The sequence below is a fragment of the Bos mutus genome, chromosome X, assembly GCF_027580195.1.
Source record: "Bos mutus isolate GX-2022 chromosome X, NWIPB_WYAK_1.1, whole genome shotgun sequence".
In the NCBI taxonomy this organism is placed as follows: Eukaryota; Metazoa; Chordata; class Mammalia; order Artiodactyla; family Bovidae; genus Bos; species Bos mutus.
Window position 1 is genome coordinate 48,486,928 of NC_091646.1, and position 72,089 is coordinate 48,559,016.

Consider the following 72,089-nt stretch of genomic DNA (forward strand, 5'->3'; position numbering starts at 1 on the left):
GCTAGTGAAAGCACTAGTGAAAGCTGTCTTTTAACTCTATTACTTAAATTTATCCAGTTTTATCTCTTAGAGGATAAATTTTCACATATTCAGGTTCCCAAAGGCAAGCTTACCTCATGTCTGAAAACAAATCCTATGATAGCAGCGACCAGTTCAACCAAAAAAATGAGAGTCAGAAACATTGCATACTGTGGGATAAAAAGAAAGTCCAAGTCAGCATAAATAAGATACATGACAGCTGCAAAGCGAGTCAATGTTCAGCACACTGTTACTGAAAAGGGCAGGGAAAACACAACAGAAGTGGGAATTGGCAGCTATACTGTTACTTGCTAAGTTTTCATAAGGAAGAGGAAAAATCAGAAAGGGGCCATGCCTAGTTCCAAGAAACAAAGCCTACAACATATTAGCCTTTTCAAAAACCAACAACCAATTTTAAGAAAACAAGGACTCACCAGTTTCAGCATCCATGCAGAAGCTCGGCAGGTAGCAAAACAGCCAAAGGTGCCCAAAAGAATAATGACAGTGCCAGTGCCAATGAGCACAAAGGGGACATTGGTGGCCTTCTCATTTAAAAGGGAAAAATAATTCTCTAGGCTCACCTTGCCCCAAATGCCAACGGCAAGAAGGATAACACCAGTGATCTATGTGGGAAATCAGAGAATAGAGAGTTATACACTGTATACAGTAACATCTTCAAACCACACACCACTAGATGTTTAAGAAACAATAGGTGTGAGAATTGACGTAGCACTCTGTGGCCACAGAACTGTGGCTGGGATATGGCAGACAAGGGGGGACTGTACAGAGGGTTAGGAAGGGGAGCTGCACACAAGAACAGGTCTTGATAAACCCACACGCTGGATAGCTGTAGCCAGGACAAAACCAGGGGGCAGCTAGGCATCTTGACAAAATTCTTAAACTTGATGTTTTTTTTTTTACCCTAGGGTTCAAAACTTCCTTAACCCATTTACTCCCGCTTTAGGAAGAAAACCTTCCCGCAGGTAGGGGGAGAGGGAGTGTTTGTAAGTGTTCCAGAAACAAATGTGCACAGCGTACAAAAGAATGGTTCACAAAGCAAGCCTAAGGATAGACTGGCGGGAGCGGAGCCATTATCATACTTACCTGCGAAATACTCCGCTCTTATGAAGCAGTGAAAAGAAAGAGACTATTATGCAAGCGAGCCCTCAGCGGGCCCGGGCAAGCCTTGCTTCTCAGGGGACACTCTCTGCTTGCTTTGGGGGCGGGGGGGGGGGCGGTCACTCCATTCCAGGCGCCCCGCATCGAATTCGAACGCTAGGCACTTCTGGTCCTGGTTCAGCCTCTCGGCTGCCCAAGACCCCGACCCGAGCGGGCGAGATGCCCGAACCCGAGGTGGAGTCCCAGCGCCGAGGTCCCAGCAGCGACCGCCGCCCCAACCCCACTCGCGCCTCCCTTCCCACTTCGGATCCGAGCTCCCTCGGCTCGGGGTCACACACCCCCTCCCCGACTCCAGCCTGGGATCCCCTCCAGTCCCCGGAGTCTCCGTCTCTCACCCAGAAGATGAATGTGTAGATCAACAGGACGCTCTTGAAACAAGTGATGACCGGTTTGGTCTGCAGCCTCCGAGAAGGGGACGCCATGACTCGCCAGAGACCCTGCCCGCTGCGCCAGGCGATCGGAACAGCTAGCGAGGCGCGGAGCCCCCGAGTCTTCCCGGAAACTGCCGAAAAGTTACGAGCGCCCGCAACTGAGAAGAGCCGGAAACACTGTACAGTTTTCTAGAGGGTAAAGTCTGGGAGGCTGTCCGGAAAGTGACGACAATTTCCGAGCGCCCTCTGCCGAAGGTTGCCGAAAACGCTACACAAAAGGTTCTAGTGTCGGAAATTTCTTAGATCTTCAGAGTGCAGGTTGCTTCATTTTTTCGCTTATGGAATATTTCCTGCCCCCCACCCCTCTCCATGCCCTTATAAGTGCATCATATTGTTTCTAACACCAGCAACGCCAGCAGCACTCTTGAGATACGGCCTCGCCGGCCCCTAATGCCCTAAAAGTGGGGGGAGGATGAAAAGAGGTTAAAAGTAACCTAAGAAAAAGTAACCTAAGAGTATCTTATTACGTAGCAAAATACTCTCAAGACATGGACCTATATTTCCAAAGAGAAGCAAAAGCAGTTCTCAGAGCGATCCATCCAGTCACATGTTTTTAGACAAAAACCTAAAGGAAAAGTGCAATTTACGTGAGTGGTGGAATTAGGATGATTTTTTTTTTTTTGTCTCTTGTGTTTTTTCGATTTTTGAACACTGTTTTAGGAGGTGGGGAAGGGGCACAAGAATAATAAATAACCACTTATTGAAAGAATTCCAAAGGTAGATAGGAAAGTAATGAATTTTAGAATTTCTCTACAAGAATTTGCCAAAAATTCTTGCCTTTATCCCTCTCCCTCCTTATCATCTAAATTACTGGAGATTAAGGAAAAGTGCTTTAAAGTAATTACTCCTGAAATGTAAGTTCAGCTATTAGCTACAAACTTTCAAAAGGGAAGGCGCTACAGAGAATACCCGGTAAATGTGACTCTCTTTTAAATGTTAAGACTGAAAGGCACTGTATATTCCAGCCCTCTGTATTTTCAGATCAAGAACAGCTGATCATAAAGAGGCTGAAATCTTGGGTCACACAACTAACAGCAAAGGCAAAACTAGAGATAACTGTGCTTTTTCAATCCTCTCCTCTATTATATAAGCTGTATATGGTATTTGGTGCCTACTCATCCCAAAGAAATTCTACCAGTTGCTTAGATCTTCCTAGAACTTGAGACTATGTGTTCCTAAGGACTTAATCTGCTTCCAGGATGGGAATGAATCACCAGAAAGTTTCCTGTCCCTTATGTCCACAGGCAGACCTGAGTCAAACTCTAGGGTAAAGTGGAATTTTAAAACACACACACACACACACACACGCACAACAGCCCTCTTCACAATCTCCTAAATACTAGAGACCTCAGGATAGATAGGGATTTTTTTTTTTTCATCTGTTAAGGTCCGGTTTAACAAAAGTATAAGCTCTTTAAGGGAAGAAACTGTCAAATGTGTGTGTCAGGGGGAGATGTTTCTAGGGGGATGGGATTAAAAGACAGTATTCCGTTTCCTAACCAACCAATTACATCATCAGTGACACAAGCTTAACATCACAAATGGGTATTCATTGTATTGCCACAGCAATAAGCCCTGCATTGGTGAAGAAGAGGTGACTGCCTAAACTTTTTTGCTCTAAATCTTGCTTTAAACACATACCACAGAACCAGAAAACAGGAAAGTTCCATTAACTTGGTCACACAGAGCTTCCTTGTGCTTCAAATATTGACCTAGGACCAGCTCCTATAGCATCATGCCAGATGTCTGAGGTCCAAGAGAGCAACTGCTGGAGAATTATTGCACTGCCATGCTTTATACTAAAGCATGAAAAGCCTAGCACATAAATACATGGAGAGAACAGGTAAATGATACATGTATACACTTCGTAAACACTAAGGTCATCAGGAAATAAGGCAGACATCAAATTTTAAAACACCATATATGCCACAGCCACAGGAAATGAAGTTGAGGGGGCTCTCAGTATATGCAAAGTGGTCTCCCTAAACTAAAGAGCACACATCTGAGGGGTTCTCATATTAAAACAAAAAAGTATCAAGGGAAATCTTGCTAAATTCTTGTCATCTTAAATGAAGTTTCCTCTAAAGCTTAGGTTTGTACCATGTCCTGAAAGGGATTTTCATTGTGAGCCTGAGAGCAAATAAATATTTCTGTGGCTGAAGAAAAAACAAAATAGCCAAGCAAAAGCTGCATCTTATTTCCAAGAATGTGTTGATTTTCCTCCCCTCCCTTCCTCTGCTACTCACAACACTGCTTTGTTTGAATAACAGTCAGTGCCAAATTAAACCAAAACCTGACATGGAATTTAATATTCCTATGGCCACAACACCTTGAACAGTGCCTCCCACCCTGCTAACCCCACTCCCACCATTGCCATGCCACCAAGCCTAGAAGTTCAGTTTAGTTCAAATTTAGGTCTGGGTCTGGGTTGAAACCCAGACAAAGAGGCATCTAATCCCATCTAGGCAATGTAAGAAGTAAGTCTCTAGGCTATAAAATAAATTTATTCCTTAAATTATTAATAAATGCTGTACTGAGCATTGACTATGTACCAACCACCATTGCTAAGCAACCAACAAGTGTTACCTCATCCTTACATCACAAAAGTCCTTATTGTGAGGCCGCGACTACCATTGCTCATGTTTTACAGATGAGGAGACAGGTTCAAAGAAGCTAAGTAACTTGCCTAGGACTAAACCCTGGCAACTTCCATTTCTCTCATCAGAAACAGAGCCCACTCTGTGATGAGATATGGCTGCAATTGTACATTTAACCATAAACAAGGGCTTTTTGGAGCCCCTGAAGCACAAGAACCTCAATGGTTTCCCCAATTCTGCCTTGTACTTGTGGGTTTTGTTGAATTTTACTTTTGCCTTCACTCAATTAGCCCAACCACCTAGGAGGTAACCCTGCCCATCCCAGAGTGGTAAAGGGAGTTCAATAGCTTTTTTGGTTCAACCTCTTAATTTCTCCCTCTTTTCTGATCACAAAAAAACATTTGATGTTGAAAATGTAGGGGGAAAAAGGAAGATACTTTCCTTAAATATTGTTACTGCTTGTTTTACAGTCAACATTTAGTGTAGATTTGGTCCCTTCTCTATTAACTTCCTGTAACCTTTAAGATTAAAGTGTTTTTCTTTGACATTTAAATGATGCCTCCTCCAGCACATCAGCTTATTTCCTATAGCTTTTCCAAAGTGAATTTTCTGTTCCATAATAAGCCAGTACGATTATCTCCCCAATAAATAAGATCTGTTCCCTACTTCCCAATCTCTAAACTCAAAATACCTGCCCCACAACTTAAGGTTCAGCTCAAACCCAACCCAATGAGAACAACCTCCCCCAACTCTCCAGCCTGGCCAACACATATACTTCTTTCTTTAACATCAGTCCTTATACTCTGATCATTCACATTAACTCATACCCTTAATCAATTACTATAGTACCTGCTTTCAGTATCTGCTTCTTCTCTACTTACCTGTCTTACGTCTGGTTGTCTACATGTTCAGAAACTACTTGAAGAGCCAGTTTGGCTGGGCTCCTGCACCCGCTTTTATACTCTCCAGGACCCTAGGACACAATGCTCAATTGATGAGGTCATTTGGTGCTTGGCCAATCCCTGTTCAGCTCATTGGTCATAGCTGGCCTCTGAGGCTAACCACTTAGTAGTCACTCAAGGCTTGATTAATTAAATGAAATTAATAACTAAATGTCTAAGCCATCCCAGTATCACACTGACATAAAACGGAAAAATTAAGTTGAGCTGTTAGATAACGTCTTGGGACATTACTTCGCTCAGTCATGTCTGACTCTTTGTGACCCCATGGACTGTATAGTCCATGGAATTCTCTAGGCCAAAATACTGGAGTGGGTAGCCTTTCCCTTTGCCAGGGGATCTTCCCAACCCGGGATCAAACCCAGGTTTCCCGCACTGTGGGCGGATTCTTTACCAGCTGAGCTACAAGGGAAGCCCGCTGCTTGTCTTATTTTCATTTTCTAATACCTTTTCTAGAATCCCTCCAATTACCTTCGGCTAAGTACCTATTGTAAAATTTAAAAGCACCTTCTACTTATTAAAGTCTCATATTTTACATTATAGTCATCAGATAACCATCATTTAAACAGATAATTTAAACATCATAATTTTGACAGATAACTCATAGGTATAGTTTTACAAGCTACCTTCCTAAATAAGAATATCTTTTTATCCCTCTTGTCTCTTGTGCGTTCTCACTGTTCCTTCTCTGCAATTGTCTTTTTCATTCACCCTTTCCCATCTACTCCTTTCACATTCTCTGTGAACCCTTTCTTCCTTTTCCAGTCCTTATCTTGCCTTTTCCAAAAAGACTCATAATATACAATTTGGGACACATGGAAATGAGAAATACTCCTAAATGGTATTAAAATTTACATTTACATTATCAATTTGTCCTAGTCCGCTTTCTAAGAATGATTTCAAATGTAGGCTTGCTGAGCTTTGCTGATATTTCAACTAGTCAGTTTCCATATCTAGTATTTCTTAAAACAATATCTTGTTGACTCTGAGGTGCTTCTTATTAAAAGTTTTGATACTGAACTTTAACAACCTTAAAAAATTCATATTTGTATGTATGAATGTTGCCAGTCTCTGTCTTTTCTTGTCTTCCCAACCAAGTCATAGGAAAATGTGTTTTATTTAACTTTATATCCCCACAGTGTCTAATATAGTGTTACCCCCACGTAGTAGTGCTGAAGAAATGTTGGTTTTTTAAATTAACCCTACCTGTTTGTTGTAAGGTCTTCATATTACCCATCCAAGTGCTTCATAGGAATGCTGCCCCTCTTGTCTCACTTATCCCCTTACCTTGATCTCCCTATGATTTCTATAATCTTCTCCTTCATTTTCTTCTTTAATCTCTCACTGCCACCCCTCTGCCCTGCTCCTTCCAGCCCTGAGTGGGACACAAGGCCTATGCAGCATCTTCATCTTAGCATGTTCTGGGCTCTGTGTTTGGTGCTGGGGGAATGAAGAAGACTAAGCCATGGTCCCACTCACAGTCTAGTAAGGGACAGAGATGAGTCTGAGTTGAAAAGACTAGTTAGAGTAGGGAACAGAGACTATCATAGATCAATAGTGGCAATAAATGTGATAAATCCTATAATTGAGACATGAGACATGTACAAAGTGATATGATAGAAAAGGAAGGTGAAGTAAACCAGCTCTGGCTGGGATGGGCTGAGAGAAGCTTCTCAACAGGCCAGGAAAGAAGGGAAAGGGTTACAGAGTGGAGTAAACATATCTGTCCCAAGCCACAACAGTGAGAAAGGAAGAGCAAGTTTAGTGTTTCCAGAATGAGGAGTCATGGAGTGAATGTTTAAACCAGGCTGAGGACATAGGGGATTTGCTTGTGTAGGGTACAGTGTGTCCTGCTAAGAGCTGGGACTATATTCTTTGCCACAAGGGAGTCAGTGAAGGGATTTTTAGAAAGAAAACAACCCTGGTAGAATTTATCCCTCTGCTCACTCACTCGCTGTCAATCTCTCTCTTTTGCTCTTTCTCTCACGCTCTCTGTCACACACACATTTATTTAATAAATTCACTATTTTCTAACACATAAGTTTAATGTAAACGCCTATATCTGATTTCAACGGCCCATAATTTCAAGAGCCCTACAGTATTTATTCAACTTTATCTCCTACTGCTCCTCTGAACCCTCATACCAGTTAACCCATCCCCTGCTTTGACTTAACAATGAGCTCTTGTTTATGTCATTTCCCTTGCCTGAGAGCAGACCACGGCCTATGTTTTCCCACAGAGTCTTCACAGTGTATTCCATACCTTTTGGAAATTTATAGGGTCTTGTACAATTTTCTAATTGTGTCTTCCTTCTCTCCCCTAATAAACACAAACCCTGTGGGAGCTGCAGAGTAAGCTTCATAAGATCAAGGATCACACAATTTTTAATCATCACTGTCCCTTGGTTCTTAGCTTAGTTGAAGCCCAATGAAGATTGATCAGCTCAATACACAAAATTGTAATTAACATCTTTGTTAAATGTCTGTTTCCTCCAATCCATAAGGGCAAGGGTGTCTCTCAAGCACCTCGAACAGTGTGTGGTACATAATAGATGCTCAATAAATATTTGTTGAGTTAATTATGTATTAGGATGTGAGGAATTTTGTCCTCCATCTTTAACACAGTAAATGCTTGATAAATTTATTGAATGAATGAGGCCAAGACCATGCTTTTAGCTACTTTATAAAATGATCACACTGTAAACACTCCGTACATAGTCATGATCAGTGGATGAAAAATGAAACAGGCTTGCTACTGAACTTTGTATTATTTTAAGTACAATTCTTCTCTTCATAACTGAGAAGGGGTTACCAATTTGCTTACATACACAAGGAATAAATTCTTTCTACAGCATCTAAAACAATTTCTTCCAGGACCACTGCATTTCGAAGTTGGAAATGCAACTCTGAGGGGAGGGAAAGTACCAGGAGCAGATATGTCCCATGGTAGAACAGTCTCATTATCAGACACTAAAATGAAGAAAGCTTGCTTGATGAGGAGAAACATGGCCCTCCATCAGAGATCTGTGAGAAACAGCTTAGCAATGGCTTTAACCTTGCCATGCACAGAGAGATCATTTCAATTCATGTAAACAACCTCCCCCTAAAGCATCTGTGAGTATGCTTTCTCTCTGCTCTTATTACAGGAAGTCAGTTTGATCCTGAAGGCTGGAAGCACATGGTATATTTTGTCAACAACACAATCTTATCAGAAACTGAAGTCCATTGGAATTAGGTCATCAGAGATAATTTCAAAGTGGGTCTGACCCTGTGCATATGGATGGCAGGGCAACTTGGGGATGGTGAGTACTAAGGAATTACAGGCGAAATCTCCAGGGAATTTCAAAATCGGCTCCACTCCTCCCCTCTCCTGAGAGTTTGTGGAATTCGTTTTCATTCAATCCTGATGTCATAAAAAAAAAAAAAAAAATGTTCTTCACTGCGCCACATCTCTGGAGGCCCTTTAGCCAGCCTGTTAGTCATTACTATACTCATGGGCTTGAGGCCAGCGCCACTCACACTCTCCTCTGCTCAGCAGCAGACGGGCTGAGCTCCTCTTATCCTTGCATTCCTTCTCCTCCATTTCTCTAAAATCTTTCTCTGAGGGAGGAACAGCTATAGCTTTGGGGCTACTATAGCTTTAAGGAAACTTTTGGCAGATGCCAATGTCCTAACATCTGGGCAGTGTTAACAGAATCCTGGAGGCCCGGACAGACCAGGAGCCACTCATTCTAGGAATGTTAAAAAGTAGTTTTTCCGACTGATGAGAGGAGCAGAGAGGAAGGAGAAAGAGAAGAGAGAGTACAAAAAACCCGTACATCAGGTAAGATCTGCTGCTTCACCCCTCCACTCCATACCATACCACCCCATCTCTCAACCCGAGGGAGTAACGAGACCCAGGACTTAGGCAACATGGCTCGGGGATTGGGGGGTGCGGGAAGAAGTTCTTTTATGAAATTGGACCATATGCTGCTTTCCATTTGAGCTGTGACCTGGCTGCAGACACAGGTTCCCACTACTTTCCCTGCCCACAGCAGAGGGATGGCCGACCCCATGACAGTCAAGTTTTCAGTTTGAGATTGGCGAGAAAGGTGGGTAGGGAAGGGGTCACAGACTCAGAGCACTGGGTCTGCAAAGGAAAGCTCCTGCTCCCAAACCAAGGAACTGGATGGAGGCTGCATGTGGGAGAGGGGGTTGATGATTAGTGCATCTCTCTTTAATCTCCTCTCTCTCGTCTGTTCATTCCCTCTTTCTGCTTTCATCTCTTGTCTTCAGCTCTGGCAGATTATCTTTTCTTGCTGAGATTCCTTCCCACATGTTTCCACTTTCCTTGCCTCCCCTGCTTGCTCTCACTTGTTCTGTATTCTGCTTCCTTGCCACTCTCAAGACAGAATCTGAAGCTAGGTAGCAATGAATTGGAAAATGAATTTCTGCCATTCTTGGACTTCTTGTATCCCTTAGGGATGCTGGTCAGAATCTGCCATCTTTTTGTTCCTCCATTTCTGGGACTGACCCTCCCCTGAGCATGGTGTTTCATTGAAAGCCTGTGGGTGAATGGGTTCTTGCTGAGAAATCCAGCGGCCAGTTTACAGCAATGGGCAGCAAGTTTTAATACTGTCGTTTATGAAGTATTTGCCTACTGGAAGCCACAAAACTCTCATCCTATTAGAGTCCCATTAGAGAGTCCCTCACTCATTAGAGTGAGGACAGGATGGGAAGTGAGAGGGCAGTGGGAGGTTGCTTACCCTCTCCTCACGTACCTTAGTATGTTCTTTCCACCCTTACTGACTTCCTGCTGGCTCAGCAGGATAAAACTAGAAAGTTAGGCTGGACTTGAAAGCCGGAAGCCACTACCAAACCGCTAAGCCTCGAAATCCAAAGCTAAGAACTGAGCCAGGGTATAGTCACTGCCTGAGAGACTAGAGAAAGAAGACATCCAGTCCTGTTCAAGATGGAATTGGTAATATAGTATCTAATATATATGGATTGCTTCCCTATGTGTCAGGCAATAATCCACACTATAATGTAAATTCTATTTTTGTGCCCATTTTATAGATAAGGAAACTGAGGCTAAGAGAAGGTAAGGAATTTGTCCAAAGCTCCATAACTAATAGGGACAGAAATGGATACATATCCAGATCTATGTAACTCCAGAGTTCAAGTTCTTAGTCTGTATATGCTAACACTTTCTCAGATTCGTGGTTAGGAAGCACTAGTTCAGTGAATGAAACCATCACCTGGGACATTTAGATTGCAGGTTTCTCTCTTGGTTCTATATGATTTAATGTTGGCCCTTTCCTCGTCTTGAGATCTCAATGTCCCTCTCTGTAATTTAGGCCATGGAACACTGGCATCAGATATCACCAGGATCAATTGAGAATTGGTTGTTTTCTGTCCTCTTCCTCCTGAGAGGAAAAGACCAGAATTCACAAATAGAGTCTTATTATCCTAAAAGTGGGAGATCCTTCCAAAGGGGACAATATAACAGGTATTTGTTAATTTAAAAATCTCTCTTCTTCCTCGTAGATCCTGCATTTCTGCTTCCTCTCACTTTTGGAAGTTCATTGATGCCTGATTTCTGAAAGTCATCCTCCTTTGCCTTGGTGCTTCTGGCCACATACCTCTATTCTTGTCTCCCTAACCTCCCTTCCCATCCCTCCCCACCACCTTTTCAAGGATGGCCATTCAACTAACTCGAAGAGGAGCTCTCTCTCTGCTGCTCTTCCTCACTCCAGCAGTGATGCCAACATGGTATGCAGGTATGTCATAGGAACTGTAGCCCATTATTTCCAGGAAGGGCAGGGCTTAGACCAAGTCTTAGAGAAGGGAAGGTTAGACTGAAATAGGAGGCACTTAGATACAGAGAAGAACTATCCTCAATAAAGAAGATGATTAAACATTGAGGCAGGCTACGGAGGGAGGCTTTTGAGGCAAACTAATAGATTTTTGAAAACAGGCTGCACCAGCATAAAAGTGAGTTTGGTCAATATATTCTTGTAGTTTATTTGCACAACACAGGGAATATAGCAAATATTTTATAATCACTAAAAATGGAGTATAATCTTTAAAAATTGTGAACCACTATATTGTGCACTAGTAATTTATGTAATACTATATACATGAACTATACTATACATGCTGCAGTCCAGGGGGTCGCAAAGAGTTGGACACGACTGAGTGAACAACAACAGCCACATACTTGAACTATACTTCATAAATATAAATAAATATTAAAAATGTGGCTTGTTAACATGGCTTTTGAGGCCATTATCTTACCTGCTTTTCCATTTTCTCTCTCTTTCTCTCTCCCCTCCCAGACATTATTTATAGGATGAGATTTTTATAACTCCTTTCTGATAAAGATTGCTAATGATAATTCAGACCACATTCTCTTGAACAGGAATCCCTCAGTTTCTTCTGGCTTGTTTCTTACTTTGGAAAGGATGGGGATTTCTAGATCCCTGAATGTGTTTCATCCTTTGCCTCTGGGGAGATATAGGGCGCTCAAGAGAACTCATTCAGCGAGGAGGGAAAGGAAGGGGAGGAATGAAGGAAGGATAATGAGGTGCCAGACAGGAGTTTTTGATGGGGCCCAGCTGGCATTCCAAGTGCTAATAATATTCTGTGGTCAGCACTGTCTGCCTTCATGGGGGCTGGGGGGAGCAGGGGGAGGAGACAGGCCCAACTAATGGAGTTAGAAAAACATCCAGAGATGAGTAAATAACAAACTGCTTCCATCACAGCTGCAGTCATCGTAGCTAAAATTTTCCACATGCCCTTAGCTCCTGGTGGAAGCCTCTGGCAGAAGCTCTGTTTGGAACAGCTGCATCAAGTTTTCAAACAAATATGCGAACTTCTTCCCCTGTTTGGCTTAACTTGGCTTTGTAGGGGGTGAAGCATGAGGGCTGACACTGAGGCAAAGATGTTCAAATCAAGCCCTTGGCAGAGCACACACTGTTTGGGGTTAAAGGAGCCCAAGTCTCCAGAATATATGTGCAGCTATCGTCCCCAAACTCTCCCTAGCTTCAGTTCAAGTACATGAGACCAAAATCCAGCCAAAGACCATGAGTGTAGGCTAGATGAGTGAAGCCTGATTCTGAATCACTATAAGAAACCCCAGAGCGCACTGAGGCCTTTACCTTCCCCAGGGTGGAAGCCTGAGCTTTTGGAGTCTTGAGGACAATGCAGTTTTTTAAGACTTGGATTCATTTGAAAGTCTCAAAAGGCCATTTGCAAAGGTGACCATTCCCCACTTTCTATAAGAGTCACCATGCTCATCACTCCTTCTTGGGAGCCCTGGCTAGTGAAGTCTTTGACAGTCCTGCCAACCCGTTCATTCTGTCCTGTTCTTTTCTTAGAAGGCTATGTGATGAGAGATACTTGGGAATTTCCCAATAATCTTTCCCTACATCACTAGCTCAACTGTCTGAGTTTGCTCTGTTCATGTGTTCATTTCTTCACTCAGTAGATATTTAGTGACCACTGTATGCATTCAGGACTGTTTTGTTCATGGCTGTAACCTTGTCCTCCAGTGGGAGTAGTACAAGGAAAGCAGCCATGTATGGATTCTGGGCTAATCAGAAATAGGATCCAGGAATAATCAGCAGGGTGTAGGAAGGGTTAAAAATATAAATCAAGCCAGCAGTGGGTTACAAGTGTGTATTGGCATATCTGTGCAGTTCAGGAAGTCAGACAGCATTTCTTATCATAATCCAAGCATTAGTGTGGATCTTAAAATAGTCATCAACTATCAGTTACATTTCCAACCACACCTTTGTAAAGTGTAGTGCTTTAGAGGGTCTGTTCTATGGATATTGGAGGAACCCAGTAACAGACCACATGGTAACCACCAATCAGCCTACGGGACCAAGGAATGATGCCAAAGCTTCTCCCCACCAGGGCTGAAGAGGGACAGACAGATAGAACAAGGTGGGGAGAGGGGTCCTCTAGTTTCATGTATCACATCTCAGTATCTTAATATTTTCCAAAAATTATCCAAAGACAGGCAAAGATGAGAAATGGAAAGGCTTAAAGCGGTAAGGTGGCCCTGAATTATTCCTGTCACAAAGCAGACTTGGCACTGGGCCAGCCAGCTTTGTACCCTGGTGAAGACTGTAATTATCTGACTGAGTCTTCACCTCAGCTTTTCCACATCCCTTGTAATTCTGGAATGATATGAAATGTTTGGTGGCCTTCGATCCCACACACACAGAGTTTAAAAAGCTGAATTGCAATAAAGATTTTGGATTTTTATTTCTGTTGGATGCTGTCCAAAACTTTCCCCTACAACCATCTTTAGTGCAGTGTCTGAGTTTGGCATCAAGGGGATCAAACTACCCTGGGCTGGAATGCCCACTCTGCCCCTTACTTGCTGGGAAACCTCGAGCTAGTTCCTGAACTCCTCTGAGCCTGTTACCTCATCTGTATTTGAAAGCAATAAGGGTGTCTACCTCACTGAGATGTCAGGGTGATCTAATGAGATGACACATGTAATGGGCTAAACCCAGAGTAGGTGCTGAGTGATGTTAAGAGTCATTGTTGTTATTGTGGTGGTCGTTATCCAGTCATAGGCCTTGGACACTCCTGTCTGCTCTTTTGGTAAACAGAGGCTTGCTCCCATGCTGGGAATTTGTTCACAGGCAAGCTCTGAAACAGGAGTATGGGGACCAAATCCTTTAGAAAATCACACATATCTGGCCTCCTGTTTATAGGCATTGTAAGGCTTTGATACTAAACTGAAACAGCTGACAAGAATTCTGTCCACCCTGCCACCTCCCTCCACCACAAAGAAACCACCCAGGTGGGAAGAGGGAGCAAGGGAGAGGAGGCCTAAGGAGAAATAAAGGAAAGCCAGGAGAGAACTGAAAAGGGAAACCAGAAAAAAATAAAGGGAAGGAGAAAATATGAACTCTTTCCTCTGGAATGAGGGCAAACCAATTAGGCCATGATTTCATAAGACAAACTTTCAATTTGATTCATTCCCTTGTTCATCAAGTTGGACTAGTTTCCCAACACCCACCCCTCACCCCCAGTCTAGGCCCGTGGGGAACGGAGGAGCCTCATCATCTACCCTCTGCTCCACCCATTAGTGCAGGGGGCCCCGTGTCTCTGCCCAGAGAGGAGACAGGGTAAGCTTGTGGTCAGAGTGTTTACACAGGCCAAAGGGCTCTGGTGCTAAAACCCAGCCTTGTCCCAGAAGCACACTCTCTCCTGGAAATGAAGAATTGTCTCTGACTCCAGCATGGCTGGCTGCTCTATTAATGTGTGTGCTTTAGGCACACAGTGAGGCTGGAAAGAGAGTTTCCGGAAACTTCCCTCCAGAAAGGACCAAGTTGTATTCCAATTAGTATGCATGACCCATTTCCTGCTGTCTGGTGGAACACACTGTTTAGTCTCCCAGACAGCCGCAGACTGGCCTCCACAGGGACTGGACCACTTAACAGAACGGGGGTGGACCCAGAATGTTCTCTAGTTCAGCACCTCCCTACTAAGGCTCCTGCTGATCACAGTGACTGAATATTTCTGCAAACCAGGGCAAACTGTTCAGGCAGTGAAACTCCCCTTGCCTCTTAAGCCCTCCCTCTTTGCCCTGGCATGCCACCCCTGGCCCTGGCAATCAATTTAAATTGAAATTGTAAGATTTCCTATCACCATATGGCTCTATGTGTGTGTTTTTTTTTTAAAGCTTCCTGCATAGAATTATCCTTAATACACAGTTGATCCAAAAAAAAAAAAAACAAGTGAAATTCGCTCAGTCATGTCCAACTCTTTGCAACCCCATGGACTATATAGCAAAAGGCTGGTGCCCTGTGGGCTGGTGGGAGCTTGAGGAATTGTTTCCCTCTGATGACTGTAAGAAGGCCCATCATTAATGGAAAGACCCTTGCTAAGGTTCTGTATTTTTGCCTCCTATCTGGGACAACAGTCCATCCTCAGAACTCAGTCATCAGTGTCTCACCAAGACTCCTGTGTTGCATCAGGGAAATGGATCATTTCTAGTCCAAATGGGCAGGATGGGTGGATGGTCAAGAAGGTTGATTTTTTTTTTTTTAATGGAGTCTTCTAATGCTACCAGTAGCCACCTGACCCCCTGGACTATAGCCCACCAGGCTCCTCCATCCATGGGATTGTCCAGACAAAAATACTGGAGTGGGTTGCCATTCCCTTCTCCAGTGGATCTTCCCAATCCAGGGATCAAACCCGGGTCTTCTGCACTGCAAGCAAATTCTTTACCGCTTGAGCCACCAAGGAAGCCCAGTAAGCTGCCCACCCCTCCCCCACCATTAGCTCACCATCTATGCACCTGAGGTGTGGAGGTTTGCCCACATTAGTTGTGCTGCTTCACAGCATAGGATTTTTCCCACTAAATAGCCACCTCATTCTCCACCCATGGAGTGTCACGCCCTCATAAAGGGACCAAGCTGGAAAGCAGAAAAGGTTGGAAAGGACTTGCATCAGAGACCAATATGTTATCTTGATATTTTCTTCATTCTAGGCTCAGGCTACTACCCAGATGAAAGCTACAATGAAGTCTATGCTGAAGAGGTCCCACAGACTCCCATCCTAGACTACAAAGGTAATCCTCACTGCTTCTCAGGCTTAGGAAAGGCCTTTTCTGTCCTAATTCCTAGGCCCTGTCTGATGCATCCTCACCCAGCTTGGCTCATTTGTATCAAAGCTGCAGTTCAGGGAATCAAGGGCTGTGGTTTCCATCCATGAATCTTGTTACTGACTTGCTGCATGATCCAACCTCTCTAGCATTAAGATTGCCCTTCTATCACTAAGTATGGACTGAGTACCTACAGTATGCCTAATTCTGTGTAAGGAAAGCCTTGGGTGCTACAAAGGTAAAGTTTTGTCCCCCTCAAGAAGCTTACATTCTCCTAAGGGATATGAGTGAGGGGGCAATAAAATTAGCAGGTGTAGGGCAAGGAAGCATGAAACTCTGTGCTACCAGTAAACACAATAGGAATTAAGAAAAAGAAGTCATGGGAGGGGTCATGAAGGATGATGTTTAGACTAGACCTTGAATGATGGGTAGATTTCGAGAAGTAGAACAGAGACAGGAGGGCATTCAGCAAAGCATATGGCCACAGGTAGAGAGAGAAGAACAAACGTGTAAGAGGAAGGCACTGGGAAGAATCCAGTCTGACTGGAGGATATGGGATATGGAGGGAGTTGTAGGAAGTAAAGTTGAATATAAACAGTGAGACCAAATTAGGAAAGGCTCCACAATCTAGGTGATGGTAGTTTAGTCACTAAGTCATGTCAGACTCTTTTGTGACCCCCATGGACTGTAGCCCTCCAGGTTCCTCTTGCCACGTAATTCTTCAGGCAAGAACACTGAAGTGTGTTGCCATTTCCTTCTCCAGGGGATCTTCCTGACCCAGGGATTGAACCCATGTCTCCTGCATTGGCAGGCAGATTTTCTTTACCACTGAGTCACCTGGGAAGCCCGCCATGATCTAGAGACCCTTCTAAAGAGAGGCTGAATAGTGGTTCCTGCTTTAGAAGGAGAGTTAGACCACATGATTTCTACTATCCTTTCCATTTCTAAGATTCTTAGTTTCTGTGCTTTGCAAGCCATGTTGAGGAGTTTGGCTGTTGTGATAAGAGTTATAGGGAGTCGTTATATGTTTTTGCATAGGGGAGCGGCATGGTAAATAGTAATTTCAGAATATCAACCTCATTATTGTGGGCAGAAAGTAGGAGTTCAGGAGGTGTAGACCCTGGGTCAGGGAGATTCTCCAGGAACCAGTAACAGTGATGTTGGTTAGAGATGATTGATGCTAGTTGAAAAGAAATGAAGAGCAAGGATGAATCCCAGAGATGTTTTAAAGAAAGAGATGATAAGACCTAGTACAGATTTGATGTACCAAGAGGTTAAGAAACAAAGGACTCTCTGAAAGCATCCAGTCTGGCACCTGGGAGAACTGTAAGACCCTTCTCAGAGAGACAAGGTTAGAAAAGAAAAGTGGTTTGTACCCTATAGGCAGTGGGGAGAAGAACGATGGAGCTTCGTGGGTCAGAGTCATTAACTTAGATGGATGAGCTATCTGAGAGAGCAGGGGGCCAACATCAGAGCCTTAGAGGTCATCTGCATATGTGCGCAGGAAAAGGGGAACCAACAAGGGAAAAAGAGCTCATTAGTGGTCAGCCATGTAGGAGGAGATTGGGGTAGCATCTAATATATTACAAAAGCCACAGGAGAAGAGAATTTTAAGGGAGAGGAAGGAATAAGATATCTGTGTCAAATATTGGAAAGAAACAAATTGAGGGTATTACAAACAATATATTTGGCAAGAAGAAGGTAAATGGTAACGTTTGAGAAAACAGTTTCAATAGAGAAATGATGAGAGGTTGGAGTTCCTCTCTGCTCCTTTCTAGCTACCTTCTTTCTACCTATCTTCTTACTCTGCCAAATGGTCTAGACCTACTGCCTCTCTGTCTTAGCACCTGCCAACCCCCAAACTCCCTACAGTCTCTTGCCTTCTCATCCACAGATCTCCATGCTGAGACAACAGCCCTTAAAGGTCAATGACAATCCTCTTCCAAAGCCCAAATCATATGGCCCCTTTTTGAGCTCAGCCTCCACATCTCTCAGCAACAGTGAACACATCTATCTCTTCTCACCCCACCCCCATCCTTGGACTCCATGACATTTCACTATTATGATCATGGCTGAGGCCAATAAAGGAGATGGGCTCTCTAGCAGTGACAGGAGGGAGAGTGAGGCATTGATCTGAACTTCAATTGATCATGATCTGTCTCCTGAGCTCCCAGACTACACCTCTAATTGCTGCTAGACACTTCCATTTGGAGATATTTAAAACTAAATTCTTTCATCTTCCCTGAAAAAGGTTTGACATCTGGCCTTCACACTTTTGATAATGGTACCATCATCCTCTTCAAAATACCTTAATGTGACCTTTAACAGCCCCCATCACCTTTAATAGCCCCCCTTTCTTCATCACCTCTCACCAATCATTCACCAAGAATTGTCATTTCTTTATTAATCCCAGTGATTAAACTTTTATTACCTTACACATGGATAATGACAACTGCCTCCTAATTGGATTATCTGACTCATGTTTCTCCCTTCCCCAAACCTACTGACCCACTGTGATTATTTCTAATAGAATTTGGTCTCAGTCTAGATAGTCTGACAACACATTATCCCTTCTCCACACATGAAATCTATGACTAGCCAGATTAATAGAGCTCTGTTTCCTGACAGTTTGGGTCCACACTGAGCTTTCCCTCATTTATTCATTCTTTCATTCATTAATTCAGCGACTATTTATTGAGTACCTACCATATACGTCTTCTGATATAAATTTTTATTATCTGGATCACTCATTTGGCATTCGTTATATACTGCCTCTTTGGTTTACTTTTCATTACTCTCAACCAAATAGTTCTCTATTTAACAGAAGGTGCCACGTATGACACTCCCATAGAGCTATGTCAAAAGTAGATGCTCAAGAAATGTGTACTGGCTGGTTGGAATTCTGGGAGCAAAAGCCAGATTGTAGTAGATCATAAATGGGAGACATAGACAGGAAAAAGCAACAGATGCAGAAGGTACTTTCAAGGGGTCCAACAGCCCTGTGATTAATATTAATCTGCCTCATTGGTTATTTTTAAATGTGTATAAAGCCATTTAGAAAAATATAAGCCACATGGTGGCCTTTGGTCTTGGGGATAAAGTGTCTCATGGCTATCTTTGGGACTTAGTCTCGGGACATAAAACTAATTTGGTAAGGTTATGGATTTCAGCCTTCCAGGCTCCTCCATCCATGGGATTTTCCAGGCAAGAGTACTGGAGTGGGGTGCCATTGCCTTCTCCGTATCTATGTTGAGGCGGGAGGGGCTGCCAGGAAGGTACAACCTGAAGTTCCAGCATTCCTTGTAAGGTCTTGTGATCTCATAATCAACAGCTCTGCCACTGTGGTGCTTAAAAGACTTTCTGTAACTTGAGGCAGGCACCTCCACATGGCAGCCCTGTGTTGTTCCATGAAATGGGATGAACCAGTGGTTCAAACACAGACACTGACACAGGGAATGTCATTCCCATTCCCAGGGCTAGATATGTTTTACACATGCATCTTCATTTGACTCTCAAAACAATCCTATGAAACTGGTTTATTAGTCCTACTTTACAGATCAGGAAACAGCTCTGCTGCTGCTGCTGCTAAGTCGCTCCAGTCGTGTCCGACTCTGTGCGACCCCATAGACGGCAGCCCACCAGGCTCCCCCGTCTCTGGGATTCTCCAGGCAAGACCACTGGAGTGGGGTGCCATTGGGAAGTTCAATTTAGAGCATCACGGAGCTCAGGAGTGGCAGGGCAGGAATTCAAGTGCAGGAATGTCTGACTTCAAAGCCATGCCCATTCTATCTCTTCCATCGGAAATGTAGCCCATTGTGGGTTTTTTGTTTTGTTTTTTAAAAGGATGTTTAAAAAAAAAATAAAAGTTAACCAATAAAAAGCACATCATTATTTTAGAGCAAACTGCCCACATACTTTGGTACCATTTTCACTAATCTTGAACTTCCTTTCCTTCTCTTAAACTGACTCCTAGCTTGGAGTCAAAAACGCTTCTCTGAGGTATGTCCCAATCCTCTGGGCTACCACTTGCTCCCAGATTGCTACATCACTGGGCAAGCTGGTAACTGCCTGTGTTATCTGATGATAATCATGAAGAAGGTGCTTTCAATCATGTTGTCAGCACACCATTTTCTTTATAATCTCTAGAAAGAGATAGGTGAATTGCAGAGGCCACAGGCCTGAATTCAGATCCCAGCTCTTCTACCTTCCAGCAATTTTGACCCTGGACAGACACATATTATGCGCCAGTCACTGTGCTATGTATTTTATAAATATTATTTAATTTAAATACTTTTCATGCTTGCTCTCCAGTTGTTGACAAGACCTCTGAAACACATTATTAAGTTTATTTTAAAAAGCGCTGGTGGGAACAGTGGACGTACTCTATGTGATAAAGAGGAAGAGAAAATAAGACTCACTTTATATGTGTAAAGAAACTATTAACAGTAGTTCCCGATAGGGGGACTAAGTAGGGATAGGTTGGGGAGCAGGCATGGAAGGGAGAATTTAACTGTATAACTTTTTATACTTTGGGGATTTTGAACCAGGTGGTTATATTACGTATTCAAAAATGTAAATCTATACTTCAAAAGAGCAGAGCTTTACATGCTGCAATGACAGATACTGTGGTTAGAAAAAATGGGTTTTAGAGCCAGACAAATCTTGGATTCACATCCAGCTCTGCCCCTTACTTGCTTCTGGTTTGGGGCAAGTTACTCCCTCATCTGTAAAAGTGATAAACACCCACGCACCTTTTCAGGGCTGTTGGGAGAACTATGTGAGATGATGGATGGAAAAATGAAATTATAAAGCATCATGCCTAGCACACTGTAGCTACTCCATAATGACTAACACTTTTCCTACCACATTCTTAGTTTCAGTTTCCCATCAACATTCTTTGGGTACATTTGTTCAGCCAGTTTGAATCTCCATGACTGTACTGTCACCTCTCCTGTGTTCAGCCCATCCACGTTAATGGTATGAAGGGCATTGTCTCATGCCTCACTTACTTCCACATAATGTTCCCACCATTTCCCCTGTTCTACCAGTCTGGTGACCACACCCAAAAAGAAAATGAGGTTAGCCTTGAATTACTTATTCTCGAGGTCACTTGGAGATCACGTTTCTCTTCCTAACTGCTCATAAGCCTGTGTTTAATTCTAAAACATTTTGCTATCAGTGCTATCAGTCTTGCCAAGCAGCATAGTTGAAATTTACTAACAGAGTACATCTTAAGTGTTCTCACTACCAAAAAATAATGGTAACTATGTAGGTGATGGATGTGTTTATGAACAGATTTGAAATAATCATTGAAGTAATCATTTAACATTGAAGTTAATCGTTGAAGTAATCATTTAACAATGTATACATATATTAAAACATCATATTCTTCACCTTGCTGCATGCATGCTCATTTGTGTCCAACTCTTTGCAACCCCACGGACTGTAACCCACCAGGCCCCTCTGTTCATGGGTTTCTGCAGGCAAGAATACTGGAGTGGGTTGCCATTTCCTACTCCAGGGGATCTTCCTGACCCAGGAATCAAACCTCAGTCTCCTGTGTTTGCAGACAGATTCTTTACCACTGAGCCACCTGGGAAGCCCATTGTTCACCTTAACTATTTACAATTTATGTGTCAATTATACCTCAATAAATCTGGGGAAAATGAAAAATGGGATAGTAAATTTGCTCTTTCCAGCCTTCCAACATGGTCATTTTTTCCTTTTGGTAAACTGTCATGCTTTATAGTTCTTTATTTTATTTTATAGTTCTTCATATATGTCAAATATAATTGACATACAACACTGTATAAGTTTAAGGCATACAGCACAAGTTTAGTGAGCATCTATCATCTCATATAAATATATCATTAAAGAAATAGGAAAAAATATTTTCCTTTTAATGAAAAGTCTTAGGATTTACTCTCTTAACAACTTTCATGTATGACACACAGCAGTGTCGATTATATTCATCATGTCGTACATTACATCCCTAGTACTTATTTATCTTATAACTAAGAGTTTGTACTTTTGACCACCTTCATACAACCCCTTTCCCCTCTTCCCCTGCCTCTGGTAAACCATAAATCTAACAGGTTCTCTTTATGCCAGTATTCCTTCAGGCCAGCAAATCTGAGTTTATTTATAACAGCTGCTGCCGCTGCTGCTGCTAAGTTGCTTCAGTCGTGTCTGACTCTGTGCGACCCCATAGACGGCAGACCACCAGGCTCCCCCATCCCTGGAATTCTCCAGGCAAGAATACTGGAGTGGGTCGCCATTTCCTTCTCCAATGCATGAAAGTGAAAATTGAAAGTGAAGTCGCTCAGTCCTGTCCGACTCCTAGCGACCCCATGGACTGCAGCCTACCAGGCTCCTCCGTCCATGGCATTTTCCAGGCAAGAGTACTGGAGTGGGTTGCCATTGCCTTCTCCATTTATAAAAGCTAGACCCTCTATTACTGTCTCAGCATTTACCCTGAGGTTTATATTTCCCTTTACTATGCTTGCTTATTCTACCCATTCCAATTTTATGTGTATTTTTCTTGACCAAATATGGGTGAAAAATAGAACAGGAGTGATTGTTGAGGTCCCAGCCTCGAATGTAAAGTCTTAATCATATGTGTTGTGACCATATAATCAACAGCCCTGGAACTGTAGTGCTTAAGAGACTTTCTGTCATTTGGAGATGGTTTCTCCAGGTGGCAACTGTGTGTCACAGCCACAGGCTCAAAAATAGCACTGGAAGCTACAAGCCTGTTGTGGCTTAAAGGCTAGTTTTCTCACTGTCATCTGTTATCATTCTCCAGCTGCCCTCAGACAGAGGCTCTAACTTTCTTTGTTCCTTTGGTTCCTCGTGAGCTTTTTTCAAAGCCCCCCACTTTTTGTCTCTTAGGATTTTGGGACCAAATGAGCTCATATGGGGCTTTAGCTTTCCCAACCCCAGGCTAAGAAAGCTCTCTCATCCCACGTACCCATCCTTGGGCAGGTGGCCCTCTGCTTGTTTATATGTTCCCCTTTCAAGTCTTAACCCACTGAAGAGTCATTATTTGTGTAGCCAGTGAGGTGTTTTTATGATGCTTTTATGATCTAATGACCCTATTACCTTTTGTGTTCAGTACTGCACTGGGATTAGACTTTCCTTCCTAAACAGCCTACTTTGATATGCAGTCCCTGCCTCTCTCTAGCTTACATCTTTGTGTTATTTTTAAACAATTATTAAAAGTATACATCCTATAAAATTCAATTTTTGGTGTACAGTTCTATGAATTTTGACAAATGCGTAGAGTCAGGTCACCAATGCCACAGTACCAAAAATTTGCCAAGGGCTGCCCCTTGAGGGTATCCCCACCCCTATCCCTGATCTCTGGCAACCCCTGATCTTTGCCAATATTTCTGCCTTATCCAGAATGTCACATGCATGGAATCATAGTCTGCAGTCTTCTGATTCTGACTTCTTTCATTTCACAAACTGCACTGGAGATTTGTCCAATTTGTTGGATGTATCAGCACTGCCTTCTTATGTATGGATAAACCATGCCTAGTTTAAACGTTCACCTTTGGAAGGATATTTGAGCTGTTTCCAAGATTTGACAATTATGAATATAGATATTTTAAACATTTGTGTACAGGATTCTGTATGAACATGGATTTTTATTTCACTTTCAGTTCAGTCACTCAGTCATGTCTGACTCTTTGCAACCCCATGGAGTGCGGCACGCCAGGACTCCCTGTCCATCACCAACTCCCGGAGTTTACACAAACTCATGTCCATTGAGTCGGTGATGCCATCCAACCATCTCATCCTCTGTAGTCCCCTTCTCCTCCCACCTCCAATCTTTCCCAGCATCAGGGTCTTTTCCAATGAGTCAGTTCTTAACATCAGGTTGCCAAAGTATTGGAGTTTCAGCTTCAACATCAGTCCTTTCAATGAATATTCAGGACTGATTTCCTTGAGAATGGACTGACTAGATCTCCTTGCAGTCCAAGGGACTCTCAAGAGTCTTCTCCAACATCACAGTTCAAAAGCATCAATTCTTCAGTGCTCAGCTTTCTTTATAGTCCAACTCTCACATCCATACATGACCACTGGAAAAACCATAGCCTTGACTAGACGGACCTTTGTTGACAAAGTAATGTCTCTGCTTTTTAATATGCTGTCTAGGTTGCTCATAACTTTCCTTCCAAGGAGTAAGCATCTTTTAATTTCATGGCTGCAGTCACCATCTGCAGTGTTTTTGGATCCCCCCAAAATAAAGTCAGCCACTGTTTCCACTGTTTCCCCATCTATTTGCCATGAGGTGATGGGACTGGATGCCATGATCTTAGTTTTCTGAATGTTGAGCTTTAAGCCAACTTTTCACTCTCCTCTTTCACTTTCATTAAGAGGCTCTTTAGTTCTTGTTCACTTTCTGCCATGAGGGTGGTGTTATCTGACGTTAGTGATATTTCTCCCCACAATCTTGATTCCAGCTTGTGCTTCATCCAGCCCAGCATTCCTCATGATGTACTCTGCATGTAACTTAAATAAGCAGGGTGACAATATATAGCCTTCATGTAATACTTTCCTGATTTGGAACCAGTCTGTTGTTCCGTGTCCAGTTCTAACTGTTGCTTCCTGACCTGCATACAGATTTCTCAAGAGGCAGGTCAGGTGGTCTGGTATTCCCATCTCTTGAAGAATTTTCCACAGTTTATTGTGATCCACATAGTCAAAGGCTTTGGCATGGTCAATAAAGCAGAAACAGATGTTTTTCTGGAACTCTTTTGCTTTTTCACTTGGGTATATACTAAAGTGGGATTGTAGAGTCACATGGCAATTTTATATTTAATATTTTTAAGAAATTACCAAATAATTTCCTGAAGTTGCTTCATCTCAGGAATGTATGAAACTTCTAGTTTTCCCCCATCTTCATCAACACTTAGTATTACCAGAGTTTTTTAGGTTTAGTCATCCTAATGGGTATATAATGATATCTTTTTGTAGTCTTAATTTGCATTTCTCTAATGACTAGTGATGCTAAACATATTTTCATGTACTTATTTGCCATCACTATATCCTCTTCAGTGGCATGTCCTTTCATATCTTTTGCTCATGCTCTGACTGGATTGTTTGCTATTTTTATTGTTGAGTTTTCCAAGTTCTTTAAATATTCTAGATACTAGTCCTTTGTCTTATATATGGTTTGCAAATTTTTAGCCCCAGTTTGTGGTTTGTCTTTCATTTATCACCAGTGCTTCCCACAGAACAAAAGTTTTTAATTTTGACAAGGTTCAATTTCTTGATTTTTTTTATTTTATGCATTGTGCTTTTGGTATCATGTCTAAGACCACTTTGTGTGTGCATGCTAAGTCGCTTCAATCATGTCTGACTCTTTGTGGTCCTATGGATTGTAGCCTGCCAGGCTCCTCTGTCTGTGGGATTCTCCAGGCAAGAATATTGGAATGGGTTGCTATGCCCTTCTCCAGGGGATCTTCCTGACCCAGTGATCAAAGCTGTGTCTCTTATGTCTCCTGTATTGTGAAAGGTTGTTGCTGAGCTGTGAAATACGTCAGGATTCTTGGCCTCTGGAGAAGAGAAATTCAATCTGGGGCCAGTGATGAGGCTTGATTGCTCAGAGCTTTTGTGTAACAAAGTTTTATTAAAGTATAAAGGAGATAGACAAAGCTTCTGACATAGACATCAGAAGGGGGCAGAAAGAGTGCCCTCTTGCTAGTCTTTAGCTTCTGACATAGACATCAGAAGGGGGCAGAAAGAGTGCCCTCTTGCTAGTCTTTAGCCAGATGTTTTGTGTCTGTTAGAAAGCTATTAATCAGATAGAGACACTTCAAGGCTAAGGGAGTTTCACCAGTACTCTCTCCCACAGTATGCATTTTTGAGATGGGATGGCACAAGGTGTGTCATATCCCAGCCATAAAACGATTTATATGAACACTGGTTTGTTGACCTATTATCAGTCCAAGGTTTGAGAAAAGAAAAAAGTTAGTCTTTGGTGGAACCATTTTGAAGAAAGGCAAATTCCAAAACAAATACATCGTTTCATTAACATAGCTTAAGAAAAACATCTCCATAAGAAAAATGCATTGGTTAGCTCAAGGCTTGAGAAAAGTTAAGTTCAGGTGGAACCAGGTGTCTTTTAAACTTGCAGCCTATTTCCTCTGTTTGGAGACCCCTGGCCTTCCTGCCTGTTACCCTCTCAATTGGCAGGTGGGTTCTTTACTAGTAGTGCCACCTGCCCTTTGCTGCTGCTGCTAAGTCGCTTCAGTAGTATCCGACTCTGTGCAACCCCATAGATGGCACCAGGCTCCCCCGTCCCTGGAATTCTCCAGGCAAGAACACTGGAGTGGGTTGCCATTTCCTTCTCCAGTGCATGAAAGTGAAAAGTGAAGGTGAAGTCGCTCAGTCGTGTCCAACTCTTAGGGACCCCATGGACTGCAGCCTACCAGGCTCCTCCACCCATGGGATTTTCCAGGCAAGAGTACTGGAGTGGGGTGCCATTGCCTTCTCCACACCTGCCCTTTGCCTAGTCCTAAATCCTAAAGACTTTTCTATTTTTTTCTAAAAGTTCTATAATTTTACCTTTTTCATTAAAGTTCATGATCCATTTTGAGTTAACTTTTGTTTAAGGTATGAGATACGGGCTTCCCAGGTGGCTCAGTGGTAAAGAATCCACCTGCCAATGCAGGAGACACAGGAGATGCAGGTTCAATCCCTGGGTTGGGAAGATCCCCTGCAGGAGGAGATGGCAACCCACTCGAGTATTCTTGCCTGGAAAATCCCATGGACAGAGGAGCCTGGTGGGCTACAGTCCATGGGGTCACACAGAGTAGGACACGACTTAGAGACTGAGCACCCATACATGCACATGAGACATTTAAGTCGAAGTTCTTTGCTTTGCTTTGCCTCTTTATTTTTGCCTATGGAAGTTCAGTTGCTCCAGCATCATTTGTTCAAAAGACTATTTTTCCTCCATTAAATTGTTTTTGTACCTTTGTCAAAAATAATTTTGCCATATTTGTGTGAATGTGTTTCTGGGCTCTCTGTTCCTTTCCATCAATATATGCATCTGTCCTTCCACCAATACCACACTGTCTTGATTACTGTACTTCTAGCTTACTGTACTTCTAGCGTACTTTTCTTCTATTGCTACAGTCCCCCGATGGTGTTATACATTAAATATCCAGGATGGAGAAGCCACATGCTACTCACCTAGAGGAGGAAATTATCACAGCAGCCTGGGTACTCGCTGTGAGCTTTCTTGTGACCGGGGCTTTCGACTGATTGGACGGAGATCCGTGCAATGCCTGCCAAGCCGCCGTTGGTCTGGAACTGCCTACTGCAGGCGTAAGTGGTGTGCATGTATAGGCTGACATCTGCATGTGAGAGAGGCCAGCCAGCCACCCAGGGTATATGCCTGGAGGTATTACTATGCCCTCTGTCAAGTACAAATTGAAAATTTCCACAGGATCCCAACAGGGCCTTTCCCCATCCTAACATTCTAGCTTATGTTCTCTCCCTGTGACTATGGACCAAACAATAGGGGCATTTAAAGTTGCAACCAGGCTTCTCCAGTGGCTCAGTAATAAAGAACCTGCCTGCCAATGCCAGATACATGGGTTCAATCCCTCAGTTTGGAAGAATCCCTGGAGAAGGAATGGCAACCCACTCCAGTACTCTTGCCTGAAGAATCCCATGGACAGAGGAGCCTGGCGTGCTACAGTCCATGGAGTTGCAAAGAATCTGGCATGACTTAGCGACTGAGCACAGATGCATGCAAGTAGCAACCAGCCCTCAGTCTCAAAGGGCCTAGGAGCGCATGGATTACACCTGGGGCCTGATGTGGACTTGGGCCTTCCTCTGGAACTCTCAAGCATGTGCAGTCTCAGACTCTTTCCCACTTAGGTAAACTAATGTACTTCTTGGCCTAAGGTCTTAGGCCTTGGCGGTGAAGCTAAAAGACATCTTCTAGTCTTCATTTTCTTCTGAAAGTCAAGAAGAACCTCCAAGGCTGGAATGCAGGGATGCTAATACATACATTTCACATCATGTTCACCTCAGCTCCCAAATCCCTACCTCTTATTGAAACCCTACAGCCTACCCTTATTTTGGCAGCTAAGCTTTGCCTGTCCCTACATCCATTGCTGAATGTCATTTGTAGAACACCCATGTGTGCAGGGCCACTTCAAGAGCCATTAATTACCAGACTGATTCTAGACTAACAAATGTGTGCGTGTAAATGGAATGTCAGGGGATGTAGAATGCTGAGCATTCAGAGAGAAATGGGGTTGTTTGGAGAAGATGCTGTGGAATAGAGGAGAAGTTTGGTAGCCAGAAAAAAGGAAGCCACCATTCCCCTCTAGGTGACTATAAGCCATTTGCTATAGGACTAGACCCCATCATTTCCAAAATGAATTTGAATTGACCTTACAAAATTAAAATACATTGACAAATTAACATGAAACCAGTTAAAAGTTTGTGTTGTATGCGTGCTCAGTTGCTCAGTTGTGTCCGACTCTGCGACCCCATGAACTATAGTCTGCCAGGCTCCTCTGTCCATGCAATTTCCCACCAAGAATACTGGAGTGGGATTCCATTTCCTTCTCCAGGTGATCTTTCCAACCCAGGGATCAAACCTATGCCTCTTGAGTCTCTTGCATTGCCAGGCATATTCTTTACCACTGTGCCTGTTTAAACACTGAATCTCACTTTGTACTTCCTCATAAGAGACACATGCAAAACACTTTGAATCTATCATTTTCACTGTTATATAATACTAAGAAAATAAAATCAACAGAATGACAGACCTTTTTTCTTGGCCCTGATTTCAAGAAGGTCGTTGTTGCTTAGGTCTTTATATAAAGGAGGCTGGAAAACATAAAAGGCAATCACCTTCAAGTCTGGTTTGACCAGGAAGCAAAAACAAACATAGTCAATAGAATCTTTAGTCAAAGATCCAATAATGGAAGTTAAGGAGGGTTAGAACTTAGACAACTTAAAGGGACATATGGCCGGCCTACTTCCTTCAGGTGCTGGGTATTTCATACTGGACTTTGCAAGTACAAGCTTACAATCAATTCATGGGAGCTGTTGCCACTTCTGGCACACATAATGCCTAAAGCACATGGACTCGCCTTTAAGCAAATGCCTCCAAAGCTGTCTGCCCCTCCCTACTGGGATTGGCCTGACTTGTACTCTCACCAGCACAGAGGGAGGACCAGTGGGCATGTAAGTGAGCCTCAACTGAGGAGTGCTTGTGGCAGAACCAATATTATATTCAAAAAGGAGTCTTAAATTTGTTCAAGGGCATCTAACATTTGTGGAACAAGAGAAGAAAACTATGAGCTGCTGAGGCCCTAAATAAGCCCAGAGATTTATATGCATTGTCTCTATATTTGGCACAACAATCCTGCTTCATGGTGTACATGTTTTAGTGATGGAGACACTGAGGTGTGGAGAGATGATGTAAGTTGCTCAAGTCACAGAGCTAGTTAAGTGGTGGAGCTGGGATCCAAACTGAGGTGCGTTCCTCAAATCCATGAACTTGGATGAGTAACTTCTTTGAGACCATCTCCCCACCTCCGCCCCTCAAGAGTACTGTTGTACTTCATAATATCAAAATAAGAAAGAAATTAGGAAAAAGAGGCAATCAGGCACAAAAATTTCAGAGCAGTTGGGTATAGGTTTCCCTGTATTTTCTGCTGTCTCTGACATGGTCTTCCCTGGGCTAGATGCCTAGGCATTACTTCCACATAGCCCCAGAGGCCACTCAGCTTGCCTCCTGATTCTCTCTTAGAGATGAGATGCCATGCATTGCCATTCATCACGAGTGGCACCTACACGTGCACAAATGGGGTGCTTCTTGACTCTCGCTGTGACTACAGCTGTTCCAGTGGCTACCACTTGGAAGGTGACCGCAGCCGAATCTGCATGGAAGATGGGCGATGGAGCGGAGGAGAGCCTGTATGTGTAGGTAAATGCTGGTCGCTCCCAGTTGTCCTGCTGCAAAGAGCCAGCCTGGCATTATGTCCACTGCAGAAGGCATTCTCACTAGCTGCAAAAGGTGGCACCCTGGGCACAGGCTTAACAAAGCAATCGCTTCCCTTGGAGTCAGGCCTCACAAGTTTCATTGAGCATCTTGAACTGCATCTTTTACCTACCCAGTGGTGTGGTATTGTTTCATGGGTTCCCTCCAGGGAAGGTAGGGGACCCACAAGTCAGCACTTAATTTCTGACCTTGGCAGACATAGATCCCCCCAAGATCCGTTGTCCTCACTCCCGTGAGAAGATGGCAGAGCCGGAGAAACTGACCGCTCGAGTATACTGGGACCCACCCGTGGTGAAAGATTCTGCTGATGGTACCATCACCAGGTGAGTCACAGATGCCGCCTATGCCTCCTGCCAGCTTCTCCCAGGCACTCAGGTAGCCCACACTGAACCACACAGACTGATGGTACAGTGATGATGTGCCCCAAACCCCAGTTCTAAGAGTTACTTTCCTCAGTGGCTCTCTCACCCTGTCCCATGTAGGTTGACACTTCGGGGCCCTGAGCCTGGCTCTCACTTTCCAGAAGGAGAACACGTGATTCGTTACACTGCTTATGACCGAGCCTACAACCGGGCCAGCTGCAAGTTCATTGTAAAAGTACAAGGTCAGAAAGAAGTTTTCCATTTTGCATTGCTTATTATTTCTGCTCTTCCCTTATCCTCTAGATGCCCATCACAACCCTCTCTTCACTATACCTGAAACAGACACCTCATGCAGATTGGGAGAGGGGAAACTCAAGTTCATGAAATAGGTCATTCAGGAAACCTGTATACACGTATACACACATTTCAGAAACTCTGCCCCCCAACAAGACTTTCTCATTCTCCTAAATCTACATGAAACCCACCAATATACTCTATATCCATTTCTTTTCTTAGCCTTCAAATTAATGATTAAAGTCAATCAGCCTTCATTCTCAGTCTTTTTCCTCTGCTGAAATTGGTGGTACTGGCTGCTGATTCTTGCTTTTTATTTTGTTTTCATCATAAAATTAATTCATGCTCATTGTTGAATGTATGGGAAATAAAGTAACACACAAAGGGGGAAAAAAACTATTACTCTGTCACCCAGAGGCAATTGTTGCTAATCTTTTGGTATTTTTCTTCCAGTCTTTTATTCACACATACTTAAAAAATACGTAATTGAGATCGCAGTGCATATCCAATCTTAGGTCACCCCTTTTCACTTTTCATTATAACACAAGTAAATTTCTCATGTTCTTTAAAGTTTTTTCAGAAGTCTTTTAATCACAGTATAATAATCTACTTCTAAGAATATATCATACTTTGCTCAACACTTCTCCTCCCACTGACGAATATTTTAAAGTGTTAATTGCTCAGTCATGTCCAACTCTTTGCTACCCCATGGACTGTAGCCCACCAGGCTCCTCTGCATGGAATTCTCCAGGCAAGAAAAATGAAGTAAGTTTCCATTTCCTTCTGCAGAGAAACTTTCTGACTCAGGGATTGAACCTGGGCCTCCTGCATTGCAGGTGGATTCTTTATCTTCTGCACCACCAGGGGAGCCCAATGATATTTCACATTAAAAGTAATTTATAAGGTGGTCATCTGTATGCAGAGTGTCCCCAAAGTCTGAAAACGAAAATGGCAAATTTTTTTACAGATTGCTAGTCTTTTGATGACTATATATATATACTTATCCATGCTTCCACATTTTATGAACACTTTTGTCTACATTTAAGATTTAACTCCATAAGAAAGCAAAAATTTTGCCTCTAGCCCTGGCCATTGGCAACACAGAGAAGTCATTCATTCTGATTATCCTGGGTCTGCTGATCTAGAAAACCCAGCATGGGCACCCTCTTAGCCTATTCTCTACGAGAGTTACCATAGCCCCTAACTTGAACTTCTCCCTGACAGTGAGACGCTGCCCAACTCTGAAACCACCACTGCATGGCTACCTCACCTGCACCTCAGCGGGGGACAACTATGGTGCCACCTGTGAATACCACTGTGATGGAGGGTATGAGCGCCAAGGGACCTCCTCCCGGGTCTGCCAGTCCAGCCGCCAGTGGTCAGGATCACCACCCGTCTGTGTTCGTGAGTGAAACTAGGGGATGGGGAGAGTGGACATAATGATCAGGGCTTCTTTGAGGGGTCTCCCAATGCCTATGGCTCAGGGACCAAAGGCAGTGCGTATGATGTGGGAATGGGGGCTTCTGTGATGTTTCAGAGCCAATGTTCCCCTCTAGCATACTCCACCTCCAAGAAAAAGGATTTAAAATCTCCAAGTGTTCTTTTAGGATTTCCCCCCAAGGAAAGGGAGAAACAACCAAAAAAAAGTTTAACCTGAAAACCTCAGGATGTTGTTGTCCATTCTGCGATGAAGGGACAGGCCATACTCTGACTGGCCATGTGCTTCTGCCCTAGCTATGAAGATTAATGTCAATGTCAACTCAGCTGCTGGCCTTCTGGATCAGTTCTATGAGAAACGGCGACTCCTCATCATCTCAGCCCCTGATCCCTCCAACCGATATTATAAAATGCAAATCTCTATGCTACAGGTAAGAGCCACTCCCCTAATCAGGGCTTAGCTCCTTTGTATTCCCCTATCCCACTCCGCTGGGTTTCCCTGGTGGTGCAGTGGTAAAGAATCCAACTGCCAGTGCAGGAACTGTGGGTTCGATCCCTAGGTTGGAAAGATCCCCTGGAGGAGGAAATGGCAACCCAGTTTAGTATTCCTGCCTGGAGAATCCCATGGGCAGAGGAGCCTGGTGGGCCACAGTTCATGGGTTCACAAAGAGTCAGACACAACTTAGCAACCAAACAACAACAACAACCCCACTCTGTCACTCAAAGACTTGCTCTTTCTACAGCACATACTTGTATACCTGGTCCTTCCTTAGATTGCAGACAACATTTGATTAGTTTTACTGTAGACAAATTTAGCACAGTTTTAAGACAACTGTGTTTTTACTGAAAAGGCAGTGAAGTCATTGGCATGGTGGGTTGCAGGAAGCTTGATGAAGGATGAGAAGGCAGTGTGGCAAAGCACTCCTGAAAGACTTGTAAAACCTGTGATCAAATGTAAATTTGGGGAATTAGTTATGTTTAAGTTTTCAAGGAATAATAACACTAACAAACATTTAGACAATTAGGGCTGTATAAGGACCAGGTATACAAGTATGTGCTTTATACATATTCATTTAATTCTCCCAACAATGCTTATAAAGTAGGTACCCTTACTATCTCCATTTTGCAGGTAAAGAAACTGAGGCACAGAGAGGTTAATGATTTGCCCAAAATCACTAGCTAATAAATGGCTGAGCCACGATTAAACCCAGGCAATCTGACTCAAGGATCTGTGCTCTTAACCACTACTAATAGCAGACAAGAAGGAAATGTGTCATGATATTGCAAAGTAAAATGAAGGAATTGCATAAGGATTTTTAACATTCTACCAGATATCTAGTTAAAGCCACTGTTGGGGAATGAGAAGCAGAAAAGACAGGGTAGTTCTGACTACTGGGACTTTCAAAAAGAATAGGCTAGATTCTATCACTATTCTATCACTATGTTGTACACCTGAAACTTATATAATATTGTAAATCAACTGTTTTTGTTGTTTTCATTGACTAAGTTGAGTCTAACTCTTTGCAACCCCATGGACTGCAGCACACCAGGCATACCTGTTCTTCACTATCTCCCTGAGTTGTCTCAAACTCATGTCCATTGAGTCAGTGATGCCATCCAATCATCTCATCCTCTGTCACCTCCTTCTCCTCAATTGAAAAGGAGAAAAATAATGTAATAATAAAAATAAAGAATAGACTAGGTTCTTGAAGAGAATTCAAAGTATGCTGACAAGACTCTGAGAAGCTGAAAGGGTCTGGATACCCAGGTAAAAGAAGAAGCTATTTAGGGGGTTTCTAAAGGTTGAGTTCTTATGAGTTGCCAAGTCAATATTCAGAAGGCCATGATGAAAGCATCCATATCAAAAGAATGACCCTGGGTAAACCAAAAAGGACCCCGTTCCTCCAGGGATCCAAAAACGGCAGACAAAAGCAACACCTCAGCTTGAACAGAAAGCAGGAGCAAAAAAAGGAAGCAGCCAGGGAGGACTGTGACTTTGAGGCCAGGTCTAGAGGACTAGCCCAAAGACTCAACAAGGGGTGGATCACCAGGCAGTGCTCACTGCTGCTTTCAACCTTGCCCCAGGTAACTGGCTAAGAGGCACCCCTGCTGGGCGAAGCAGGACAAAAAACCGCGGTACGGTTACAGGCTGCACTGCCTAGTGCGAGGAAGGCAAGAACGGGTCACAGAAAGAGCACTGACACTATTTGGGGGGAAATTCTGGAGACCAAGAGAAGGCTGTGGCCGTGTAGCCTAATGGTAAGGAGCACACAGGCTTCTCAGGTGGCACAATGGTAAAGAATCTGCCCACCAATGCAGGAGATGCAAGAAACATGAGTTTGATCTCTGGGTCCAGAAGATCCTCTGGAGAAGGAAATGGCAACCCAATCCAGTATTCTTTCCTGGGAAATCCCATGGACAGAGGAGCCTGGTGGGCTACAGTCCATGGGGTCACAAAGAGTTGGACACGACTGAGAGACTAACACACAAAGAACTTATGTAGCTTCCAGTTATAAAATAAGTAAGTCCTGGGGCTGTGATGTACAGCATGGGGACTATAGCTATATAATATATTTGAAAATTGCTAAGAAAATAGATCTTAAAAGTTCTCACTGTAAGAAAAAAAGTTATGACTTTGTGGTGATGAATGTTAACTGGACTTATTGCGATGATCATTTAGAAAAATATCAAATCATTATATTGTACACCTGAAACTAATATGTCAACTAGTATCTCAATTTTAAAAAGAACATGAAAAGATGCTCAACATCACTCATTATCAGAGAAATGCAAATCAAAACCACAATGAGGTACCATCTCACGCTGGTCAGAATGGCTGCCATCAAAAAGTCTGGTGCTAAGTCGCTTCAGTCGTGTCTGACTCTGTGCGACCCCACAGACAGCAGCCCACCAGGCTCCCCCGTCCCTGGGATTCTCCAGGCAAGAACACTGGAGAGGGTTGCCATTTCCTTCTCCAGTGCATGAAAGTGAAAAGGGAAAGTGAAGTCGCTCAGTCGTGTCCAACTCTTAGCGACCCCATGGACTGCAGCCCACCAGGCTCCTCCATCCATGGGATTCTCCAGGCAAGAATACTTGAGTGGGGTGCCATCGCCTTCTCCGATCAAAAAATCTACTAACAATAAATGCTGGAGAGGGTGTGGAGAAAAGGGAACCCTCTTACATTGTTGGAGGGAATGCAAACTAGTACAACCACTGTGGAGAACAATGTGGAGATTCCTTAAAAAAACTGGAAATAGAACTGCCATACAACCCAGCAGTCCCACTGCTGGGCATACACACTGAGGAAACCAGAATTGAAAGAGACACATGTACCCCAGTGTTCATTGCAGCACTGTTTACAATAGCTAGGGCATGGAAGCAACCTAGATGACCATCAGCAGATGAATGGATAAGGAAGTTTTGGTACATATACACAATGGAATATTGATCAGCTATAAAAAGAATGCATTTGAATCAGTTCTAACAAGGTGGATGAAACTGGAGCCTATTATAGAGTGAAGTAAGTCAGAAAGAGAAACACCAATATGGTATATTAATGTATATATATGGAATTTAGAAAGACGGTAATGATGACCCTTTATGCAAGACAGCAAAAGAGACACAGATGTAAAGAAGAGACTTTTAGACGATATGGGAGAAAGTGAGGGTGGGACGATACGATAGAATAGCTTTGAAACATGTATATTACCCTATGTAAAACAGATGACCAGTGCAAGTTCGATGCATGAAGCAGGGCACTCAAAGCCAGTGCTCTGGGACAACCCAGAGGAATGGGGTGGGGAGGGAGGTGGGAGGACGGTTCAGGATATGGGGACATATGTGTACCTGTGGCTAATCCATGTCAATGTATGGCGAAAACCACCGCAATATTGTAATTAGCCTCCAATTAAAATAAATTAATTAAATTTAAAAAATGAACAGGGGGTGTAGGCTGAGGGAAGAGGCAGCACTAGAGCAAAAGCAAGACAAGGATTTAAAACATATCAGTAAATGAACAATTGGTTATGCCCCCCAAAAATAACTTATGTATTTAAAAATCTATGCAAAACTAAGCAAGGAGAGATGATGTTACTGCAATTTGTTAATTACATTTCTCTTTTCTATCCCACATAATACAACCAATTTCTACACTTCATTAGAATAAAGGAAACACTGTTAGGGTAAGTGGGCTTCCCAGGAGGCATTGGTAGTAAAGAACCCACTTGCCAATGCAGGAGACATAAGAGACACGGGTTCTATCCCTGGGTCAGGAAGATCCCCTGGAGGAGGGCGTGGCAACCCACTCCAGTATTCTTGCCTGGAGAATCCAATGGACAGAGGAGCCTGGCAGGTTGTGGTCCATAGGGTGACAAAGAGTCGGACAAGTTTGAATCGACTTAGCACGCACATTGGGGCAAGTGCTTCAGGAATGACAGAGGAAAGAGGTGGTAGACCCCCTCATGTGATGGTTTGTGAAGGAGCCCCTCCTTTCCCACACTGCCTCGACATGGTCCCAAGAAGAATCAGTTAAGTAGCCTTAGGTTTGGGTTTGACAGCCTATTCAGGAAAACCTTCTTCTCTCCCCTCCCAGCAATCCACTTGTGGACTGGACCTGAGGCATGTGACCATCATCGAGCTGGTGGGGCAGCCACCTCAGGAAGTGGGGCGCATCCGGGAGCATCAGCTGTCAGCCAATATCATTGAGGAACTCAGGTCCAGACTGGAGGGCAACAGGAAAGGAGTGGGTAGAAGCCTTAGGCAGGACATTGGCCAAAAGAGAGTTGTGGGAAAATCAGCAAACACTATTCTCTTGGGGAATTGCTTGTTTGAACTCTTTGGATGCATTAGGTAAGATCAGAGAGTGGCAGGGCATCAGAATCAAATGGCAGGGTGTTGTTGAAAATACAGATTACCACCTCAAACCACCTCAGGACTTTATTTTTATGAGGCACCTCAGGTGACCCTGAAGCACAGCCAGGGCTGAGACACAGACTCAAACATGACTTAGATAAGCCTTTGATCCTGTCACCTGGTGGTCATATCCTTTTGCCTTCAGTCTGCAAATAAGCAAAAATTAGGCAGTGAAATCTGAATCTTTAGGCAGTGAAATCTTTAGGCAGTGAAATCTGAATCATACTCATCTGCCCCTTGGGGAGGAGAAGACCATAGGGAACAGGTGGTAGAAGTTGACTTTTCTCATTTTCTGTCTGTTATCACCCTCCCAACCCCTCCACGTATACTCAGAACCAATATAGCCATCACTCCCCTCTGTTCCATAAACAATACCTGCCCCTAGGGCTTAATCTCAGGGACAGAAAGATTCAGTCCCAGGTAAAGACTGGGGCTTCTCTGGTGGTTCAGTAGCAAAGTCAGTGGTAAAGAATCCACCTGCCTATGCAGGAGATGCAAGAGACTGTGGATTCAATCCCTGGGTTGGGAAGATCCCCTGGAGAAGGGAATGGCTACCCACTCCAGTATTCTTGTCTGGAGAGCCTGGTGGGCTACAGTTCATGGGGTCACAGAAGAGTCAGACACAACTTAGTGACTAAACAACAGCAACAAGAGGAAAGACAGGAAAACACTCAGAGGAAGGAGACTGCAGACTTGGTGATATTGATCGACCTGAAGGTTGACCAGGTGATATTGATCAGCCTCAGGGCTGTCATGTTTGGTTGTTCAGGCTATGCTTGTCCAGCTCTGGGAAACACTGGTCACGGCATAGTGCCCGTGACTGGTGCTCCTTGGAGTTCTTACATGCAGCTCACATCGCTATATGTGATAGCCCTGTGTAAGGGGGCCTGTGAGGCAAGCACAGCTTGGTAGTAACAAAGCTCTTCCATCTGGGGTGAGGAAGGGACAGCTTAACACAGCTAGAGATGTTGGGGCAGCAAGACTAAGGTGTAAGCAGAGAAAAGTAAAGGGGCTTGAGATAGTTACTGGAGGGGATGGGGCAAGGGATTCGGTGAAGAAAGAATTAGTCCATCAGTGGAGCTGTGAAAGATCAGAGAGGACTAGAGTCTGGCGGAATGATGTCCAGACAAGGTCTCACACATCCCTGGGCTCATCTCTCTAGGCAATTTCAGCACCTCACTCGCTCCTACTTCAACATGGTGTTGATTGACAAGCAGGGAATTGACCGGGAACGCTACATGGAACCTGTCACCCCCGAGGAAATCTTCACGTTCATTGATGACTATCTACTGAGCAATGAGGAGCTGATCCAACGCCGGGAACAAAGAGACATATGTGACTGAACTTGAGTCGGAGCATGGTTGAGGTCAAGGGAAAAGGTTCCCTGGTCAGCCAAAACTGGGGCCTAATCAAAGAAGAAAATGCTTTCCCACAGCTCTGAGGAAAGGACTCTAAGGTGGGTGAGGTTCCCTGATCCTGGGACATTTCCAGACACCTTTCCTCAAGCAAGTCTCTGCTTTAGGTAGCACTGGAACAGCATAAGAAGCTAGGGAGGGACTGAGGACAGGCCCTGGGCAGCAGCTTATAGATAGAAAGTCTTACTTCTGCCCAGCTGTCCAAAATCTTTCAGAGAAGTAAATTCTAAATTCACTCACTAACCGGCTGTGTTTTAAATGGCTCCTCTACCCTGAGGTGACAGCAGAGGGCAGCACCATCACAACAGACAACCAGGGCACCATCAAGTGTCGCTGGATCTTCCTTACAGGTTAACTGTGGGCTTGGAAGTGAGGCAGGGCTCACTCTTGTTTGTTCTTCTCCCTTGTAGGATGTTGGGCTACAAATGTTAACCATCTGTTAACCATTCTGTTAACCATCATCTCACCGAAGAGTTAGCAGGCCACTGCAGTTGGAAGGGAGCTTGGGGAGAAAAGTCAGACTAGAGCAGAATGCTTTCTCCTGCCCCTCCAACTAGCTCATAGGCCACAGTCTCTCCTTACTGAGCCTCCAGTGCTGCTCCTTCCTCAAAGAAACCCCCAGCTCATGATCCAGGAAACCTCAGAACCACCAAGTGGAAACTACATCATGGAGAAGGAAAAAAGACAGCATCAGCCACATGTATAACTTATTAACACTTTGAAGAGATGAATACAGAGCAGGCAAGAGTTACAACAGCACAAACACAAGCACTAAGGGCCATGAGTACATTTCCGTTAGGAAATGTGAGTCATCTGGGATCTTGTGAAGCAGAGCAACACTCATGCACACTAACCCTGCTCTGGCTTCGGCCACACTCAAGCATGCATAGTGTTTGAAGAAAGGCAGTCTTCCCTAGGCTGCTGGGAACCTTCTTTTCTACACACGTGTAAACAGTGTCAGGTTAAGACTCAGCAGCCATTCACCTTCCACGTTACCCAGAGGGTAATTACTAGGAAATTAGAGGGGAAGAGGAAGCGGGCTAGATTGAGAAACAGGACTAAAAGGCTCGAGCACTGACTATGTGCCAGGTGCTATCCTGAAAACTCACAATTGACTGAAATCCTCATAAGAACCCTCTAAGCTAGGTCTTGTTGTAAGCCCATTTACACGTGCAGGGATGGAAGCACAGAGAGGTCCCAAACTTGCCTAAGATCAAACAGCTCAGAAGTGGAGGCACAGAGAGGTCAGGCAACTTGGCTAAGATCACACAGCTGAGATGTGGAAGCACGGAGAGATCAGGAAAATTGCCTAAGATCACACAGGTCAGAAGCAGAAGTACAGAGAGGTTACGCAACTTGCCAAAGATCACAAAGCTCATAAGTAGAAGAACAGAGAGGTTAGGCAACTTACCTAAGATCACACAGGTCAGAAATGGAAGCACAGAGAGTTTCACAACTTGCCTAAGATCACACAATTCAGAAGCAGAAAAGTGGAGGGACAGAGAGGTCAGGCCACTTGCCTAAGATCACACAGCACAGAATTGAAAGCACAGAGAGGTCAGTCAACTTGCCAAAGATTACACAGCTCAGAAGTGGAAGCCTAGAGAGGTTAGGAAACTTCCTAAGATCACACATCTAAGATATGGAAGCCCAGAGAGGTTAAGCAACTTGACTAAGATCACACAGCTCATATGTGGAATCAGAGAGGTCAGGCATCTTGCCTAATATCACAAAGCTCTCAGAAGTAGAAGCACAGAGAGGTCACGCAACTTGCCTCAGATCACAAGTTCAGAAGTGGAAGCACTGAGAGATCAGGCAACTTGCCTAAGATCACACAGCTAAGATATGAAAAACAGAGAGGTTAGGCAACTTGCCTAAGTTCACAGAGTTCAAGAGGAATCGAAGAGAGGTCAGGCAACTTGCCTAAGATCACATAGCTAATAAGTGGAAGCCTACAGAAAAGAGGCAACTTGTCTAAGATTGCACATCTCAGATATGAAAGCTCAGAGAGGTTAGGCAACATTTCTAAGATCACACAGCTCAGATATGGAAGCACAGAGAGGTTAGGCAACTTACCTAAGTTCAGCAGTTCAAGTGGAAACAGAAAGAGGTCAGGCAACTTGCCTTAGATCACACAGAAGTGGAAGCACAGAGAGGTCAGGCAACTTGCCTATGATAACACATCTGAAAAGTAGAAGTATAGAGAGGTCAGGCAACTTGCCTAAGATCACACAATTCACATATGGATGAACACAGAGGTTCGGCAACTTACCTAAGATTACAGAGCTCAAAATGGAATCACAGAGATGTTAGGCAACTTGACTAAGATGAAACCACACAGATGTGGAAGAAGATAGTGGTCAGGCATCTTGTCTAAGATCACACAGCTCAGAAATGAAAGCACAGAGAGGTCAGGCACCTTGTCTATGATAACACAACTTTGAGGTGGAAGCACAGAGAGGTCAGGCAACTTGCCAAAGATCACACAGCCCAGATATTGAAGAATAGAGAGGTTAAGCAACTTCCATAAGTTTAACAGCTCAATTGGATGCACAGAGAGGTCAGGCATCTTGCCTAAGATCACACAGGTCAGGGATAGAAGCACTGAGAGGTCAGGCCACTTGCCTAAGATGCCACAACTCAGAAATGGCAGCACAGAGAGTTTTGGCAACTTGCCTAAGATGACACAGCTCAGAAGTGGAAGCACAGAGAGTTTTGGCAACTTGCCTAAGATCACACAGCTCATATATGCAAGCACAAAGAGGTCAGGCAACTTACCTAGAATCACACAGCCCAGATGTGGAGCAGAGAGATGTTAAGCAACCTGCCTAACATCACACAGGTCAGATACAGAAGCACAGAGAAGCTAGGCAACTTGGCTAATATCACACAACTCAGAAGTGGGACAACAGTGAAGTCAGAAAACTTGCCTAAGATCACACAACTGAGAAGTGGAAGCACAGGTAGGCAATTTGCCTAAGATCACCCAGCCCAGAAGCAGAAGCACAGAAATGTCAGGAAACTGACCTAGGATCAAACATTTCAGAAGTGGAAGCACAGAGAGGTAAGGCAGCTTGCCTTAGATCACACAGCTCAGATATTGAAGAATAGAGAGTTTAGGCAACTTGCCTAATATCACATAGCACAGATGTAGAAGCACAGAGAGGCTGAACAACTTTCCTAAGATCACACAGCTCTTAAGTGGAAGCACAGACATACAGGAAACTTGCCTAAAATCACCCACCTCAGAAGTGGGAGCACAGAAAGGTCCGGAAACCTGCCTAAGATCACAACAACAGGAGTGGAAGAAAAGAATGATGAGGAAACTGGCCTAGAATCAAACAGATCTGAAGTGGAAGCACAGATAGGTCAGGCAACTTGTCTAAGATGACACAGCTCAGAAGTTGAAGCACAGAGATTTCAGGCAACTTCCCTATGATCACACATTCAGAAGTGGAAGCCTAGAGAGCTTAGACAACTTGCCTAAGATCACACAGATCAGATATGGAAGCACAGAGAGGTCTTACATCTTGCCTAAGATTACAAAGCTCAGAAGTGGAAGCACAGAGAGGTCAAGAAACTTGCCTAAGAAAACACAGCTCAGAAGTGGAAGCACAGAATGGTTAGGCAACATGCCTAAGTTCACACAGCTCATATATGGAAGCACAGGGAGCTTAGGAAACTTGACTAATCCACACAGATGAAATGGAAGCACAGATCAGTCAGGCATCTTGCATAACATCACACAGGTCAGAAGTGGAAGCACAGAGAGGTCAGGCAATTTGCCTAAGATCACAGAGCTTAAGTGGAAGCACAGACATTAGGCCACTTGCCTAAGATCACACAGCTTAGAAGACGAAGCACAGAGATGTCAGGCAACTTCCCTATGATCACACCTCTCAGACACCTCTTAAGTGGAAGCACAGAAAGGTCAGGGTATGTGCCTCATATCACAGAGCTTAAGTGGAAACACAGAGAGGTTTGGCAACTTGCTTAAGGACAGACAGCTCAGAAGTGGAAAGACAGAGTTACACAGCATCCCTAAGATCACACAGCTCATAAGATGAAGCACAGAGTGATTAGGCAAGTTGTCTAAAATCACACAGCTCAGGAGTGGAAGCAAAAGTGGTAAGGCAACATGCCTAGGATCACACATCTAAGAAGTGGAAGCACAGAGAGGCTAGGGAATTTGCCTAAGATCACACAGCTCAAAAGTTGAAGCACAGAGACTGCAGGCAGCTTGCCTAATACCACACAGCCTAAGTGGAATCATTGAGAGGTTAGGCAACTTGCCTTAGATCACACAGCTCAGAAGTGGAAGCATAGAAAGTTTAGGCAAATTGCCTAAGATCATACATGCCAGATAGGGAAGCTCAGAGATGTTAGGTAACTTGCCTAAGATCACACAGCCCAAAATTTGAATCACAGAGAGTTTAGGCATCTTTTGTAAGATCACAAAGCTCTGAAGTAGAAACACAGAGAGTTCAGGCAACTTGTCTAAGATAATACAGCTCAGAAGTGGAAGAACAGAGAGGATAGGCAACTTGCCTAATATCATGCAGCTTAGAAGTGGAAGCACAGAGAGTTCATGCAAGTTGCCTAAGATCATATAGCTCAACAGTGGAAGCTAGAGAGGTGAGAAACTTGACTAATATCACACAGCTTAAATGGAAGCACAGAGGTTAGGCAACTTGCCTAAGATCACACAGCTCAAGGGGAAGCATAGAGAGGTCAGGCAACTTGTCAAAAATTATGTAGCCAGAGAGGGAAGCACAGAGAGTTCCGGGAATTTGCCTAAGATCACACAGCCTAGAATTGGAAGCACAGAGAGGTCAGGCAACTTGCCTGAGATAACACAACTCAGAAGTGAAAACACAGAGAGGTTAGGCAACTTGCCTACAATCACACAGCTCAGATATGGAAGCACAGAGAGGTCAGGAAACTTCCCTATGAACACACAGCTCAGAAGTGGAAGCAAAGAGAAGATGGTCAACTTGCCTAATATCACAGAGCTTAACTGGAAACACAGAGATCTTAGGCTACTGGCCTAAGATTGGAGAGCTCAAGTGGAAGCAGTGAGAGGTCAGGAAACTTTCCTATGATCACACAGCTCAGAAGTAGAAGCACAGAGAGGTTATGCAGCTTGACTAAGATGAAACAACTCAGAAGTGGATGCAGACCATGATTAGGGAACTTGCCAAAATCACACAGCTCAAATGTGGAAGCACAGAGAAGCTAAAAAATTTGCCTAATATCCCACAGCTCTTGTGGAAGGACAGGTGGGTCAGGCAACTTGCCTAAGTTCACAGAGCTCAGAAGTGCAAGCACAATGGGGTCAGGCAACTTGCCTATGATCACACAGTTCATAATAGGAAGGAAGCACAGAGAGATCAGAAAACTTGCCTACCTCACACAGCTCATCAGTTCAGTTCAGTTCAGTCACTCAGTTGTGTCTGATTCTGCGACCCTATGGACTGCAGCACACCAAGCTTCCTTGTCCATCACCAATTCCCAGAGCTTACTCAAACTCATGTCCATCGAGTCAGTGATGCCATCCAGCCATCTCATCCTCTGTTATCACCTTCTCCTCCTGCCTTCAATCTTTCCCAGCATCAGGGTCTTTAACAAGGAGTCAGTTTTTCGCATCAAGTGGCCAAAGTATTAGAGTTTCAGCATCAGTCCTTCCAATGAATAGTCAGGACTGATTTCCTTGAGGATGGACTGGTTGGATCTCCTTGCAGTCCAAGGAACTCTCAAGTGTCTTCTCCAACACCACAGTTCAAAAGCATCAGTTCTTTGGTGCTCAGCTTTCTTTATAGTCCAACTCTGACATCCATACATGACTACTAGAAAAACCATGGCTTTGACTAGATGCACCTTTGTTGGCAAAGTGATGTCTCTGCTTTTTAGTATGCTGTCTTGGTTGGTCATAACTTATCTTCGAAGGAACAAGGGTCTTTTAATTTCATGGCTGCAGTCACCACCTACAGTGATTTTGGAGCCCCCAAAAATAAAGTCTCTCACTGTTTCCATTGCTTCTCCATCTATCTGCCATGAAGTTATGGGACTGGATGCTATGATCTTAGTTTTCTGAATGTTGAGTTTTAAGCCAGCTTATTCACTCTACTCTTTCACTTTCACCAAGAGGCTGTTTAGTTCCTCTTTGCTTTCTGCAATAAGGGTGGTGTCATCTGCATATCAGGTAATTGATATTTCTCCCGGCAATCTTGATTCCAGTTTGTGATTCCTCCAGCCCAGGGTTTCTCGTGATGTACTCTGCATATAAGTTAAATAAGCAGGGTGACAATATACAGCCTTGATGTAATCCTTTCCTGATTTGGAACCAGTCTGTTGTTCCATGTCCAATTCTAATTGTTGCTTCTTGATCTGCACACAGATTTCTCAGGAGGCAGTTAAGGTGGTCTGGTATTCCCATCTCTTGAAGAATTTTCCACAGTTTTTTTGTGAATACAGCTCTGCCATCTTGTTCACACAGCTCATATGTTGAAGCAAAGAAAGTTCAGGCATCTTGCCTAAGATCAAAGAGCTCTTAAATGGAAGCAGAGAGAGGCTGGGCAACCTGACAGAGATATCACAGCTCAGATATGGAAGCATAGAATGTCTAGGCAACCTGTTCAAGATCACACAGCTCAGAAGTGGCAGCACAGAGAGGTCAGGGAACTTGCTAAGATCACGCAGCTCAGAAGAGGAAGCACAGAGAGGTTAGGCAACTTTCCTAAGATCACACAGCTTTTATATGGAAGGACAGAGAGGTCAGGCAACTTGCTTAAGATCACACAGGTCAGAAGTGGAAGGACAGAGAGGTCCAGAAAAATATCTGAAAATCACACAGTTCTGAAATGGAATCACAGAGAGGTCAGGCAACTTGCTGAGGATCACACAGCTCAGAAGTTGAAGCACAGAGTTGTCAGGCAACTTCGCTATGACAAAAATGCTCAGAAGCAGAAGCACTGAGAAGTCAGGCAACTTGCAAAAAATCACACTACTCTAATATGGAAGGCAGAGAAGTAACACAACTTGCCTAAAACCACACAGCTCAAATATGGAGGCAAAGAGAGGTCAGGCAACTTGCCTGAGATCACCCAGCTCAGAAGTGGAAGCACAGAGAGGTCAGGCAACTTACCAAATATAACAACTACAGTAGTGGAAGCACAGACCATCAGGAAAATGGCCTAGGAAAAAACAGCTCAGCAATGGAAGCACAGAGAGGTCAGGTAACTTATGTAAGATCACACTACTCAAATGGGAAGGACAGAGAAGTAATATAACTTGTCTAAGATCACACAGGTAAAAAGTGGAAGCACAGAGAGGTCAGGCAACTTGCCTAATATGACACAGCTCAGAAATGGAAACACAGAGTGTTTAGGCAACCAGCCTAAGATGATACAACTCATACGTAGATGCACAGAGAGGTCAGGCAACTTGCCGAAGTTCACACAGCCCAGAAGTGGAAGGAGAGAGTGATTAGGCAACTTGCCTACAATCACACAACTCAGAACTGGAAACAAGAGAGGACAGGCAACTTAACTATGATCACACAGCTCAGAAGTGAAAGCACAGAGAACTTAGGGAATTTGCCTAAGATCACACAGATCAAAAGAGGAAGCACAGAGATTTCATGCAACTTGCCTAATATCACACAGCTTCTAGACCATTCAGGTATGATCTAAGTCAAATCCCTTACAGTGGAAGTGACAAATAAATTCAAGGGATTAGATATGATGGACAGAGTACCTGAAGAACTATGGATACAAGTTTGTGACACTGTACAGGAGGCTATGACCAAGACCATCTTCAAGAAAATGAAATGCAAAAAGGTGAAATTGTTGTCCTAGTAGGTCTTACAAATAGCTGAGAAAAGAAGAGAAGCTAAAGACAAAGGAGAAAAGGAAGGCTATACCCATCTGAATACAGAGTTCCAAAGACTAGCAAGGAGAGATAAGAAAGCCTTCCTAATTGACCAATGCAGAGAAATAGAGGAAAACAATAGAATTGGAAAGGCTAAAGATCTCTTCAAGAAAATTAGAGATACCAAGGGAATATTTCATACAGAGATGGGCAAAATTAAGGACAGAGATGTAATGGACCTAACAGAAGCAGTAGATATTAAGAACAGGAGATAAGAATACACAGAAGAATGTTAGAAAAAAGATATTAATGACCCAGATAACCACAATGGTGTGATCGCTCACCTCAAGCCAAACAGCCTGGAGTCTGGAGTCAAGTGGGCCTTAGGAAGCATCACTACGAACAAGGCTTGTGAAGGTGATGGAATTCCACTTGAGCTATTTCAAATCCTAAAAAATGATGCTGTCAAAGTGCTGCACTCAATACACCAACAAATTTGGAAAACTCAGCAGTGGCCACAAGACTGGAAAAGGCCAGTGTTCATTCCAATCCCAAAGAAAGGCAATGCCAAAGAATGTTCAAACTACTGCACAATTGCACTCATCTCACATGCTAGCAAAGTAATGCTAAAAAATCTCTAAGTGAGGCTTCAACAGTATGTGAACAAAGAACTTCCAGATGTTCAAGCTGGATTTAGAAAAGGCAGAGAAACCAGAGATCAAATTGCCAAATGATCCATTGGATTATTGAACAAACAAGAGAGTTCCAGAAAAACATCTATTTCTGCTTTATTGACTGTGCCAAAGCCTTTGACTATGTGGATCACAACAAACTATGGAAAGTTCTTAAAGTGATGGGAATACCAGACCACCTGACCTGCCTCCTGAGAAATGTATGCAGGTCAAGATGCAACAGTTAGAATTGGACATGGAAAAATGGACTGTTTGCAAATTGGTAAAGGAGTACGTCAAGGCTATATATGGTCATCCTGTTTATTTAACATATGCAGGGTACATCATGTGAAATGCTGGGCTGGATGAAGCACAAGCTGGAATCAAGACTGCCAGGAGAAATATCAGTAACCTCAGATATACAGATGACAGTACCCTTCTGGCAGAAAGTGAAGAGGAACTAAAAGGCCTCTTGATGAAAGTGCAAGAGGAGAGTGAAAAAGCTGGCTTAAAACTCAACATTCAAACAACTAAGATCATGGCATCTGGTCCCATCATTTCATGGCAAATAGATGGGGAAACAATGGAAACGGTGAGAGACTTTATTTTCTTGGGCTCCAAAATTACCACAGATGGTGACTGCAACCATTAAATTAAAAGACCCTTGCTCCTTGGAGGAAAAGCTATGACCAACTTAGACAGCATATTAAAGAGCAGAGTCATTACTTTGCCAACAAGGTCCGTCTAGTCAAAGCTATGGTTTTTCCAGTAGTCATGTATGGATGTGAGAGTTAGACGATAAAGAGCTAAACACAAAGAACTGATGATTTTGAAGTGTAGTGTTTGAGAAGACTCTTGAGAGTCCCTTGGACTCCAAGACCAAACCAGTCAATCCTAAAGGAATCAGTCCTGAATATTTATTGGAAGGTCTGATGGTGAAGCTGAAATTCCAATACTTTGGCCACCTGATGTGAAGAACTGACTCACTGGATAAAACACTGAAGCTGGGAAAGTTTGAAGGTGGAAGGAGAAGGGGATGACAGAGGATGAGATGGTTGGATGGCATCATCAACTTGATAGACATGAGTTTGAGCAAGCTCCAGGAGTTGGTGATGGACAGGGATGCCTGGCATGCTGCCATCCATGGGGTTGCAAAGAGTTGGACACAACTGAGTGACTGAACTGAACTGACTCATTGGAATCACAGAGTGTTTAGACAACTTGTCACACAGCTGAAGTGGAAGCAGAGAGAGGTTAGGCAACTTGCGTATGATCAGACAATTCAGAAGTGGAAGCGCAGAGAGATCATGAAACTTGCCTAAGCTCACTCAGCTCGGATATGGAAGCACAGAGAGGTAAGACAACTTTTTTCATTTCAACAGCTCAACTGCAAGCACAGAGAGGTTAGGCAACTTGCCAAACATCACACAGCTCAAGTGGAAGCACAGAGAGGTCAGGCAACTTACCTAAAATCACACACCTCATGAGTGGAAGCACAGAGAGTTTAGGCAACTTGCCTATGATACACAGTTCAGAAGTGGAAGCATAGAGAGGACAGGAAACTTGCCTAAGATGACACAACTCAAGTGGAAGCACAGATAGTTCGGGCAACTTGCCAATGATCACACAGTTCTGAAGTGGAAGCACAGATACATAGACAACATGCATAAGATGACACATCTTTTAAGTGGAAGCACAGAGAGGTTATGCAACTTGCCTAAGATCACACAGCTTTTAAGTGCAAGCACAGAGAGATCAGACAACTTGCCTAAGATCACACAGCTCACAAGTGGAAGCACAGAGAGGACAGGCAACTTGCCTAAGTTGACACAGCTCAGAAATGGAATAACAGATAGGTTAGGCAACTTATCTAAGACAACACAGCTCAGAAGTGGAAGCACAGAATGGTTAGGCACCTTGCATAATATCATACAGCTCAGATATGGAAGCAGAGAGAGAATGTAGTTAGCCTGCCTGAGATCACACAGCTCAAGTGGAAAACAGATAGGTCAGGCAACTTGTCTAAGGTCACAAAGCTCAAAAGTGGAAGCACAGAGAGATCACACAACTTGCCTAATGTCACACAGCTTAAGTGGAATCACAGAGAGTTTAGGCAACTTGCCCAAGTTCACACAGCTCAAGTGGAAGCACAGAGCATTCAGGCAACTTGTGTAAATTCACACAGCTCAGAAGTGTGAGTGTAAGATTAGAGAGGTTAGGCACCTTGCCTAAGATCACACATGTCAGGTATGGAAGCTCAGAGATGTTAGGTAACTTGCCTAAGATCACACAGCTGAGATGTGGAACCACAGAGAGGAAAGGCATCTTGCATAAGATCACAAAGCTCAGAAGTGAAAGCACAAAGATCAGGCAACTTGCCTGAAATAATATGGCTCAGAAATGGAAGTAGGGAAGGGTTAGGCAACTTGTCTAAGATCACACACCATGAATATAGAAGCACAGAGAGATTCAGAAACTTGCCCAAGATCACACAGCTCATGTGGAAGCACAAACAGGTTAGGCAACTTGCCTAATTTCAATGGCTCATTGGAACCACAGAGATGTCAGGCAACTTACCTGCAATCACACAGGTCAGAAATGGAAGCAAAGAGAGGTCAGGCTACTTGCCTAAGAACACACAGCTCAAAAGTGCAAGCACAGAGAGGTCAGTCATCTTGCCTAAGATCACACAGCACAGACAGGGAAGCACAGAGAACAGGCAACTTGCCTAAAATAATACAGCTCAGAAATGGAAGCAGAGAATGGTTAGGCAACTTGTCAAGACCACACAGCACAAATATAAATACACAGAGAGATTAGGAAACTTTCCTAAGTTGACACAGCTCGGAAGTGGAAACACAGAGAGGTCAGGCAGCTTGCCTAAGATCACACAGCTTGGAAGATAAAGCGCAGAGATGTTGGCAACTTCCCTATGATCATATCACTCAGAAGCTGAAGCACTGAGAGGTCAGGCAAGTTGCATAAGATCACACAACTCAGATATGCAAGCACCAAGAAGTTGCTCAACTGGCCTATAATCTCATAGCTCAAAAGTGGAAGCACAGAGATGTCAGGCAACTTGCCTAAGATCAGACAGCTCAGAAGTGGAAGAACAGAGAGATCTGGCACCTGGCTAAGACCACAGAGTTCAAGAGTTGAAACACAGAGATGTCAGGCAACTTCCCTATGATTACACGTCTGAAGTGAAGATGTAGAAAGGCTAGGCAACTTGCCTAAAATCACAAGGCTTACATATGGATTCAGAGAGAGATTATGCAACTTACCTAAGATCACACAGCTCAGATGTGGAAGCACAGAGAGGCCAGGCATCTTGCCTAAAATCACAAAGCTCAAAAGTGGAAGCTCAGAGATGTTAAACAACTTGCCTAAGATCACACACCAAAGAAGTGGAAGCACAGAGAGGTTGAGAAACTTGCGTAAGTCACACAGTTCAAATATGGAAGCAGAGACTTTAGGCTACTTGCCTAAGATCAAACCACTCAGAAGTGGAAGCACAGATAGTCAGGCAACTCACTTATGATCACACAGCTCATATGTGGAAGCACTGATAGGTCAGGCAGCTTGTCTAATATCATACAGCTCAAAAGTGGAAGCACAGAGAGGTTACACAATGTGCTTAAGACTACACAGCTCAGATATGGAACAAGAGAGAGGTTAAACAACTTACCTAGCATCACACAACTCAGATGTGGAGGCACAGACAAGTCAGAAAAGTTATGTAAGATCACATAGCTCAGATATGGAAGACAGAATAGTCAGGCAACTTGCATAACATCATACAACCCAGAAGGGGAAGCACAGAGAAGTCAGAAAACTTGCCTAATTTCATACAGCTAAGAAGTGGAAGCTAGAGAGCTCAGGCAACTTGCCTAATACCACAGAGCTTAAGTGGAAGCACAGAGAAGTTAGGCAACTTTATGAAGATCACAAAGCTCACATATGGATGCACAGAGAGGTTATTCAACTTGTTTAAGATCACACAGCTCAGATATGGATGCACAGAGAATTTACACAACTTGTGTGAGTTCACACAAACAGATGTGGAAGCAGAGAGGTTCAGCAACATGCCTTAGATCACACAGATCAGATACGGAAGCACAGAGAGGTTAGGCAACTTGCCTAAGATAACACAGCTCAGAACTCAAAGAACAGAGAGATCAGGCAACTTGTCTGGTCATACAGCTCAGAATAGGAAGCACAGAGAGGTCAGGCAACTTGCCTAAGACAAATAGCTCCTAAGTGAAAGCACAGGGAACAGGAAACTTACCTAAGTTTACAGAATTCAGAAGTGGAAGCACAAAGATGCTCTGAAATTAGCCTAAGATAACACAGCTCAGATGTGGAAGCACAAGGAGATTTGGCAACATGTCTTAGATCAGTAAGTTCAAAAGTGGAAGCGTAGAAATGTTAGGCAAGTTGCCTAAGATTGTACAGCTCAAATGTGGAAGCACAGAGAGGTCAGGCAATTTGGCTAAGATCACACCACTCAAAACTGGAAGCACAGAGACGCTGGGAATTTGCCTTAGATGAGAAAGCTCAGATATTGAAGTAGAGAGAAGTTAGGCAACTTGCTTAAGATCACACAGCTCAGAAGCGGAAGCACAGAGAGGTTACACAACTTACCTAAGATCACACAACTCAGAAATGGAAGCACAGATAAGTTTGGCAACTTGCCTAAGATCACAAAGCTCAAATATGGAAGCACAGAGAGGCCATGCATCTTTTCTAAGATCACACAGTTTGTAAGTGGAAGCACAGGGAGGTCAGGCAACTTGTGTAAGATCATACATCTCAGATATGGAAGCTCAGAGAAGTTAGGCAACCTGCCTAAGATCACATATCTCAGATGTTGAAGCACAAAGGGGTCAGGTATCTTGCCAAAGATCACAGAGCTCAGAAATAAACTTTACTACACAAAAAGCTCCAAGTAGTTAAGCCTCATCTCTGATCCTGGATCGAAATCCTCTCCTCTGGAGGTCACGAATCCTGGCATAACACAGCTTGCAGCAGCAGCCTTTCATCTGGGGAGCTCATCTGGGATCTTCAAGACAAGGTAAAGGTGCTTGGAGCTCTAATTATTTGCTCTCCTGGTAAGAAAGTTTCTGCTGTACTTTACTAACTCTGTGGTGTGCCTGTGTGTGTGAAAGCAGCAGGAAAGAGACGTGCCCTGCTCCAAGCCAGTGATGATCCCTGCTCTACAGTTTGGTGGTGCCTCATAATGACTGAAGGCAGCCCCCAGAAGGGGAGCCTTGTCGGGGGTTTATACCGACCTGCCAATGCCAAGAGGCACTCAATGTCTATGCAAGGGGAACAGCCAGAAATGGATGAAGTGTATGGACTGAACATTCCTTTCTCAGTCACCTTTTCCTAGTCTCTTTGACCATTTTGTAACTGCCTGAGGAATTAGAACTACTAACCAAACCCTGTCGGATCACAAACTTTCAAGGGACTTGCAATCCATGCTGTTGGTTGTTTTATCAGACACTAGAGACAAGAGCATGTTCAGTAGCTAGGTGGAGCACTAGCTCCAAGAATGTCTCTCAGGCAAGCAGTTGCTCTCCTGGCTGCCTACCTCAGGGGCTAGCAACCTGAAAGTGAATCTTTATCATGGCTGTGCCTCCAATATATGTGGATAGGAGTACTGCTGGTGACCATGAGGTTTCTGAGGACACAGACTGAGAATCCCAGGATCTGGTCAGATTGGAAGTGCAATGGGCTTCTTCCTTTGGTAATGCTAGCTCTTAGCGGACCAGAGGAGGCTCTCCAGTGGCTTTGGAAGAATTGAACCTGATAGCTCGAGGACAAAAATTAATTTTTCCTCACTGGCCAGCCTTTCACCACCTCTTTTGCTATCACATATACTGGTGTGGTGACACTTGGAAGGGACATCTTGGGACACCAAGAAACAGGTTAACTCCAGCCAGGGAAGGATGCTTAAGTGGAAGACCTGTCTCCACCCCCATCTAGAGCAGGGAGGGACACCTCTGGTAAGAAAAAAGCACTGGTCATTGCTTTTTTTCTCTTACAGATGGGATCTAAAATTCCAGCCTCACTCCTTTGAACTGTATCCTGAAAAACTGGGATAGATTCAACCCCTACATCTTAAAGAAAACACACCTGATCTTCCTATGTGATACTGCATGGCCACGGTATCCATTGGAGGATGGCAAACAATGGCTGGTTGGAGGGTCTCTTAATTATAATACTGTCTTACAATTAGACCAGTTCTGTAAAAAACAAGGGAAATGGGTAGAAGTAGCATATGTGTTGCCTTTTTTATCTCTGTGAGACATGCCAGACTTATGTCCTAACGGTATAGATTTGGGTGTGAAAACCAGCTCCCTCCTGTCCTCCTATGAGAGGGAGGATAGGAGACAAAGAGATAAGGAAAACAGGTTTCTCCAGTCTATCCCTGGGATCATATGCATGCAAAGGGCAACCTGAGAGGCTGAGGAACAGCCACATGAGCTGTTGCCTCCCCAGGAAGCACCCACCAGGAAAAATAACCAATCCATCAGAGTTAATAACCCCTTTTCTTACAAGAAATACAAAAAATCAAGGAAGATCTGGGAAACTATTTGGAGGACCCAGAAAAATATATTAGAGCCTTTAAGGGTGTTACTCAGCTTTATGATCTTACTCGGAAGGATGTGATGTATATCCTGGGGCAAACACTAACTTCTGACTCAAAATCTCAAGCTTTGAAGAAAGATATTGCCTATGGAGATGAATGGCTTGGTAGTGAATCAGCAGGAAAGAGGGAGGACAACATAGCCATCCCCCCTGCTGGGAATCAGGTAGTCCCAACTACAGAACCAGACTGTGACTATAACATGGCTAAAGTAAGATGGAATCAGGGTCATTTTGTCAGATGTATTCTTGAAGGACACAGGTGAGCATGTGCTAAGACTTTAAACTATGCCAAACTGGCAAACATAGAACAGGAAGAGAAGGAAGCACCTGGTAAATTCCTAGATAGACTGCAAGAAGCCCTTCACAGATTCACCAAAATGATCCTGAAAGTGAAGAGGGAAGAATGATCTTAAAGGATAGATTTTTCACTCAGTAGGCTCCAGATATCTAAAACAGGCATATGGACCAAATCAGTCTTTAGACAATCTGTTGCAACTGGTTCATAGTTTATTATGGCAGGAAATATGAGGAGAAGAAGGAAAGGCAGAGAAGACCAAGGAACAGGCTGAAGCCCTAATAATGGCAGTCAGAACCATTCTGAGATAGCCTGAGAAAAGTGCCCAGAAGGACCCAGGTGGAAAGGCATGGATTTGCTATTACTGTGGAAAGGAGGGGCACCTCAAGTGGGATTGCCCTCAAGCTTCTAAGCTGCCCCTGGATCCACGTCCAGCCTGCAAAGACCACACTGGAGGAGAGACTGCCTCCAGAGGTATAGGCCCCAGAGGTCAGACTCTCAGGACAATCAGGACTGAAGCTGCCTGGGGCTCCCCACACAAGCTCCTGTCCTAATTACACCTGAGGAACCCTGGGTATTAATAACTGTGGGGAGCCAATCAGTTGATTTCCTTTTTCACAATGGGGCAACTTACTCTGTGCTTACTGAAGCCCCTGGCCCACTTTCTCCCCAATCCAGTACTGTCATGGAAATGTCTGGATGAGCCAAACATTATTATTTCAGTTGTCCTCTAAGTTGCAACTGGGGCTCTGTGCTATTTTCACAAAAATTTCTGATCATGTCAGAGTCTCCCTCACCACTTTTTGGGGAGGGACATACTGAGCAAGGTCCATGCCTCTGTTTTCATGAATATGGAACCCTCTTTTTCTCTCCCATTAATTGAACAAAATGCAAATCCCAGAATGTGGGCTGATGGGAAAACTGTGGGTCAATCACAAAATGCTGTTTCTGTCATTATCAAGCTCAAAGACCCACACATATTTCCACATCAAAAGCAGTATGCTCTAAAACCCGAGGTTAAGAAAGGGCTAAAACCTACCATTGAAAATTGAAAAGAGCAGGGGCTACTAATTCTATATAACAGTCCACACAACACTTCTGTTTTGGGTGTGAAAAAGTCAAATGATAAATAGAGACTAGTTCAGTTCAGTTCAGTTGCTCAGTCATGTCCGACTCTTTGTGACCCCATGAGCCGCAGCACTCCAGGCCTCCCTGTCCATCACCAACTGCCAGAGTCTACTCAAACCCTTGTCCATTGACTCAGTGATGCCATCCAACCATCTCATCCTCTGTCGTCCCCTTCTCCTCCTGCCCTCAATCTTTCCCAGCATCAGGGTCTTTTCCAATGAGTCAGTTCTTCGCATCAGGTGGCCAAAATATTGGAGTTTCAGCTTCAACATCAGTCCTTCCAATGAACACCTAGGACTGATCTCCTTTAGGATGGACTGGTTGGATCTCCTTGCAGTCCAAGGGACTCTCAAGAGTATTCTCCAACACCACAGTTCAAAAGCATCAATTCTTTGGCGCTCAGCGTTCTTTATAGTACAACTCTCACATCTGTACATGACTACTGGAAAAACCATAGCATTGACTAGACGGACCTTTATTGACAAAATAATGTCTCTTCTTTTTAATATGCTGTCTCGGTTGGTAATAACTTTCCTTCCAAGGAGTAAGCATCTTTTAATTTCATAGCTGCAATCACCATCCGCAGTGATTTTGGAGCCCCCAAAATAAAGTCAGCTCAAAAAATAAAGTCAGCTACTGTTTCCCCATCTATTTGCCATGAAGTGATGGGACAAGACGCCATGATCTTAGTTTTCTGAATGTTGAGCTTTAAGCCAACTTTTTCACTCTCCTCTTTCACTTTCATCAAGAGGCTCTTTAGTTCTTCTTCACTTTCTGCCATAAGGGTGATGTCATCTGCATATCTGAGGTTATTGATATTTCTCCCAGCAATCTTGATTCCAACTTGTGCTTCCTCCAGCCTAGCGTTTCTCATGATGTGCTCTGCATATAAGTTAAATAAGCAGGGTGACAGTATACAGCCTTGACATACTCCTTTTCCTATTTGGATCCAGTCTGTTGTTCCATGTCCAGTTCTAACTGTTGCTTCCTGACCTGCATACAGGTTTCTCAAGAGACATGTCAGATGACTAGTTCAAGATTCACAAATAATAAATGAGGCTGTGGTTCATTTATACCCCATGGTACCTAATCTTTATACTTTGTCTAAAATTCTGGAATGAGCCAAATATTTTTCAGTAATTGATTTAATATATGCCTTCTAGTCTATATCATTGGTGGAGGAAAGTCAATTTGTATTTGCCTTTGAAGACCCTACCCAGCCAGCTTCTCAGTTAACCTGGACAGTTTTGCACCAGGGGTTTCATGACAGCCTTCACTTATTTGAACAGAGTTTGTCACAGGATATACAAAACTTTAATAGCCCCAAGGCAGTGGCATTACAATATATAGATGATAATCTGCTCTGTGATGAGACAGGAAGCTTGCTCACAAGCCTCAGAAGACTTCCTAAACTTTTAAGGGAAAAGGCTCAGCTTTGTCAACAATCTGTTAAATATCTGGGCCTAATCATATCCAAAGGGATGAAGGCCATAGGCCCTGAGATAATTAAATCTATACTAAATCATCCCCTGCCTATAACTTTAAGACAATTGAGAGGATTTTTGGACATCACAGGCTACTGCTACATTTGGATTCCAAGTTATGGGCAACTTGCCTAGCCTTTATATAAACTTGTAACTGAAACTCAACAAGCCCAAACTGACGCACTGGTTTGGTCTCCAGATATTCAAAAGGCTTTTAAGGCTCTTCAAACTGCTCTGCTGTAAGTTTCCACTTGAGCTTGCCCACAGGATCAGAGTTGAATCTATTTGTCACTGAAAGAAAAGGTATGGCCTTGCGAGTTATGACACAACCCCAAGAACTTCACCAACAACCTGCAGCTTATCTAAATAAAGAATCTAAGAGTAATTTCCGCTATTGCTTTACTACTGCCTGAAGCTCTTAAGTTCACTAGTGGGCTAAATCTTACTGTACTGACTTCTCATGATGTGAGTGGAATCTTAAACTCTGAAGTTAATATTGGATGACAGACAGTTGGCTTCTTAAATATCAGTCATTGTTATATAACTCAAATTTCAGCTTTTCAAAAGACATTATGGGAACTCCGGGAGGTGACTCCTGACCCAGCCTCTGAGTCAAGTCACTGTTTGAGCAGGAACTGAGGTCCTGATAAAGACATTGGAATCTGGGGGGCAATCTCTTGAGCCCCTCTGGGAAGGTCCTTACCAGGTTATTATTTCTTCTCCCACAGCTGTCATGGTGTCAGGAATTGATTCATGAGTGCACCACACTCGAGTTAAAAAGTGGCACCCTGACCCCTCAGACTAAGCAACGTCATATTTATGTCTTTGTTCTCTATACTTTTACTTTTCAGATGGGCCTGATAATCTATGTAGGCCTGCTTTTGCTGACTCCAAAAATCCTGAGTCTGCCATTTTATTCTCAAGTCAATGCCTTCCTGTCCTGGGCTCATTCCTATGCTGCATTCCACAATTGGTCTAACTGCTGGGCCTGTGGAACACTCCCCTCCTCATCAGTGGAAGCCTTCCTGTGGTGGACATCTCCACTTTAGAGAAAGAGCTTTCTCCAAGTCTGCGACTACCTTCACCAACAACAATCATATGTGATACTTCTTCTTAATCTGATGATGTCTAACAATGCTAAGATAGACTGTTGTAACACTTTGTACCTTAACTACAGACATAATGTGACCTTTAACTTTGATTATACTTTGTCTTGGTTTAATGACTCTTTTGCTGCATATAAGAAGACAAATGGGTCTAGGTCTGGTGGTTTTTAACTTGATTTTATTAAATATGGGGTGAGATCATATGGCTAACTCCTGAAAAGGGACATCTAAAGTCTAGTGCCCCCATATGCCGGGAAGAAATAGAGCCATCCCCAGAAGTTGGCCAAAAAGTTAATTATAATGACTGGAAACAATTGGGGTTTTGCCTCAAGAAATATGCAATGTAATCATGTCTATGTTTTATAATCCCAGTACAGGTCCTCCTTTTGCCTGGCCAGGCATTGACTGGGACTGGACCCCTCAGTCATGCTGGCTTGCTCCAAACAGGACCTACTGGATATGTCATTCTTATCTATGGGTGTGGCTTCCCCCTGGCTGGATAGGGGGATGAACCCTAAGTCTAGCTTTTACTCATGGCTTCATATTTTCAGAGCTTCCAGAGAAGCCTGGTAATTTGTTATACCCTACAACTTGTTGGACAATGTCTGTATTTCACTGGCATGATTATTTGGCTGCAATATTCATTCCCTCTCTGGGAACCTCAGATGTTATCCTATGAGTTGATGATCTGACTAATTTTACTCATCAAGCCTTACAAGATTCTCAAAAAGCTATTTCAGCCCTCAATGCTGAACAAATACAAATTAGAAAGGTGGTTTTAAAAAACAGATTGGGCTTAGATATTCTAACAGCCACACAAGGAGGAACTTGTGCCATTATTCATACCCAATGTTGTACATATATACCAGATATGAACACTAATGCTACTCACTTTACTAAACACACGAACGCAATGATTCAGGCTATGAATACTCCTGAAGCCTCAGTTGCTTCAATTTGGGAGACGTTAACTAGTTCCCCATGGTGGAAAACTATCTTAATTGTAATAATTCTGATTGTTCTGTTTTTGCTGTTTGCCCCTTGCACTTGTAAGTGTGTAGCTGGATTTGTTTCTAGCCACATGAAGGCTTTTAAGTTACAAGTGGTTGTCCAAGCTCCTATGAGTGCCACAGCTTTTTCCAACTACTACTCGGGGCCTCTGGGTCAGAGACCCTCAATATGAGGGTTAGGAGAATATGTTGCCTCACCAATTTAGGGATGATACCCCTTATCAGCTCAGAAGCAGTTATGGAATGAGAATGCCGCCCCTTTTCCCTAGACAACATAATTCCCCTAAAAGAAAAGAGGGGAATGAGAGGGTAACAGGTAGGAAGGCCAGAGGCCCCCAAGTGGCAGGAGGAAATAAACTGCAAGTGGCAGACATTTTTTTTTTTTTTTTCCCTTCTCTGTTGCCAAAACTAGTTCTGCCTAAGACTAACTTTATTTTTTTTCTTTTCTCAAACCTTGGGCTGATAATGGCTCAACAAACCAGTATTCATGTCAATTGTTTTAGTGCCAGAGGATGACACACCTCATGTCATCCAATCTCAAAAATACATATTGTGGGAGACAGGCCTGGTGAAACTCCTTCAGCCTTGAGGTTTGTCTCATCTGACTAGCAGCTTGCCAACAGACATAAAATACCTTGCTAAAAACAAGCAAGAGGGCACTCTTTCTGTCCCCTATGATGTCTATGTCAGAAGTTTTCACTATCTCTGTTAAACTTTAATAAAACTTTGCTACACAAAAACTTTGCTACACAAAAACCCTTCAAGTAGTCAAGGGTCATCGTCTCTGACCCTGGATGCAAAATCCTCATGAATCCTGGCATAACCTCTTATTTCTACTGCAGAGTTAAGAGACATCTCAAATGGAATAGTGTAAATTTTGAGCCCAATATATATTGTGTTATTAGTAAATGAAAGAATGAGCCATTGTATTTCAATAAAATGGTAGTACTTTTAGTTTTTGTCCCACATAGAGACAGCAGATATTAGAAATTTTGGTGTGACATATCTGGATGTTGCATGATCTGATACCCTCTGCAGTGTTGAATGGAAGACAGGTCAACATTTTCCTATCAATGTATTAACATAAGGAGCAGTCCAGGAGCAGCAGTTAGGCAACACCACAGCTTGCTGCCCTGTTGCCATCTCTCACTGAAATCACCAGGTGAGTCAAAGGCAAGCCTGTCTTCCCAAGGATGGGGACTGGATTAAGGTCTGCTCAGAGGCATGATGTTGGGTACCTCTTAGGAGCTTCTGAGTCTCCCAAGAGATTAGAGTTCCTTCTCTCTTTAGAAGTTTGAACTCCAGCCATATCAGAGAGACATTTGCTTCCTTTCTAATGATATCTACCTTTCTCATTAAGGAGAAGTGTGAGAAATGACTTTACACAGTGCCTGCCTTAGCCCCAGGCTTTCTCATTCACCCCTCAGGACAGCTCTGTGTTAGAGATGAGTCCCATTTCACAGATGACAGAGCTCCTCCTCTTATAGCTTCTGTCCCCTGTCCAGATAAGTGGGAACTTTGGGTGAGGTTCTGTCCCTTGCCCTCTCTGGAGGACAATGGAGCAGCCTCCCTTTTAGACTATGGGCTAGAGAAATGGTCACTTTGCTCTCCTGTGATATAACAGGCTCAAGGGGTACTCCCTCAAAAGCCCCTATTGATGAATATAATACTGCACAGACATGTGCACATGCATTCATTACCTAAGAAAAGAATTCATTATGTTCAGTTTCATGAGGAGATGAATTAGAATTAAAATGAATTGCCAGCATATCTACGTGTGTGTGTGTGTGTGTGTGTGTGTGTATCATCAGGCTGTGTGTAGGAAATGTATAATATCATTACTTATAAAAGCACAGTATGTCAGGTAAATATGTGGAGATGACATACCTCTGAGAGAAAGACATTTCCTTCTTTACCTCAGAGTCCCCTTTCCCTAGTGTGCAGGACAACTTTTGAGGACTGGGGAAAATAGAGTATCATTTGCATGTGGAAGCCCTTTAAGAATCCAGTCTGGAAGGTTCCACAGGGGGACCTTTTCAGATACCCAGAAGCAAAGAGCAGAGAGATGGCAATGGAAGGGCAGCTATGGTGGCCTTCAGTGGAGCAGGAGCTGATCAGGGCAGAGTGCTTCAGCTAGGCACCTCCCTGGTAGCCCCCACGTCACCACTGTCTGCAGCTGAGAACCAGGAATGCTATTGGGTAAGAATCTTCCCTGGGTCGTTAGAGGATGGGCACAGGGCCAAGCACCCAGGGAGAGCCCAATGCTTGTCTGCATCCTTCACCTCCACACTCTTCACTTCCTATGTACTCCACTCTCAGTTGGGTTCATCCCTAACTTCTTGCTGATTACCACCTCCACCATTCATATTTTGGCTGAGTAGTAAGAAAAATAATAATACACATAAAACTGAAAAAAAAACACAAAAATGATAAAAGATACCAAGCACACAGATAAATGACTAATTTATCAAGGTAAATCATTCAGCACATAATGGTTCACAGCATCAAATCCTGGTCTTCTGACTGAAAAGGCTCTGCCCATCACCTCTGTTTCTGTAGTGAGTGTACTTATGCGTTAGGACTGAGGCCAACACAGGTAAGGGACTCAGCACAGGTCCTGTGGTCAGCTGATGACTCTGGAACTGGAGATTTGCTTGATGACTTCTGTCTAGCTGACCTGTGCCTATTCTCTGCTCTCCTGTACTAATCCTTCCTTGGGGGTTCAATAAGAAGTTACTTCTGGTCAAACTAGAGTTTGAAAAAAGACACCAGAAAGTGTGAGGAAATAGGAATTGATGAGATGGAACCAACGTTTACTTGATGCTACATTTCCAGATACTTTTTCAAATCTCCTATTTAAGAGGACATAGGCAGAAATGTTCTGAGGTGGTGCTAGTGGTAAAGAACCTGCTTCCCAATGCAGATAGACATAAGAGAGCAGGTTCGATCCCTGGGTCAGGAAGATCCCCTCGAGAAAGAAATGGCAACCCACCCAGTATTCTTGCCTGGAGAATCCCATGGACAAAGGAGCCTGGTGGGCTGCAGTCCATAGCATCGCATAGAGATAGACACAGCTGAAGCGACTTAGCATGCACACACAAGATGCAAGGTGGGCCAGGAGTAATACATCTCAAAGTCCCGTTGTATATGAGCCGTTCTCTGAGGTTTTCTCCTTTTCTTCTAACAAGTCTATAAGTAGGCGCCCGCAGTCCTGTTTTACAGATGGTCAGCCTCAGGCTGACAGAGAATGTAAAATTTCCAGGGTCAGATGCTTACCCTTTGCCCTCTGCACAGGCCAAACCAGCAGCTGCATTTTAGATGATGGATTTCCAGGGCTTAAAGACTGATCGTGGAAAATTCACCTGATGTAGAATCTAGGTTGTGTCATGCTCCCCACTGGACATGAAGATGATAATGGGGACGAAGTCCTACTCCCTGGGCCAGGAGGAATGGGTGTGGGGGCCACAGTGATTACCTGATTCCTGAGGTGCTGAACTGAACCCAGGAGGCAGCACAAGCTGTTACTCTTTGGAAAGAGGACCTGGATTGTAGGACAGTAACATGTTCAACTACTATATAAAACCTGTTTTACATTTTATCTCATTCAGCCCTACTCTTTTCAAGGCAAATATGCACTTACAAACACTGAGAAAGAGAGTTTTTTGCGTGTGATTTTTAAAATTTTTTACTTTACAGAATTGTATTGGTTTTGCCAGGTACATCAACAAATCAATTTGGATATATATATTCCCCATCCTTATCCATACCTTTTACGTCCCTTATTGAATATCCTCTGGGTTTTGTACACCAGCCCAAAAGTTCCTGTATCCTGCATTGAACCTTTTTGGGTATAGTAGTTTCTTATATGATAATTATACATGGTTTAATGCCATTCTCCCAAATCATCCCCAAATCATCCCCCCTTCTCCCACAAGTCCAAAAGACTTGCTTTTATACAGAGTTTGTAAGCCAGAAAGAAAAACAAAATACAGTATATTTGTATATATTTTTAATTTAGAAAGATGGTAAATGATATTGTATAACAAAAGAGACACAGATGTGTGATTTTTTAACTAATTATACAGCTGATGTAGGTCATTATTTTCAGGTGTACAGTAAACAAATTTGGATATATATATGTATTTCATTCTTTTATCCATATATTATTATAAATTAATCTGCATAATGTCTGTTTGTTTATGTAATTCTTATTGGTTAGTCATTTTTGTGATAAACAGTTTGTATCTGTTAACCCCAAATTTCTTGTTATTTAAATGGAGTCCCCTATGAACTCCCTATCCCCTTGGTAATCTTTGAATCAGTTTGTCTTTTTGTGAGTCTGTTTCTGTATTGAATATAGATTCATTTGTATGATTTTTAAGATTCAACATATAAATGATATCATATCCATTCTTTCTCTAGACTGACTTAACTAACTATAATATTCACTAGGTCTGTCTATGTTGTATCAAATGGTAATATTTCATCCTTTTATGGCCAGTGATGGTCCACTGTTTTGTGACTGTGTTTTGATGATATCATATCACATCTTCTTAAGCTAGTCATCTGTTGATGGGTACTTTTGATTTGCAGTGTCTTGATTATTAAATGGTGTTGCTATGCATCTTTTTCTCTTCTTCTGGCTATGTTCCCATGTCTTTGGAAATATTTAGATCTGGTATGGTTTTTTTCATTAGCTTTTTAAGTTTTGTTATACCAATCTGTGTAGTGGCTTACCAATTTAATTCCCATTCAGTGTATCTTATCCCTTTCTCCAAACCTCTCCAGAACTTATTATTTGTAGACTTTCTGATGATAGCCATTCTGACCCATGTGAGAATAACTCATTGTGCCATGATTTGCATTTCCTAATATTTACTTATGTTGGGATAGAACCCAGTTCCTCTTGAGATCTGCATCTCTTTGGAAAAATATTTAGATCTTCTCCCCATTTTTTTCATTTTGTTGTTTACCTTTTGTTTTAGAGTTGTGCATTTTGGATATTAACTCCTTGACTGTCACAACATTTCAAATATTTTTCTCCCATTCCATAAGCTGTCATTTCCTTTTGTTGTTGGCTTTCTTTGCTGTTCAAAAGCTTTGAAGTTTGGTTAGGTCCCATTTGCTTATCTTTGTTTTAAATTGTTTTGCCTTGGGAGACTGATCGAAATAGATATTGCTATGATTTTTTGTCAGAAAGTGTTTTGCTTAAGTTCTCAGAATTCTAGGAGTTTATGATGTCATGTTTATATTTGGATCTTTAAATCATTTTGAGTTTATTTTTGTATATGGTGTGAAATAGTGTTCTAATTTCTTTGATTTACATGTAGCCATCCAGTTTCCCCAACACCACTTGTTGGAGAGACTGTCTTTTCTCCATTGTATATTATTGCCTCCTTTGTTGAAGATGAATTGACCATAGGTGCATGGGTTTGGGCTTCCCGGGTGGCATTTATCTCCTGCAATGCTCTCTATTCTGTTCAGGAAGATTGGCAGGTGTATATGGCAACCCATGTATTCTTTTCCATGCCAGTGGGCCATTCCTGGGCTTCAATGACTGTAGTTTTGTAGTGGGATTAGTCTGGAAGTCTGGGATAGTCTGCTTTTGTTCCAGTATCTTTGTTGTAGTTTCCTAGTATAGCCTGAAGTCTCAGGGTTATTGCTTTGTTCCTTAACTCAGGATTGCTATGGCAATTCTGGGTCTTTTGTAGTTTCATATAAATATTTGAATTATTTGTTCTAATTCTGTGAAGATGTAACATATTTTCTGATAAGGATTACATTAAATCAGATGCTCACTTTTGGCAGTATGGCCGTGTTAACAATACTAAGACTTTCAATCTAAGAGCATGGGATACCTTTTGATTTCTTTGAATTTGCATCCATTTATTTTATCAATGTTTTTAGAGTTTTTACCTCTTGGTTAAGTTTATTCTTAGATATTTTATTTTTTGATGGTATTTTAAATGGGATTGTTGTTTTTTACATTCTCTTTCTGATATTGTATTATTAGTGTAATGGAAACCAAAAGATTTCTATATATTAATCTTGTATCCTGCTGCCTTGCTCAGTTCATTTCAGGGAACAGAATTTAAAAGTTAAGTAACATGACCTAGGATATAACCTTATTAACTACTACTTCAGGATTCTCAAACTGGAGTTATGCAAACAATTAAGCATTCTCCGTTTTATCCTTTAACTGACATTTGACATTCTAGAAAGTATCATTATTCAGTTGTTATTTAAAAAAAAAACATGTGAAGTACATGAAAGCACTTAAACTCATTACAAAGGATCAGATACCCCTTACATAACAACATTAAAAGATGTGTGAACACCTGGAGGATATTATATTCACATACAGGTCTATTTCACCCATGTAGATAATATTCTTAAATGATAGAGTTAGGTCAATGATATCAAGAGCAAATGTACATAAAAACACTTGAAAAGAAACAAAAACCTATGTAAATAAATAAGAAACAAATCATATTAAATGAACAAGATTCTCATGATGTACCAAAAATATGACCCTTTTTTTTTCCGCAAAGAATATCCATCAGCATGGATCTATAAGTATGTGTATGTGTGTGATATAATATGTTAGTGCATTACATACAGAGAAAAATCTGGAAAGTAGGCACTAAGAAGTTAAGACACTCATGTCTCTATTTTTCCATATGAGTTAAACATAGAGAAGTATTAATTGGTGACTTAACTATATTAAGTGAAAGTGAAAGTGAAGTCTCTCAGTTGTGTCCAACTCTTGAGACCCCATGGACTGTAGCCTATCAGGCTTCTCCGTCCATGGGATTTTCCGGGCAAGAATACTGGAGTGGGTTGCCATTTCTTTCTCCAGGAGATCCTCCTGACACAGGGATTGAACCTGGGTCTCCTGCATTGTAGGCAGACGCTTTACTGTCTGAGCCACCAGGAAGTCCTAACTTTAAAAAAAAAAAGAAAAAGAAAGTTTTATAAAACAGGTTGATCAACAGCTGAGTCACAAAATAGTAGTGTAGAAATACATTTATTGACTTAGATATTAAACAGATCTCTTTAATAATAATTCACTGAATGTGTATTGTCAAAGATAGAGGATGTGTTTATGTTATAACTTTGCCTTTCTAGAGTGTTTTCAATATGTAGATCACTGAATAAAATGTTGACAATACAAAAACATGCACCTTGATAACAGACATAATACTCATATATTCATTGCTTTAAAAGGAGATTAACACAATGTATTTGACATTTTTCTGTACGTGTGTGTATTTATATATGTTTTATTGTCTCAAATTGTTTATACCAGTTACTCATACACTAACTCATGGAGCTTTCTACTCAGTTCACTTAAGGGTTGGATTTCCAGTCCCAGGGCTTGAAGATCCCACCATGAGCATAAACACAAAAGAACTGCAGCCACTGAGAAGTCTGGAAATCTTGGACTGCAGGATGGAATCCGTTCAACTCCACACCAACACTACAGCTCTTTCCAAGAACACTGGAGTGGGTTGCCATTTCCTTCTCCAATGCATGAAAGTGAAAAGTGAAAGTAAAGTAGTTCAGTTGTGTCTGGCTCTTAGCGATCCCATGGACTGCAGCCTACCAGGCTCCTCTACCCATGGGATTTTCCAGGCAAGGGTACTGGAGTGGGTTGCCATCGCCTTCTCCGTTCCATCCTCCATCCTTTGCCAAATCCCCAGTTCAGACATTCACACCTGCAGTTCTGATTCCGTTCACCAAGTGGCAGCGTTCTCCATTTTCTACACGTTTTTCCTTCTCTTCCTCAAAGAAAACACATCATTTTTTTAAAAGTAAAAAGTTTCCTAAAAGACAGAAGTATGTACAGTGGGACCTTAACTGTCTTTGAACATTGAGATGTGTATAAAAAGACTAAAAGGATATATGTGTAGTTTCTATCCTGCTTCTCACTGAAGTATTATGTGTACTGTGTATGTAGTATGTACCAGCCAGGAACTGTCAGTCCAATTCCTTATCTGCATCTCAACCTCTCTTTTCATCTTCAGACCTGCATAGCTGGAAATGTCCACAGGAAACAAGATGGACATCAGGAGCCATCCCTTGGGGTATGACCTCAGGCTCCATTCTAAGAAAGATTAGTCCAAATTTGACCCTGAGTACTGGAAACCATCATGGAAACAAGAAATAATGTAGCTGTGGGAGAGGTTGTAACATGGGAGACTGTGGCACCTTCTAACTCAAACCCCTGTCCTTTTACAGAGGACTAATAGGCTATTACGATCTTCTGACTCAGAGAGTCAAGGATGAGGTGATCAATATTGGTTTCAATTTTGCTTCTCACCAGATTCAGCTGGAAGTTTCTCTTTCTCTTAGCTTTTTGTTCTGTCAGAACGATACACTTTGGAATTGGTTTCATATGTCTTCTCTCTATCCCCAAGAAACACAAATGTAAAAAGGCAAAATGGTTGTCTGAGGAGGCCTTACAAATAGCTGAGAGAAGAAGAGAAGCTAAAAGCAAAGAAGAAAAAGAAAGATATACACATCTGAATGCAGAGTTCCAAAGAATAGCAAGGAGAGATAAGAAAGCCTTCCTCAATGATCAATGCAAAGAAATAGAGGAAAACAATAGAATGGGAAAGATCTCTTCAAGAAAATTAGAGAGACCAGGAGAATATTTCTTGCAAAAATGGGCACAATAAAGGACAGAAATGAACCTAACAGAAGCAGAAGATATTAAGAAGAGGTGGCAAAAATACACGGAGGAACTATACAAAAACGATCTTCATGACCCAGATAACCATGATGGTGTGATCACTCACCTCAAGCCAGACATCCTGGAATGCAAAGTCAAGTGGGCCTTAGGAAGCATCACTACAAAGCTAGGGGAGGTGATGGAATTCCAGTTGAGTTATTCCAAATCCTAAAAGATGATGCTGTGAAAGTGCTGCACTCATTATGCCAACAAATTTGGAAAACTCAGTACTGGCCACAGGACTGGAAAAGGTCAGTTTTCATTCCAATCCCAAAGAAAGGCAGTACCAAAGAATACTCAAGCTACTGCATAATTTCACTCATCTCACATGCTAGCAAACTAATGCTCAAAATTCTCCAAGCCAAGCTTCAACAGTATGTGAACCGTGAAATTCCAGATGTTCAAGCTGGATTTAGAAAAGGCAGAGGAACCAGAGATCAAATTGCCAATATCCGTTGGATTATTGAAAAAGCAAGAGAGTTACAGAAAAACATTTACTTCTGCTTTATTGACTATGCCAAAGCCTTTGACTGTGGATCACAATAAACCGTGGAAAATTCTTAAAGAGTTGAGAATACCAGACCACATGACCTGCCTCCTGAGAAGTCTGTATGCAGGTCAAGAAACAACAGTGAGAACTGAACATGTAACAATGGACTGGTTCCAAATTGGTAAAGGAGTACATCAAGGCTGTATATGGTCATCCTGTTTATTTAACATATGCAGAGTACATCATGCAAAATGCTGGGCTGGATGAACCACAAGCTGGAATCAAGACTGCCAGGATAAGTATCAATAATTTCAGATATGTAGATGACACCACCCTTATGGCAGAAAGCAAAAAAAGTACTAAAGAGCCTCTTGATGAAGTGAAAGTTCAGTTTAGTCGTTCAGTCGTGTCCAACTCTTTGAGACCCCATGAACCACAGCACGCCAGGCCTCCCTGTCCATCACCAACTCCTGGAGTCCACCCAAACCCATGTCCATCGAGTCAATGATGCCATCCAATCATCTCATCCTCTATCATCCCCTTCTCCTCCTGCCCTCAATTTTTCCCAGCAGCTCTTCGCATCAGGTGGCCAAAGTGTTGGAGTTTCAGCTTCAACATCAGTCCTTCCAATGAACACCCAGGATTGATCTCTTAGGATGGACTGGTTGGATCTCCTTGCAGACCAAAGGACTCTCAAGAGTTCTCCAGTGTGAGATGAGTGAAATAGTGCCATAGTTTGAGCATTCTTTGACATTGCCTTTCTTTGGGATTGGAATGAACACTGACCTTTTCCAGTCCTGTGGCCACTGTGGAGTTTTCCATATTTGCTGGCACATTGAGTGCAGCATTTTCACAGTGTCATCGTCCAGGATTTGAAATAGCTCAACTGGAATTCCATCACCTCCACTAGCTTTGTTCGTAGTGATGCTTCCTAAGGCCCACTTGACTTCACATTCCAGGATGTCTGGCTCTAGGTGTGTGATCACACCATCATGATTATCTGGGTCGTGAAGATCTTTTTTGTACAGTTCTTCTGTGTATTCTTGCCACCTCTTCTTAATATCTTCTGCTTCTGTCCTTTATTAAGTCCATCTTTGCATGAAACATTCCCTTGGTATCTCTAATTTTCTTGAAGAAATCTCTAGTCTTTCCCATTCTGTTGTTTTCCTCTGTTTCTTTGCATTGATCACTGAGGAAGGCTTTCTTATCTCTCCTTGCTATTCTTTGGAACTCTGCATTCAAATGTGTATATCTTTCTTTTTCTTCTTTGCTTTTATAGCTTCCCATCTTTTCACAGCTATTTGTAAGGCCTCTTCAGACAGCCATTTTGCTTTTTTGCATTTCTTCTTCTTGGGGATGGTCTTGATTTCTGTCTCCTGTACAATGTCACAAACCTCCATCCTTAGTTCATCAGGCACTCTGTCTATCAGATCTAGTCCCTTAAATCTATTTCTCACTTCTAATGTATAATCATAAGGGATTTGATTTAGGTCATAACTGAATGGTCTAGTGGTTTTCTCCACTTTCTTCAATTTCAGTCTGAATTTGGCAATAAGGAGTTCATGATCCAAGCCACAGTCAGCTCCTTGTCTTGTTTTTGCTGACTCTATAGAGCTTCTCCATCTTTGGCTGCAAAGAATATAATCAATCTGATTTCGGTGTCGACCATCTGGTGATGCACAAATGTAGAGTCTTCTCTTGTGTTGTTGGAAGAGGGTATTTGGTATGACCAGCTTGTTCTCTTGGCAGAACTCTATTAGCCTTTGCCCTGCTTCATTCTGTACTGCAAGGCCAAATTTGCCTGTTACTCCAGGTGAAGTGAAAGAGGAGAGTGAAAAAGCTGGCTTAAAACTCAACATTCAAAAACTAAGATCATGGCATCTAGTCCCATCACTTCATGGCAAATAGATGGAGACACAATGGAAAGAATGACAGAATCTGTTTTCTTGGGCTCCAAAATCACTGCAGATTGTGACTGCAGCCATGACATTAATTTCCTTGGTAGGAAAGGTATCACAAAGATAGACAGCATATTTAAAGCAGAGACATTCTTTGCCGACAAAGATCCATCTAGTCAAAACTATGGTTTTTCCAGTAGTCATATATGGATGTGAGAGTTGGACTATAAAGCAAGCTGAGTGCTGAATAATTAATGCCTTTGGACTGTGGTGTTGGAAAAGACTCTTGAGAGTCCCTTGGACTGCAAGGAGATCAAACCAGTCATTCCTAAAGTGAGTCAGTCCTGAATATTCATTGGTAGCACTGATGCTGAAGCTGAAACTCCAATATTTTGGCCACTTGATGTGAATAACTGACTCATTGGAAAAGACTCTGATGCTGGAAAAGATTGAGGGCAGCAGGATAAGGGAACAACAGAGGATGAGATGGTTAGATGGTATTGCTGACTCAGTGGACATGAGTTTGAGAAAGCTCTGGGAGTTGGTGATGGACAGGGAAGCCTGGCATGCTGCAGCTCATGGGGTCACAGAGAGACAGACACGACTGAGTGAACTAACTGATGTCTCCTCTCTAAGAAGATGAGAGGATGGTTCTATCCATTTAGTCATCTGACAGGTGCATTTGAGGTGACGCGGAATTCCTGCTTCATAAAGACGTTCTTTGCCAGTCAATGGCAGCCTGGTATGTACTCACAAGAGATGGGAAAGACTAGAGACTGAGCTATCAAAATAAGCACTGGATGAAGACTCTGGTCCAAATACCCAATTCTCTTGACTTAGTGAAATGGTCTTCCCAGATTTTTCACATGATGGCCACTCTCTTCTGGGTTCCTCTTAAACCTGACACTCTAATATGATTCTTTTCTCTCTCTCCTGCCCACAAATGTACACTCACAGTAAATTCCTCTATAAGCTAGTAGTCGAGAAGTTTTCCAAAGATGACTTCAAATCCACAGGCAGTAAAGGAAAACCCTGGTAACACTTGATTCCATTAAAAATTGCCTGGCAAAAAAATCCCATAAGCAAAGTAAAATGAAAAATTACACATTGGGAAAAAATATGCAAGTTATGTAACTAACAAAGTTTATCTACTCGTAGAAGAAAGATTATGAAAAAGAAAAGGCAAATTAGAACATTCTGAAGGAGAAAGCACACTAGACACAAAGGAGTACTTCCCAAAAAAAAGATCCTTAAATATGTTTAAAACTGTTCAACCCAACTCTTGATTAAGAGATGTAAAGAGAAAAAAAACCAAGATGCCCTTTCTCATCATTTACATAGTCTGTGAGGAAATAGGGAGACATATACACTGCTGGTGCATTGGAGAAGACAATGGCACCCCACTCCAGTGTTCTTGCCTGGAAGCTCCCATGGACGGAGGAGCCTGGTAGGCTGCAGTCCATGGGGTCGATAAGAGTCAGACACGGCTGAGTGACTTCACTTTCACTTTTCACTTTCATGCATTGGAGAAGGAAATGGCAACCCACTCCAGTGTTCTTGCCTGGAGAATCCCAGGGAAGGTGGAGCCTGGTGGGCTGCCGTCTATGGGGTCGCACAGAGTCCGACATGACTGAAGCGACTTAGCAGCAGCAGCAGCAGCATACACTGCTGGTGGTAATGTAACATGGTACAATTCCTAGCCAGGGGATCTGTTACAATGTAAGCAAAGAGTGGGACATGACTGAGTGAACTGAACTGAACTGAATGAAATTACCAAGGTACTTACCCTTGGAATCAACAATGTCTCCCCTAAGAATCTACCCTAAAGTAGCAATGTAAAAGGAAAAAAAGACATAAGCACAAAATCATTTCTTCCAGAACAATTCATATGATTTTAAGATAAGAAACAAGACATATACACCAACAGGGACCTAGTTGAATAAACTGTTGTCCATCTACATCCGAAAGGACTATGCAGCTATTAAAAATAATAATAAGACTCCCTTTCCGTATTGCTATGGAGTCATCGCCAGAATATAATATTCAGTGATTTAAAAAACAGGTGTAGAAATGTGTGTAGAGCTGATGCCTCAAGTAACTATTTACAATAAATTAAAATTACATGACATTAAGAATCAATCACAGTTGCCATGTTTTAGCAGCTAAATGTTCAATTCCTGAATAAACCTCTGTTAGTTAATGGTTGCTGTGTTGAATAGCAGAATATGGAATGTTCCCATCTCCACAAAAATTTCTATTGATTAGCTCTGAAATAAAATATAGCAAATTTTACATATGAAAGGTGCTGAAAACAAATGTGTGTTATCTTTTCTTATATTCTCTAAGCTGTACAGTTGATACAAATGATGATAAAAATGTGTACCTATAAGGGTACATCCCAGGATGCATGACAACATTGTAGATTCTATAAATATGAGACCTATGTTTACTGGCTCTATTCACTGATAAGGGCAGGAAATTGACCAATCCAGTAGCAA

At 42.8% G+C, this 72,089-nt stretch overlaps 2 protein-coding genes across 2 annotated transcripts in view; one reads left to right on the forward strand and one right to left on the reverse strand.

Annotated features, from left to right (window-relative positions):
- TSPAN6 (tetraspanin 6) overlaps positions 1-1,742 on the reverse strand; it is a 4,759-nt gene extending 3,017 nt beyond the window's left edge. Inside the window, exons 1-3 of the mRNA XM_005888593.3 lie at positions 1,533-1,742; positions 453-641; positions 114-188 (exon numbers count right to left, since the gene is read on the reverse strand). Of these exons, the coding sequence (XP_005888655.1) occupies positions 114-188; positions 453-641; positions 1,533-1,619 (351 nt within the window). The 5' untranslated portion in view covers positions 1,620-1,742. The remainder of the gene's footprint in view (positions 1-113; positions 189-452; positions 642-1,532) is intronic.
- A 6,911-nt stretch (positions 1,743-8,653) lies between these two features.
- Positions 8,654-38,495, forward strand: SRPX2 (sushi repeat containing protein X-linked 2). The gene is made up of 11 exons (XM_005888596.3): positions 8,654-9,006; positions 10,710-10,942; positions 15,679-15,759; positions 26,941-27,132; positions 29,582-29,758; positions 30,030-30,156; positions 30,316-30,437; positions 31,714-31,893; positions 32,224-32,357; positions 36,518-36,639; positions 38,000-38,495. Exons 2-11 carry the CDS (start codon positions 10,861-10,863, stop codon positions 38,178-38,180), a joined length of 1,398 nt encoding a protein of 465 aa, XP_005888658.1. The 5' UTR covers positions 8,654-9,006; positions 10,710-10,860; the 3' UTR covers positions 38,181-38,495.
- Positions 38,496-72,089: the final 33,594 nt, after the last annotated feature.

Coding starts and splice junctions, on each gene's coding strand:
- SRPX2 (XM_005888596.3), top strand. CDS start 10,861: ATGGCCATTCAACTAACTCGAAGAGGAGCTCTCTCTCTGCTGCTCTTC. Junction 15,760..26,940: donor TCCCATCCTAGACTACAAAG/GTAATCCTCACT, acceptor CTATTGCTACAG/TCCCCCGATGGTGTTATACA. Junction 32,358..36,517: donor TGCAAATCTCTATGCTACAG/GTAAGAGCCACT, acceptor CTCCCCTCCCAG/CAATCCACTTGTGGACTGGA.